Genomic DNA, 72,089 nt, shown 5'->3' with positions numbered 1-72,089 from the left:
TAATCATAATAGCATAATAGCATAATAATAATAATAATAATAATAACCATCTTACTGACTATTAGCTATATGTTGAACTTGAAATCATATATATTAAAATGTGCATGCAGAGAGAGAAAGAGAGAGAGAGGGAGGAGCGCGCTGTGGTAATGCAAGCTCAACAGTTAATTCGTTATAAAGGTAGGCCTACTGGTAGCCTATATATTTTTTTAATATGGCTACCGTGAGAATTGATTGAGTGGTGCCGTATACCCCCGTTAGTCGGCTAGTTTGCAGTACTTAGTTTAGACTAGTCTCTCCCAACCCTTAACGCACCCCTCACCAACCTTAATCCGGTCGTATTAACGCACCCCTCACCAACCATAATCCGGTCGTATTAACGCACCCCTCACCAACCTTCTAACCAATGACTAGTCTAAACTATAGTATGCACCCCGTTTGGAGTCAGTGCCTATAGGTGCATGTCTATCATAGCAATATGCATGTGACCTGGTGTGCTGTGATGTCCCATATTGGAATGGCAGGACTCTTGAATTTTTTTTTAAAGTAGGCCTACTGCCAATGCGACAATTAGAAGTCAATGTCGGAGTGGTGGGACGTCGAAGTGGAGGGCCGACCCCCTATTCTACATACTGTGAATACAATTTCCAATCAATCAAAACCAGTAGTTAATACTAGCAGCAGCAGTAATATTATAAAATACATTGTTTGGTCATTACTAATGTAACTATAACGTTACAGTGTGTTGCAGTATTGCAGTGGATAGTATATGAGAGAGAGAGAGAGAGAGGGGGGGGAGGGGGTTCCGGGACCCAGGGGTGGTCATGGGTGGTATTTTATAGATGGGTCCTGGGAGTTTGGGACCCAGGGGTGGTCTCTTAGATGGGTCCTGGGACCCAGGGGTGGTCTCTTAGATGGGTCCTGGGACCCAGGGGTGGTCTTTTAGATGGGTACTGGGACCCAGGGGTGGTCTTTTAAATGGGTCCTGGGAGTCTGGGACCCAGGGGTGGTCTCTTAGATGGGTCCTGGGACCCAGGGGTGGTATTTTATATCTGGGTCCTGGGAGTCTGGGACCCAGGGGTGGTCTCTTAGATGGTTCTTGAAACCCAGGGGTGGTCTTTAAGATAGGTCCCAGGGACCTCTATGCTAACAACGTAACCTCGGATGTGGATGCGGGGGCCAGAGGCGGGTCGCGGGGGAGCGCACGGCCATCTGGTATAATAATTATGGTCTGAGATTCCAAGAGCGTGGCTTTGACGGTTTTCACACCATGGTCAGTCTCTTCTTCTTGCTCAAGAAGACGAATCAAAGCTTTGACGGATGGAATGACATCTGCAGCCGAAGAAGTTGATTTGCATATGTCTTACTCTTTTGTGAGCTCATCAAAGGGGTTAAGCAGTGAAATCAGATTTTCAACCAATCTCCACTGGTGGTTGGTGTACTCGGCAGGCAGGTCATAGTCTGTTGCATAAGCAACGAGGGCACGTTTCTGTTCCAGTACACTTCTTAGCATGACAACAGTTCTGTTCCACCGTGTGGGGACGTCCTGCTGCAGGCGTTTGAGCTGCTGCTCTGGGGGTTCACTTCTTTCTGAATCTCGAATAGTCGGGAGTAGGCAAGATTAGAATGTTTAAAATGTCCAACTCCTTGGGGTGTATGTTGGTCAAATGTCTTATCATGTTCGTTGTGTTGAAATTCTTTTGTAGCGCTCCTCCTCGAGGTATGTCCTTTTCACACATGTTGCAAACAGCGAGTTTGCAGTTCTGTTCTGACACAGTAAACCACTTCCAAACCGGCGACGACATTTTCACTGTTTTTTTTTTCCCCCCCTCTGTTCTCTCTCTCTCCCGCGCTGGCTATCTCCCGCCTACCTTTCTGAGAGTCACTTTTTCACGCCCCCTTAAAGGAGACTTGGCACTGTCCCACTGTCTGTTTTGATCGGTCGTATGGATCGGACGTTTGGATTTATTTTGAGAAATCCGATCCGATCCGATACAAGCATGATCGGCCGATCATGATCGGACGCCGATCGATCGGAGCATCTCTAATAAAAACGCATGACGTCAAAGCCACCGCAGATCCAGCCAACAACGGGGAAACCGATTTTTCGATTTCTATTTTTTGAGTCGAGGTCGAGATGAGCATGAGGAAATCGAGTCCATTTTCTCCACACAGCACACTCGTAGGGTCTGTCTTAGCTAATTTACAAACAGCACAGCCGTAGGGTCTCTTATCATATTTGTTGTCCCTCACCTAGACTCCTTGAGTTTCAAAATAGATTATTCAGGTGTAAATGGTGCATTTATATAGAGCGTCGCAGTCCCGCCCCCTACCATGGACCAGGAAATGATTATCCGTTCATTTTCCTCATAGACATTTCAGAAAGTATTTATTTAAAGACGTTTACGCCGCGGACGAAGCCAACTCGAGTCATGACAAATCATGACAAAAAATAATTGGAAAGAAGAAAAAAACGGCAGGTTACAACACTTTTTTTGTTGTTTTTCTTCTTTGTAATTATTTGTTTGGTCCAAAATATTGTTTGTGTTGTCATGAGTTGTCACGACTCGAGTTGGCTTTGTCCGTGGCGTAACCGTCTTTAAATAGGCTCTATATCCAAGGCAAATTTCATACACCGATGACAGAGGAAACCATGCAAGGCACCAGCCTGCACATCGGGAGCAATTAGGGGTTCAGTGTCTTGCTCAAGGACACTTTGACACACCCAGTTTCAAACTGGCAACCTTGGGGTTCCCATCCGGCCACTCTACCCCTGACCCACTGCCACCCCGGGTGTACTGTTCTTGTTGACCAAAGGGTGTCTCTCTTTCCATCATCTTGGCTAGATCTAAACCAAACGTCTCACTGAGCTTTTAGGGAGCGGCAAAAGAGGGTGTTCATAACAAAACAAAACAAAGAGCATCATTGTGAAATTAATTGCTTCAAAATATGTACTTTATTAATTTATATACTTAGATCACTCTCCTCGAGTCCTCACCAAGGTCAAATAAAGGCTGGCTATGAGATGAAATATGATCTCCCATATTTTACAATTACAGTTACAATTTACGCTCACAGAAATGGTTGCACTGTACACTCCCTGCTGCTAGAACTGAGGCAGAACATTAAAACAGATTGGTTACTTTCACCTTATAGACCACTGTTCCTTGTGTAAACGTACGTTACATGCATGAATCCCATAATCTCATTCTCAAGATTCAAATGTTGGACAGTTGGGCTAACACCACTATAGGTCTCCAGTTATTATTAATTCCTTATTCACTTTATTTCAGACCAGTGTGTGCAGTCCAGACTACAGGTGAAGATGAACCCTCCAGACTCAGCCAGGGATGTTTATATTAAACAGGAACCTGAAGACATTTCTATTATACAGGAACCTGAAGACATTTCTATTAAACAGGAAGCTGAAGACTACCCACAACTCAGTAAGTGTCATGTGCTCTTGCTCTTCCTTTCTATAAAATGTTCTGTTCTTCTGTCGGGCAGGGGTTCTCAACCTGGTGGTTGCAACCCCTCATGGGGTCGCCACATAATTTTGTGGGGTCCCCAGATTAAGTTTTTTGCAACTGAATGGTTGGGAAATGGAAATTAACTCTTTAAGTGCTATACTGCCGGGAATCCACAAGATGGGGCCGTTGCCCATGCCAGACGTATTCAAAAAAAGTCCCCCAAATGACCTCAGATGTTTTGGTTAGTTTGAACCAGTAGTGAAAGTTTGCCATTTCATTATACTGATCTGGGATCCGTTTTGCCCCGCGATTGCTTTCTATATCATAACTAAGTCAATCTAAGCTCAAATCAAGCACCGAATATCGCATTTTTTGCAGATTATGAGCCATAATGCATATAGATACGGCTTGTGCCCGTGCACGGGTGTGCACACAGGATTTTTGGCCGCTTTTACGTGAAAATCGGTCGCTAGCTAAAAATAGCAAAAAATGTTGCAACATGCTAGCGTGGTGCTAATCAATCGGTGATTAACGTCTCTGGCACTTATCCTGGGACACACACAAGAAACACTTTCCTGGGGTTTTTATGAGGGTAATATGTTTTTTTAGATATTTTAGTATTTCAAAGTGTCCATGATGTGATGGACATTGGGCGTACTTCCTTCCTGGACTACTATTCCCATAATGCTTTGGTGCACTGCTCCTCCTTGTGGATAGGGGGAGGGACGTCTTACTGAGACAACATGTAGTCCAGGAAGTAAGTGGGGGCATAGGTCCTCATTTATCAATTGAGTGTAAAATCTGCACCAAATTCGAGTGTAGGTTTTGTAGTACACTGTCGTCGTCACGGCATTTATAGAGTGATCGCAAACAGCTGATCCTTCCTTAATTTCATTCCTAGCAGTGATAAATGTGATGGCACGCCCTATGGAATCAAGCCTCGCCCTCGTTTTTGCGGCATGAACAACTGCAATACGACCACACAACGTATGGAAACCAATAACCATGGTTACATGATGCAAAAAGCCAATAAAAAAAGTTTCCCCCGCTTGCCTTGCTGCCCCCCCCCCCCCCCCCCCTGCACCGACGCACGCACGCACGCACATGCAACTTGCAAGCCCAACTGGTGTGTTGTATCTTAAATAAATAAAGAATGAACACCTGCATGAATTCAATAATAGCTGTAGGTCTACCCTACACTGTTTCCCTCTCACCTCGCTTGTCTGGCTGTCATGTCCACACACGCACGCACGCACATACTTGCAAGCAACTGTCACTGTGTGTTGTTAGTTGTATATACAATTATTAAAGTCTTTATTCATTTAATATACAACAAGATTAGTGAACGAAAACCTAAACCTGTGATTCTGTGAAGCATGAATTAAATAACATTGCTCACGTCATTGGAATGAGTTTGGACGCGCACAGCCCGTGACAAATGCTGTTTTGCAAATAGCTGCATCTCCTCCTCCTGTTCGGTGCACCCCATTCGACTGTTATCAGTGCATAGAATAGGCATTATCAACCGTTATCAGGACCATGCAATGGCCCAGTATGGACATTTTCCACATACTCACTGTTTCAGTATAAGCGATTGTGACGGGTGATAATGGTATTTTCATTATAGAATGCCCATACTGTTGTTTGAACAATGTGACCAGCTGAGTCAGTATGTTGTTATCATCTATTGTCCGTTGATAATGATATTTTCAATGTTATAGAATGCCCTCTCATCAATCCAATTGCTTTGATCAGATGTCACGTGACTGGCCAATCTCAATTTCGCAGCGAAAATATAACTTTTATTCTCAGTGGAATTATGCATTTTACGAAAGTGTCTGCATGCAATGTGTTTTGACGTCATTTTGAGCTAGCTGACACTAGTCTTTGTTGATCTTCAAAATTGTGTTTGCACTTTCTTCCTTTTTGGTCGTACATGTACATAAACGTTCGGATTTCAAATGTAAAATGCTTACCACTTGGCCAAAGATGTTACAAATACGTACGGCCTCTCAAAAGTATGCGTATATTCCACATTGTTCAATAAAATGCATTTGAATCGGATTGGTGGCCATTTTCCCCGTATGCTTTCAACTACGCGACCCCATCGGTTGGGAGGTGTATTGCACTCTGGTACATTATAACTGTATGAGAAAATTGATACAACGCTTTTTATTTAACAATACGGTACTTCTGGTGGGCTGCACATAATAGTAACATCCGCGGCCATTGGGTCACCACTTTATATTTTAAATCTGAACGTTTTATAGATGTAGTCTACCAACGTACCAAAAAGGGAGAAATTGCAACTTATTTTTAATGAAGTCATATTGTTAGCCAAGCCTACTGTATCTGGTCAGCGGTCATTTCCACGCACACATACATACACTGACCTTTTCCGTATCCGGTCTAGAACGGAACTTTCCCAGTAGGCCTATCTCACAGCCCCCTTTTCCACGCCCCCTTCCGGTAGATAGTGGTGTCATTTAACATTAGCATTTACACGTCTTTTTCTCTGGAGAATCTAAGTACATTTCCTAATGTAAAAATGTGACAGACCAATATTATTATGAAGCAAACAAGATGGCAAATCAGCTCGAACAGATAGAACAAACCTTACCTTGAGAAAACAAAAGTTGTAGACTTCTTAAATTACCTCTGTTAACACTTAGACCGCTATCATTTATTGAAAAATTAGGATCTAATTCACGCCAGCATTTTTTTAATTTGAGCTCTTATTTTGAAAATCCGCCATTTCCGGTCCACAACCGGTAGTCCTACGTTAGGAGTTTTCACACAGCTGGATGGGCCTTGTTTACAAAGTGAATCCAGGCCGGAGCTCCGGAGAGCTCTAGATTGTCAGCTCTGTGCCGTCAAAGAAACGCTGTTTTGACCAAAAATGCCATCTGGGACAAGGAATAGGAGTTACAGGCGATTGAAATAAATGGATAGAATGGATGCTTATGGCGACGACGATCTAAGATGGGCGATCCAGTTCTGTGCTAACAACACAGCTAGCTAACCGGCTAACGTGAGTAGCATTTTGGCTCGAGCAATCGAACGCGCTATAAAAGCTCAATTGCCGGAGGCCGTCGGCAATGGCGATAAGCGTCACTATCAAAATTAGGCTTCAATTGACTTTAATCGTCGGCAATGGCGCGGAGGGTGTTAACATGTAGTGTCTATGGAGTGAAGTCACGCTATCAACACTAACGTGGAAAGGGGGCGTATTAAGGGGGCGGGGAAATTCTGTGAGATAGGCCTGTTATAAGTTCGCCACCCCACAGGCCCACACTATGGCCCACACCCTCCCGGTGCAGGCACTATCACCTGCAGCTCCCAGCGAGCTGCATTTCAACGAACGCTGCACGCACTAGCCACCAACATCAACCAACTTCTGTGATTCACGACAGGTACTTGTACTAAAATTATATCGAAACAATTAGTTTCACTTTGTTAGTTAAAGTTATGAATGTAGGCCAATGTAGGTTATTTACTAGCCATGGTTTCACATGGCGCTCGTCGAGGCTTTTCCGAGCGTCATGGTGGAACTTTCCCCTGTCTGGGACACTTTGCTACATTTACATTTACAACGTTAAACTGTACATAAACGTTCAGATTTCAAATATAAAGTATCACTCCGGGTCCGGGGCCACAGATGTTGTTAAACGGAGAAACCGAGCCGGCCAGCCGGTGGTCGGATACAAAGTACAAACAATACGGTACATTCGGCAAATGGTCACAACATTCTAATATCCGTGGCCCTGTGAGCACTTACTTTAAATCTATACCTTTCTGTACACTTTAACGTTGTAAATGTACCAAGGAGGGCCACATCAGTGTGTTAATGAATCTGTGCAATTAAAAAACAGGGAAACTGTAGTGTATTCTAAATATCTATTTTCTGTTTTAGGCACAATGACAGAAAAAGAAGGTAAGCTTTCTGAAGTTGATTATGTACAACAGTGTAAACATTTTTCCCTGCCAGTTGCTGAGACTCAACACTGACATGCCATCGTGATAAATCCATTTAGATGTTTGTGTGAAGATGTAATATCATCATTGATTAAACATTATTTTATTGGCCAGATGATGTCTGTTCCCATGACCACATTAACCCTGTCCCTAACATGCAGATGTGCAGACAGATTAAGTATATTATGTGTATTGTTAATGGGTTAACATAGTACTAGTACTCATTTGCTATTTTTGGTTTATATATGGCTATATACAGGTTTAATGTTTGTGTGTTTAGTTCAATGTTTGTTGAATAAAGATAATTTAATTAAGTTTGTTTTGACACCGGTTGTTTTACATCACCTAATCAACATGAGTTAGACTTTAATATATTAGCGCCCCTCACTTCACACGGGTGTGATTTTTCTTATTCCACAAGGGAGAAGATCCACCATCTTGGAGGAGCAGAAGCAGTTTTTGATAGGGTCATACCACAGGGGTATGACCAGCGTCACATCTCCGTTAGTGGAAGAAGCAGCTGAGGCCACTGGTTTGGCAATTGATGTTGTAAAAGTAAGGCTTCTTTCATACATTAGATGGCATTGCAACTAAGTTGTGCACGTAGTGGTGTATTTCAAATTGTAATTAGAATCGGCACAGTAAGATGATAGTATATGACTTGTTACATCATAACGACCGTTTCTGTCTTTTTAGCACTGGATTGGGAATCATAAAAGAAAGCTGAACGCTCCCTCAGATCCAACACTACGGCCAAAAACACTACGGCCAAAGGTACGCAACGCAAAATGGACCAGAAACCTCTCTGGATACAACTGTTTTGTCTCCGAGTGTCTCAAAGGTGAGAGAATAACTTACTCTTGTAACTGTCAGGTGTTTGCCGCATATCGTAAACCATTCTCAATTAGGATGCACTTTGTTGGATTATAGGGGTTGAGGAATAAAGCTTTTATCTTTATTCTGAAATGTTAAATCAAGTCATTAAAGCGTGATTTCTTTAGACATAGACATAGACCCGCCCTTGGTGACGCCCCGCGCGGACTAATCCAGGGGGGCATTAGCCAGACTAATATCACACAACACTCCGCCAGCAGGCAATTTTTTTTTTTGCCAACGGCTGATTCGGTCTGGCTTATTAGCCAAGCTACCTCTGATTGGCCGCGAACCCTTTTGGCTAGCTATAGAGACACACGGGGACTACAAATGTCATGCCCCCAAATGAGACAGCGGCCCCACTTCTGGTCCGTTTCAACTGTGTACTGCATCTGCCAATGCAATCCCTATGAGAGGCATCATGAAATACCCTAATTTCACTGGTTCATTACTGAGGCTATAGCGATTTTTTTTGTGTTCTAATAAATTGTCCCATATGTTTGATTTGTCCTTTTCAATGTCATCTCAATATACATCCTACAATGTACTATAATCTTCAGTTTTGTGAAGTGCTAGCATTGTAAATCTCAAGTCAAAGTGGTCGCACGGTATATACGTCACGGGTGCATCCCTTGAGGTTTTCAATACCCAGATATATTTGTTGTATTTCGTTTTATATGCTATGTATTTGTTGAAAATGATCTAAACAGCTTCTTGCAAGACTATTATTAATACTCATCTGGAGAATTCACTAGGTAGTTGAAAATGTGAGGATGTCACTCCTCCATTTAGCTGGGTTATTTTCCCATGCAACTATTCAGCAAAGTTAATTATACAACAAGTTGACAGCGGTAAAACACACAGTCGGAGCTCCGTGGTAGGTAGAACATATATAGTAAGCCCGTGACATGTTCAAAATATAGACATGAATAACAAAGTCAGTCGGGATCGGGATGTATATTGAGAATTCCACTCTTCAAAGTCGGCGCTCGTAGCCTCGTAAAGGCAGTGACGTCCCTTAAAAGCGACAGGTTCTCTGTCTGCCGTCTCCCCTCTGCTCCGTTAACATTATGGGTAACTCATTCAAGTGGTAAATTAAATGTGAAATACATCCTCTATTGAGAAAACAACAATATATGTTGACAAAGACACTTCATACATTTGGAAACATTTTTATTCAAATCAATATAGTCTTCAGTTAATTTCATATTATTTTAAAAGTAGGCTAACTACAGTTGAATTTCAATGGACTTCTATGGGCTGGCCTGCAGTATCCGTGCCAACGGACCAGAAGTGGGGACGCTGTCTCATTTGGGGGCGTGGAATTTGTAGTCCCCGTGTGTCTCTATGCTGCTGCTGTCAGAAGAGTATGGTGTAAGAACAGTCTCAAAAGTCTCACAGTAGATATTACAGATTTGTAACTCACAAGTTCAGATTTGCAACTCACGTGAGTGAACTCACAGGTTCGCATTTGTGTTTTGTATCCACATGTTCAGATTTGTGTTTTGTATCTGTATTTTGCATCTGTGTTTTGTATCCGTGTTTCGCATCTGTGTTTTGTATTTGTGTTTTGTATTTGTGTTTTGTATCTGTAATTCAAATCTGTGTTTTGTATCCGTGTTTCACATCTGTGTTTTGTATTTGCGTTTTGTATCTGTAATTTGCATCTGTGTTTTGTATCCGTGTTTCACATCTGTGTTTTGTATTTGCGTTTTGTATCTGTAATTTGCATCTGTGTTTTGTATCCGTGTTTCGCATCTGTGTTTGAAACACAAATGCAAAAAACAGATGTGAAACACGGATACAAAACACAGATGCAAATTACAGATACAAAACACAAATACAAAACACAAATACAAAACACAGACGCGAAACACGGATACAAAACACAAATCTGAACTTGTGGATACAAAAGACAAATGTGAACCTGTGAGTTGCAAATCTGAGCTTGTGAGTTACAAATCTGTGAGACCTTTGAGACTACTTTTGAGACTCTTCTGACGTTGGGCGTTAACGAACGTCCTCATTGGCTGAGGGAATCTGTCAATCATTCTGATTGACAGATTCCTCGGCCAATCAGATCGGTCCGCCTTCAGCCAATCCTATGGCTCTAATGCCCTGGGGGCACTCTGATCCATAGCTCTAATGCCCTATGGCGGGGGGCACGCTGGTCCATAGCTCTAATGCCCTATGGCGGGGGGCACGCTGTTCCATAGCTCTAATGCCCAATGGCGGGGGGCACGCTGGCCCATAGCTCTAATGCCCTATGGCGGGGGGCACGCTGGTCCATAGCTCTAACGCCCTATGGCGGGGGCACGCTGGTCCATAGCTCTAATGCCCTATGGTGGGGGGCACGCTGGTCCATAGCTCTAATGCCCTATGGCGGGGGGCACACTGGCCCATAGCTCTAATGCCCTATGGCGGGGGCACGCTGATCCATAGCTCTAATGCCCAATGGCGGGGGCACGCTGATCCATAGCTCTAATGCCCTATGGCGGGGGGCACGCTGGTCCATAGTTCTAACGCCCTATGGCTGGTCCATTAGAGCTATGGACCAGCGTGCCCCCGCCATAGGGCATTAGAGCTATGGACCAGCGTGCCCCCACCATAGGGCATTAGAGCTATGGACCAGCGTGCCCCCCGCCATAGGGCGTTAGAGCTATGGACCAGCGTGCCCCCGCCATAGGGCATTAGAGCTATGGACCAGCGTGCCCCCACCATAGGGCATTAGAGCTATGGACCAGCGTGCCCCCACCATAGGGCATTAGAGCTATGGACCAGCGTGCCCCCACCATAGGGCATTAGAGCTATGGACCAGCGTGCCCCCCGCCATAGGGCATTAGAGCTATGGACCAGCGTGCCCCCACCATAGGGCATTAGAGCTATGGACCAGCGTGCCCCCCGCCATAGGGCATTAGAGCTATGGACCAGCGTGCCCCCCGCCATAGGGCATTAGAGCTATGGACCAGCGTGCCCCCGCCATAGGGCATTAGAGCTAAGGAACAGCGTGCCCCCGCCATTGGGCTAGGGCTATGGACCAGCGTGCCCCCACCATAGGGCATTAGAGCTATGGACCAGCGTGCCCCCCGCCATAGGGCATTAGAGCTATGGACCAGCGTGCCCCCCGCCATAGGGCATTAGAGCTATGGACCAGCGTGCCCCCCGCCATAGGGCATTAGAGCTATGGACCAGCGTGCCCCCCGCCATAGGGCGTTAGAGCTATGGACCAGCGTGCCCCCACCATAGGGCATTAGAGCTATGGACCAGCGTGCCCCCACCATAGGGCATTAGAGCTATGGACCAGCGTGCCCCCCACCATAGGGCATTAGAGCTATGGACCAGCGTGCCCCCACCATAGGGCATTAGAGCTATGGACCAGCGTGCCCCCACCATAGGGCATTAGAGCTATGGACCAGCGTGCCCCCACCATAGGGCATTAGAGCTATGGACCAGCGTGCCCCCACCATAGGGCATTAGAGCTATGGACCAGCGTGCCCCCACCATAGGGCATTAGAGCTATGGACCAGCGTGCCCCCACCATAGGGCATTAGAGCTATGGACCAGCGTGCCCCCACCATAGGGCATTAGAGCTATGGACCAGCGTGCCCCCACCATAGGGCATTAGAGCTATGGACCAGCGTGCCCCCCACCATAGGGCATTAGAGCTATGGACCAGCGTGCCCCCCACCATAGGGCATTAGAGCTATGGACCAGCGTGCCCCCCGCCATAGGGCATTAGAGCTATGGACCAGCGTGCCCCCCGCCATAGGGCATTAGAGCTATGGACCAGCGTGCCCCCCACCATAGGGCATTAGAGCTATGGACCAGCGTGCCCCCCGCCATAGGGCATTAGAGCTATGGACCAGCGTGCCCCCCGCCATAGGGCATTAGAGCTATGGACCAGCGTGCCCCCCACCATAGGGCATTAGAGCTATGGACCAGCGTGCCCCCCACCATAGGGCATTAGAGCTATGGACCAGCGTGCCCCCCACCATAGGGCATTAGAGCTATGGACCAGCGTGCCCCCCACCATAGGGCATTAGAGCTATGGACCAGCGTGCCCCCCAGGCGTTAGAGCTATGGACCAGCGTGCCCCCCGCCATAGGGCATTAGAGCTATGGACCAGCGTGCCCCCCGCCATAGGGCATTAGAGCTATGGACCAGCGTGCCCCCCACAATAGGGCATTAGAGCTATGGACCAGCGTGCCCCCCACAATAGGGCATTAGAGCAATGGACCAGCGTGCCCCCCACAATAGGGCATTAGAGCTATGGACCAGCATGCCCCCGCCATAGGGCATTAGAGCTATGGACCAGCGTGCCCCCACCATAGGGCATTAGAGCTATGGACCAGCGTGCCCCCCGCCATAGGGCATTAGAGCTATGGACCAGCGTGCCCCCAGGGCATTAGAGCTATGGACCAGCGTGCCCCCCGCCATAGGGCATTAGAGCTATGGACCAGCGTGCCCCCACCATAGGGCATTAGAGCTATGGACCAGCGTGCCCCCACCATAGGGCATTAGAGCTATGGACCAGCGTGCCCCCACCATAGGGCATTAGAGCTATGGACCAGCGTGCCCCCACCATAGGGCATTAGAGCTATGGACCAGCGTGCCCCCACCATAGGGCATTAGAGCTATGGACCAGCGTGCCCCCACCATTGGGCGTTAGGGCTATGGACCAGCGTGCCCCCCACCATAGGGCATTAGAGCTATGGACCAGCGTGCCCCCCGCCATAGGGCATTAGAGCTATGGACCAGCGTGCCCCCCGGGCATTAGAGCTATGGACCAGCGTGCCCCCCACCATAGGGCATTAGAGCTATGGACCAGCGTGCCCCCAGGGCATTAGAGCCATAGGATTGGCTGAAGGCGGACCGATCTGATTGGCCGAGGAATCTGTCAATCAGAATGATTGACAGATTCCCTCAGCCAATGAGGACGTTCGTTAACGCCCAACGTCAGAAGAGTCTCAAAAGTAGTCTCAAAGGTCTCACAGATTTGTAACTCACAAGCTCAGATTTGCAACTCACGTGAGTGAACTCACAGGTTCACATTTGTCTTTTGTATCCACAAGTTCAGATTTGTGTTTTGTATCCGTGTTTCGTGTCTGTGTTTTGTATTTGTGTTTTGTATTTGTGTTTTGTATCTGTAATTTGCATCCGTGTTTTGTATCCGTGTTTCACATCTGTTTTTTGCATTTGTGTTTCAAACACAGATGCGAAACACGGATACAAAACACAGATGCAAATTACAGATACAAAACGCAAATACAAAACACAGATGTGAAACACGGATACAAAACACAGATTCGAATTACAGATACAAAACACAAATACAAAACACAAATACAAAACACAGATGTGAAACACGGATACAAAATGCAAAATACAGATACAAAACACAAATCTGAACATGTGTATACAAAACACAAATGCGAACCTGTGAGTTCACTCACGTGAGTTGCAAATCTGAACTTGTGAGTTACAAATCTGTAATATCTACTGTGAGACTTTTGAGACTGTTCTGACTCCATAGAAGAGGGAGAAGGGAGCGATAATAATTTTAAAACATTAGCGATTTAGCGATAATAATATTAAAACGCCAACATTTATCTGTCGCCGCCCCCGATAAAAGGTAAGCCTTGTAACTGTAATTGTCTCGAGAACACTTCTTTTTGTTGTAGTTTGCACAGCACGAAAAGCGATTTAGCGATAATAATATTAAAACGCCAACATTTATCTGTCGCCGCAAAAGTGTGTGTTTGAAATGAAATGAAATGAAATGAAATCTATATTTACCCAGGGTATCTGGGCTAAGCTCAAGAACTTGTTTCCAGCCAGGCCCTGCTCATAGAACACATTTCATCATAGTGGTTGATGCCTTGTTCAAGGGCATTTCAGCGGTGGTAATTTTAACGTGTCGGACGGCTGATTCGAACTGGGAACCTTCCGGTATCTAGACCGCGCCGCTATCCGTTCGGCCACCGCTGCCACTATGTAAGTGTGCTCACTTAAGTAAGTGTTTCTTCGTCTGCATCTCAAGAAAAGCAGTGCAATCAAAGCTTCTGCAGCAACACACACACTACAGAAAATCATATCATGAGCACACTTACATAAACACACACTTTTGCCTACACATGCACACAGGACGTAAACGTAAGCCATAGTTCACCGTCATGTCATGATTATGATTATGTCATGCGGCGACAGATAAATGTTGGCGTTTTAATATTATCGCTAAATCGCTAACGTTTTAATATTATTATCGCTAAGCTTCTCCCTTCTCCCTCTTCTGACAGCAGCAGCATAGCTAGCCAAAAGGGTTCGCGGCCAATCAGAGGCAGGCGGGCCGTGCGGGGCGTCACCAAGGGCGGGTCTATGTCTTAAAGCGTACGTAGAAAGAAATCACGCGTCATTAAAGTGTGCCTGTTTAACAGCCGTATTACATATATTGCAGTACTTATGTATGTTCTCGCCTTGCATTTATTCTGTATTGGGCTAGGCAATATGGATAATATATTGCCATATTTTTCACCAAATGTCTCAATTGATAATGTGGCAATATTTTATGCGTGCTGTGAATAAAACTGCACAAAATGAAATCGGTACGATTGAATGGGTAAGTTAAGAAAAATAGAAAATGACTAGACTCTACTGTAATACAGCCTTTTAGAACCAGGAAAAGGCAGCATTTATGGTATATCCAAATTCAAGATGATATTTAGTGGAAATTCACTAATATCACTGCGTAGATGTTAGTCTGGAACTTTTTCATTGGCTGAGCATGAAATGTGTACCACATTTGTGGTGATTTGATTGGCTAGGGTTCCCCAATTTTTATATATTTTTTTTGGGGGGGGGGGGTCCCCCAGATATACATGGCATTAAATGGGGGTCAGTAACCTATGCATGTCAAACTGGGCATCCTTTTCAAATGGTCTTGCCCTGAAAATGAATTTTCATGACAAGACCTCGACCTCGCGCGTGCAGTCTCGGCCCCCAGCCTGGTACCCTAGTCAAAATATGGCCCTTGAGGAAAATTAATTGGGGAACCCTGATGTATGATGAGAGCGCCCCTCACTTCACACAAGTTTCTATTCAGACTTTACTGTCATGTTTCTGCCTGTGTCCGACTAACCGGACCGGTCTCTATATTGAGACCCCATAGAAGTCCAAAATTATGTTTATTTTATCCCTCTGTCCATTCTCAGAGAATGTAGCACTTACAGACGCCAACAGGCTGTGGTCCACTTTAGATGATGGCCAGAAGGCCAAATACAACAAGAATGCGACAACAGTCAACGATGCCGTACAGCCCCTTACCTCAGAGCAGAGGGTGTTTGCTGTAAGAAGGCATCTGAAGCAACTAGAGATAGAGGTTTGTAATAAATATAAGCTCTGTGCTTCCTGATTAAAATTCTTTAAATTGGTTTGGAGCCTTGGACAGCACTGACTATGGCCTATTCACCCTATTGATTTGAAAACCAATCCTGATGCCATCCTAATCCCTTATCGTCGATTATGTCAGGCAGACCGGTGTTGTTTTTGCCCCCTCATTGATGTAACTCCCAATAGAAGGCTCTGGACACAACTAAGTAGTCCCAGGTTTCCAGACGTCCACATACCTGTTTTCTATTTCAGTTAAATTCCCTTCAGTTTTGCTTGATTGGCTTGGAAGCAGCTTTGAACTGGAAACGCATGTCACCATCACATGTTCACATCTTTAATGTTTGTTGAAGACATTGAAGCTCATTATTTATGGATCTTAATTTGTACCTACACGTTGTTAAAGGTGGCCACTCTAGATTTGTTGGGGGTGGAAACGGCAGTTGTGGCGTTTGACACCCGAAAGCCAGACTTGGAGTTAATGGAGTTTGGCAGCAAGAAAGCCACTTCATTTCTAGACAAAACTGGCATGGGTGCCAGTTTTGCTCTGCATTTGAAAGGTGTGTACAGATGCATTTACACAGATGAACCCGAACTTGTCTATGGGTGATTTAATTGATTTAATTATTTCTCCATTTGCTAGGAGCTGAGAAGCGATCCTCCAAGGACAAAACTGCAGCCTTGGTGAAGAGCGTCCAGGAACTTTACAATAAGAAATATCGTAAGTATGTCTCCAATGCAACAACGAAATGAATTAACTAATGAGTGCTTTATTCAAAGCTGCAATACAAGACTAATATATATCAATTAGACATTATTTTAACGAATCAGTATGGTAGTTATTTAAAACATCTGCAGTGGTTGGAGGTGGTCTAATACTCCCTACCGACCCTGGGGTCCCGGTACTTTGACTGTCAAAGTTATTTGAATCAGACACCACCACCATCATAATTGTAGTTTGTTATAATTGTAGTTTTCCGTTAGGATCCGACATGAAACTCGGGGATCGTAGCTTAAATGATGACTGGCTGAATGCAGTCACCAATCACAGAATCATTGCATTCAGTCCGTCTGTACAGTATGAAGACTGGTTGTACCATGGTATGTCTGTTTGTCCTTTCAGAGGAGGCCGGGGGTCTGGGTCAGATCCCATACAAAAGGTTGGGGAAGACTGTCCTCATAAATACAACTGGGCTGCCTGGTGATGTGGAACTGAAAAAGCCAGGACAATATGGCAAAAAACAACTGGAAAGAATTTTGAAGGCTTCCCAAAGCTTAACATTTGAATTAGGTAAGTGATCTTGATATTTGCACAGACTTAAATCCTAAAACTAATGGTAGAACCTTAATTGGACTGGAGCAATATGAGTAAAGTTTTCCTGCACCACTGGATGTTTATCATTGGTATAATACACAAGGCACAAGTTGCAAACTTGGTTGTTTTCTAAATCAAACTGACCAGACTGACAGTTGACATTGTAGTGGTGGAAAAAAGTGAGCTTTCTCTTTGCAGTTGGCCAGTGCGCTGAGCAGCCAGCAGACGCCGTTTCTGTCCCTGTGCCTACAGCTGTCAATGGTCAGTCTTTAAATTGGTAATTTATCATGTCTATACTAGGTTGAATGATCTCTATTAATTTTCAGCTTATTCCGTTGTATTCCGTTTCTATTAACCATCAACGTGTTTATGTTTATGTAACCGATATTGATTATTTGAAATAATCAGAAAATGTGTTATTTGACTAAAAGATAATCTGGTTCTGTGCTTCTCCAGTGTTGTAACATTGAATGCATCTCATTCAGTTGTTTCATTATTATTTTCCTGTATGATTAACTTATTTACAGTATTTATTATTTACTTGAGTATTTACACATTTTGTATGTAGTGTGAAGGCTCATTCATAGTCTGGATTTTCGGTGGTGAGCTGAACACCGCTCCGGTGGTGAGCTGAGGCTTTCTTTATTTGTAGTTGTTGCGTCCCCACCAAGAGGTCCAGGTGTTATTTTGTGCAAAAGTGCATTATTGGCTATTTCCCCTAATATAAGCCGTCAATGGGGGTTGGGTTTTTGTGCTAATTCGCTTATTTCCATGGAAATAAGTAGTAAAGTGTGGCGCTTGGGATACTATTTACATTATGACGAGAGGATATATACAAAAAAAAATATTTTTGAGCGATGGAAATAAGCAAATTAGCACCAACACCCCATAGCCCCATTCAATTCAATGCAAATCATTGAGGGCTTATGGTAGGGGAAATAGCCAATAATGCGCTTTTCCACAAAATAACACCTGGACCTCTTTGGTGGGGACGTAACAACTACAATTAAAGATGAGAAAGCCTTCTAGTATGGAATTCTCCTTTTAAACAAGTAGTCAACTAGTAAAAATCACTAGATGTGAAAGACCTAATGCCCAGCTTTGTGTGTTGTATGTATCACATTTGAGATGATTAGATGAGCAAGGAATACGGTATGATGTATGACAATAAGAGCGCCCCTTGGGTGATTCTATTCTACGTCCGAGCATAGACATGGTAACACCCTCCTGCCTCTGATTGGCCTACTGACACTGCCCGTCTTACCAGACCTCCGAGGTGGATAGCGTAATAAGGTGGAGAGGTGGTGGATAGTTTGGTGACACTGACGCGAGGTTACTCCGTGGTCGAGGGACAGTGTTTGTGTAAGTAAAGTTGTATAAAGATGAAGGGAAACAAGATATTTTTTCAAGTTTACACATGTATACAAATAAATTACATTAATCAGTGCTGCAGATAAAACAGCAGTGACAAATTAAGAACTTTGTGCATAATGTATCCGGTCATACAGACCGGTATTACTATGGAATGAACATAATTCGTTTTTCTCTTCTACAAAAACATTCTCTTGTATGATATCTACCTCCGCTTATTCTATTCTATTCAGTTCCAATAAAGTCGAAGAAAAGGAAGCAGAAGGACTTAGCTGTGTCTGCCTCCGCTAGCAACGGTCAGTTGTAAATGTACAAATATTATAATTATAATTATATATTTGTTTAAGTTATTTTTTTACATAATAGGTAGTTAAACAAGTAGTCAACTAGTAAAAATCATGCTGCCATGTGATCATATGTGCTAGTATAGTTGGTGTACCAAAACATTTTGCACGAAATCTGGAATAGAATTATAGCATTTTATATTCTATGCTTTATTGTTTCTACACTGCCTGTCTTTGGGTCTTCATATAGGAGTAAAAGACTCATTATTGTGCTGAATGATTGTTATATAGGCCTGGACATTCTGTTAAATATTCAGAAACAGTTAAAATGTGTGGGAACCATGTTGTAGATGTTGAATGACTGATTTGTTCACGGATGTATACCATAGTGTTGTACTAACTAAAGCTATAAGCCGCGAGATTTCAGCTTACCTTTTATCCCATTAAGACCTGAGAACAGATTCTACACATTTCTGAAAGACAAGTTTTCTGAAAAACGTCAAGAGAATGTCTAATGTTTGGAATGTGTCTGCAAGATTAATTGCTGTCTGCAGATGTGCCATGCAGTTGATTTGTCTGTCAGAATTGGTAGTGAAAAAAAATATTTATTTTCACAGATGGAGAGTGACCTGAGGAGCCGGATGTGACCAACACAGCTGGAGGTGTCTGGACGGTGTCTGCTGTGTGTGTCAAGGCCATTACTTGGACCCGAAGCTGAACACTTTCATCATCACAGTCGAGATCATGGATTTCACAATGCCACGCCAGGCTTTCCGGTCCTTCCGGTCCTTCATCGCCATCCCCAGTTCATTCAGAAAAGGATTGTCTATATTGTCAACGTTTTGGTGGTGAATAAATGTGTAGGCTATGTAGCATATCGTAGCTGTCGGGAGGAAACCACCTAACTCGACCCTCAACTGTCTGCTAAAGCAGCTAACTCCACCACCTCTCCCGCTCTTATGCAAGTAATTGACAATATATAAAGTCACAACTTTGTGAGGTCACATTTTGTTTTCAAAATAAGGTTTTCTTAAAATATTTTGTAAAATGTTGTCCATCAGTATGGTAGGTTATATTAATAAAAGGAACTGTTTTCATTGGAGTATGTTGTATATTCATTGTAAATGGTACACTATTGTGAAATCTGAAATCAAACCAAAAACCAAATGCTTTGTAAAATCAAGCTTTGAGATTATTATGCAAGTAGTTAATTAGGTAAAGTTACCTTAAGTTGTGGCAAATCTGGGGAAAAAATGCTTACCACTAGCTTTCTTCACAGATGTGTTCATAAAGGTGTCTACTATCACAGAAATTTGTTCCAACCCAACTCCCTTGGGAAACTTTGTGACAGCTGCTGAAAGCATTATAAGGCAAAATGTTATAAATTTCATTATGCTTTAAGTAGCATGTGACGGATTCTGAATCCATTCCAAGCATTAGTTTTGCACGAAAAACACTCCTTGGGCTAAAAATGGCCATAGCCGTCATCACAAATGTGATGAAGTCAGCACATTTGGGCATATTTGGGCAAGTGGCTATGGCCAAACTAGGGAGTCTATGGCCAAACTAGGGGTCAAACTAGGGGGTTTTCATGATTCTGAATCCATTCCAAGCATTCGTTTTGCACGAAAAACACTCCTTGGGCTTAAAAAGGCCATAGCCGTCATCACATTTGTGATGAGGTCAGCACATTTGGGGACATTAGGGCACATTTGGGCAAGTTCTATGGCTGAATTTAGCCTAAACGAGTGTTTTTCGTGCAAAACGAAGGGATGAGCATACGGTTTTCAAAAACCATTGCAAACGAGTTAGGCTCGCCTCCTAGTGGTCCGTTTGCAATGAATCTAATATTAAATGGGCCAGTATATGGTTAAAAACCATAATAAGGGATAAAAGAAAAATCTCAATGGATTCTATTAGTATTGGGTATGCTAAATAACATACTAAAAATATAGGAAGAAATAACTTCTGGAAAGGCATCATTTTCAAGATTGCGTCCACAATAGCTGCAAAATGCCTATAAAGCTGTGATTTAATATCTAAAAAATCATATCAATTATGCACTTGGTGACAAGTTTTAGATATTGTGACTTGGTAATGTATGTGTAATAACCACCTCAAGTAGTAGCATGTATATGCTATGAACTCATCTTGACATTTGTGACTTGGTAATGTATGTGTAATAACCACCTCAAGTAATAGCATGTATATGCTATGAACTCATGATCTTGACATTTGTGACTTTGTACTGTATGTGTAATAACAGTAGCAGCATGCAGCATGCAATACTGAAAACAGTTAGTTTGCAGTTGTTACAATACAAACATGACCCGCTTTAAATACTTTAGTCTATATAGGCTATGTAGCTCAGTTAAATTCAAAAATAGCAAAAAAATACTTCAGTGTTTGAATTCAAATATAGCAAAAATCAAAAACTTGTCACCAAGTGCATAATTGTTATGATTGTGTATGTATTAAATCCCAGTTTATAGGCATTTTAAGCTTACTGAGGCCACCGTGGACGCCATCTTGAAAATTATGCCTTTCCAGAAGTTATTTTCACCTCATGTTATTTAGCATATCCAATACTAATAGAATCCATTGGGAAATCAATTTTTTATCAATTATTTTGTTTTTTAACCATATACTTTAATATTTGATTCATTGCAAACAGACCACTATGGGGCGAGCCCAACTCGTGCGATGGTTTTTGAAAACCTTATAACCATACCTAACACCATACCAAAAATCTAAAACTTGTCACCAACTGCACGATCTTGTTGATTTTGGACGAATTGGGACCCAGCTAATAGACAAAAATAATGTACTAAAACTGGATCTGATTGCCATTTATTTTGTATGACTGTAGGACACCATTTCTGTGCTTAAACGGTACCAAGTAAGGTCATGAGTTCATAGCCACCAGCACAGGGGTGGGCAACTTTGACGATGGAGAGGGCCACTATATTTCCACACTCACTCCAGAGGGCCATATTACTGTTAATTCAAATATAGCAAAAATAGCCGATCAACAAGCTCAAAACGCGCCGCACTGCCACGCGTTTTGAGCTTGTAGATCGGCTATTTTTGCTATATTTGAATTCAAACACTGAAGTATTTTTTTGCTATTTTTGAATTGGAAACCTGAAAAGTAACTGAGCTACATAGCCTATATAGACTAAAGTATTTAAAGCGGGTCATGTTTGTATTGTAACAGCTGAAAACTAACTGTTTTCAGTATTGCATGCTGCATGCTGCTACTGTTATTACACATACAGTACAAAGTCACAAATGTCAAGATCATGAGTTCATAGCATATACATGCTACTACTTGAGGTGGTTATTACACATACATTACCAAGTCACAAATGTCAAGATCAGTTCATAGCATATACAGTACATGCTACTACTGTTGGGGGGGGGGGGGGGGGGGGGGGGTACAGTATGTGCCCAGAATACTCAAGGGAATAAATGAGTTAAAAAGGCGAAGACTCCAGTTGGGGTTGAGAAGCACCTTCATCACCCCCTGCAAAGCGACTTGGTCAGTCCTTTGTGCAAAGTAGCCAGCCATCAATCACCATATTGATGGAAGTACCATACAGCACTATAAAAGATGGGATAACAGACTGATTAGGAGTTTTGCTTTAAATGTGTCACTGTTGATATAGCATACATGTGATTATTAAACTCACTGTTCATTGACTCTTAATATTGTCATAGCTGGCTCATGCTATGGCAACGATTGGGAGACAGGAGACAGCGCAACAGTATAAGAAACTGTATTTATTAACAAGTAGGCCTATACATACAACTTGGAGTACAACATAACCAGGCAACGGATCCTATGAGGTGTGGAGTCAGCAATCAGTGGTGTGGTGGTGATGGATGTGTGGCACATGGTGTGGTGTGTGTGTGGATGGAAAGAATAAGGTAAACATAGTTCTATAAGGGCATGGAGGCAAGCAGGCAGTGGAGGCACAGACAGCAGGTCTGCCTCTTCTGGATCTCTCTGTGGGAATGGCAGGGGGATTGCTTTTATAGAGGCACCGGGCCCAGGTGCTCTCCAATGAGCAATCCAGATGGAATGGAATGCCCCACCCAGGCTCACCTATAGGGAGATAATTAGGCAGGTACTCCCTGACCACTTCACAGTCTGTGTATCTATGTGTGGGGCATCACACCCCCCCCCCCCCCCCTTAAAGTCGTGGTCCCACTAGGACCCACGGCTCCCCACTTAACATGGAATTAATTAACTACAAGTTAATCAAACATATAAACAAAACATAATCAATGAAGTGCACTTTATATCAATTAAATGTACATAATGTTAACATTAGCTTTTACCATGGTTTTCCTACATTTTAAAATACTTTAGATACTTTTAACCCTAGAGTGCAATAACACTCAGCACCCTGGCCCTGCAACACCCTGGACTCTCCTCCCCCCTCAATGGCTGGATCTGGTGTTTTAGCTATAGCAATACGGCCACCAGGGAGCAGGACAGGCCAGGGGTCACAACCCCAGGTGCACTAAAAGAAACAGAGGACATCAAGTATTAGAGAACCATCATACAGAAGCACCCAGACAAATCTCGACACCAAATAGTTTGTCCTCTACTCAGTCACTGCCATTGACTGAGCAGAAGGACACATGGTGACTGACTGACGACCATAGCAAGGCCTTAACAGGTTTACATGACACAACTGAATTGCTTTGCGTAGATTAGGAGTGGAAATTATGTAGCCGACTTTAGACACACGCTCGACAACAGTGTATGGCCCCATGAGCCTCGCTTGGAAAGGCAAAAGAGCCAACACATGTTCGCCGGGTCTGAACTCCCGACGTTCAGCCCGTCGACCAAATGAATGCTTCATTTTCACTTTAGAATTTACAATGACATCTTTGGTAGGCTCAGGAGAACCCGCCCGATTTAACAGTACTGGTGATGACACATTTCCCCACACGCTCCCCCCAGCATGCATGTTACCCAGGAGAACATCAACCCCAGCCACAGGTAACGCCACTTCCACCTTGCCCTGAACCAGACCACACTCAAGATCTAGCTTGTGTAGCCTGACACTCAGCCTGAATTTTCATTTCGTTTCACTCCATTATTCAGTCTGAAAGCCCTCCCTACTACCGCCGTTTCTGAGATGGGCGTTGACAAAGAGGCAGTCTTCGGCGATTGGTTCACCCTTAACCAATCACAATAGTAGCAAAGCAGATGACAAGGCTCCGACCGCAGCAGGCTGAACTTAGCCGTGGTTGAGGGCATGTCAGCGGGGGGGAACAGAGCTAAATGGCCGGGGCATGGGACTCGAGTGCGAAATTGCGATTATGCAACAGTTACCAAAAAAAAACAACACGTCAACTCAATGTCATTGTAACTAACATTTTCGAGCGAAAAAATAATTTTTTGAATGAGACTTTCACCCAGTATGAAGCTAAATGTGACACCAAAAGAGTAGCATAAGTTGCTATGCTACTGGCGCAGCCATGTTTGTTTGTGTCTGGACGGCGCTGTTGTTTTGACGTCATCGAGTTGAAACGACGCTGATTCGTCGGTCAGATTTCCAACCGAGTCTCAGACCTCCTTCGAGAGCGTCACCAGACCCTGAATCGCCTGAATATATTTTTTTAATGGGCGTGGCTAGCGATTCAGGGGCTGGAGCCAGGCTATAGCTTGTGTATAGGAGAAGGGATTGTGGACATGCCCATACCACGGCTCAACATGACACGCCCTGTAGCCGACTGTGAAGAGAATGGTAGGACCGAGTCAAGAACATACGTGCCCTGCGCCGCCGTGTCTCTCAGAATTGTCACAGGCACTTTCTCCTGTGAGCCCACAAGAGAGATAAACCCCCTTTCCACAAACGGTCGATACGCCTCATCTACACCGCCGAGACTACTCCCGCTCTCATGTAAATTACTTACCGACCTCACATATGACACCGGTGCACAAGCCGCAGCTGACTTCACCTCTGTTGTTTCTCTTTGTTTCCATGCGTAACAGTATGGTTTAATGTGACCTCTCTTGCCACAATAGTGACATGTTTTGTCACCGTCACGAGCAGCCCAACTTTTCCCGTCCTCCGTGTTAACATTTCCCTTGAAAGGTGCGCTGCGACCACCGCCTCCCCCCTCAATGGCGCGCTGCGACCACCGCCTCCCCCCTCAATGGCTCCCTCAGAGCCATTGGTTTCACGTTGAGCATGGAGTTATTTGGATAAATCGGATACGTTTTGTGACACATCGAGGGTAAGTTACTGAGTACTCAAACAAATATAGGAGCTACTGCATTGTCCCATGTGAGGCTTAGCCACGTAGTTTCTTTAAACTTTCGTGGGTTTGTTATTTTTCTTATAGTGTTGGGGGAACGCAGTAGTAGCAGTTGTCTCGGGAGCACAGTACGTGGCTGACGGCGCAATTTTTAATTAGTTGCGTTTGTCCCCATCGTATAACCAGTGCATCAGTACCCCTGCCGAACCCCATGAAGAGCTAGGGTTGAGGTAGATTTGGTTAGGCAGATAGGGGACGCTCCTTTTGTTTGGGGTTACTCTGTGTAAAGTTACATCGCTGTGTTATTTAATCTGTGTCTATTTATCCAAACGTTGTACATGATGGCTGAAATTGGTGAATTTGTGGCGTCGCCGTCAGTTGAGTTGTTAAATGACTGTACAAAGGAACAGTTATTCGAAATCGCTGATCACTATCACATTGACATTGGAGACAGGAGACAGCGCAACAGTATAATAAACTGTATTTATTAACAAGTAGGCCTATACATACAACTTGGAGTACAACATAACCAGGCAACGGATCCTATGAGGTGTGGAGTCAGCAATCAGTGGTGTGGTGGTGATGGATGTGTGGCACATGGTGTGGTGTGTGTGTGGATGGAAAGAATAAGGTAAACATAGTTCTATAAGGGCATGGAGGCAAGCAGGCAGTGGAGGCACAGACAGCAGGTCTGCCTCTTCTGGATCTCTCTGTGGGAATGGCAGGGGGATTGCTTTTATAGAGGCACCGGGCCCAGGTGCTCTCCAATGAGCAATCCAGATGGAATGGAATGCCCCACCCAGGCTCACCTATAGGGAGATAATTAGGCAGGTACTCCCTGACCACTTCACAGTCTGTGTATCTATGTGTGGGGCATCACAATATGCATATTACCTGTTGTAGCCTGACTGACACTGTAGCCTTTACACATCCACCTCATATACACAGTCAATAGATACAAACAGTATCCAGTCATGGACAATGGCTATACAGTTTCTTCATTTAATTTAATTTAGGGTTTCATCCTCATGGTCAGACCATTCAAACAAGCCGGTTATTAGACAATGCAAGCATACATAGTATGTAAGTTCCTCCATGCATACATCTGACTAGCTTGTGACATATTGCATTTACACATTATACTGCGTCTTTAGTAGGCCTACGTCCACATAGGTATAGGTGCTGCGCTAGCAGGACACCCTCATGACTGATGAGCCCATGTCATGTGTGGGCTCCTATAGCACTAGTTTGTCATGCAGTGACTCGCCTGGCTGCTACTGTAGGCTATATCTTCTCACTCACCCTTGGTAACCACCCATACAGATATGCTGATATTGATTTAGTATACTGCACGTACAGTAGCCACTGTAGCCTACTGGTGTAGCACACATCCAGGGCTTTGTTACATATCAATACACAGTATTACACACGCATGCACGCACGCACACACACACACACACACACACACACACACACACACACACACACACACACACACACACACACACACACACACTAACCATTTATTTATGTCCACACAAAGGATATGCATACAAGGACACACATATTATAGGTGCATTAAAGTTACATCTGCAAAGTCATGGCATGTGTTTTCATGATACAACAGGCATGTCACTCAGTACTCTATGGGTATAAGTAACAGCGTCTCCGCCATATATGACGGCTGACAATTATAGCAGAGACACCACAATACTTTGCCAGCCTTTTTGCCTCCTTTTTGGGCATCCCAAGTTGTTGGAACCCTCTAACAACCAGTCTGTGCGTATGCCATAGGCTGCCAAATATAAAGACAAATAGTCTGCACCTATAGCCCAGCTCTGAGATGTTGCGTATAAGTGGTTGGTATATTTTATGACCTTGGTCATAAAGGCTTCCTCTAGGCTGTGGTCAAAGGTGCAGGCTATCTAATACAGACACTTCTCTGGACTCTTCATCAACCACAACAATATCTGGTGTATTAGCTGCTAGAGATGTAAAGGTATCTGAGTTATCACAGAGTTGGAACATGGATGGAATGACCCTGGAATGTTTGTACATTCTCACTGAAGATGCATGATAGTTCCACTATTATATCATGGCGTGCTATATGTACATTCCTTTGTATGCATAACATCCATTCAAGATGTGTGACAGTGTTTCAGTGATCTGTTCTGTGATGTGGTGCAAGCAATGAGGGACCTGAGTGGTGGGGAACCAGATGGACAGATTGAGTCTGGTGGGAAGCACTTGTAGTCTGGCCTTAACTTTGAATGTGATAATGTCCTCATTGAGTGCAGCGTTCTTAATGAATGCGTGTGAGAGAGTGATCAGCATAGGGAAGACATGCAAGCTTCCCCTGGAGTTTTAAGGCTCATACATAGTCTGGATTTTCGGTGGTGAGGTGACCACCACCGAAAGTGGTGGTCCCCGACCCGCAGCGCGGCCCGCAATTCAGCCGCTGCCCGAACATTACGAATATAGGAGCTTTCTCAGTCCCTTAATGGTATTTTCGTCCCGTGTCACCTGCTATATTTTTTGCCGACAGCGGTATTTGCGCCTAGAGGTGTGGTCATGGGCGTGTTGGCACGCTTTTTCCCCTAAATTGCTATTTTGGTCACATACATTTGGGAAGTCGATAGCGGAGTTTAAAAGCACCCGTAAACCGTGCCAAATTAGTTCGGTAGGCACGCCGCACACGCCTCAATGGAGATGCCTGCAGGCACAGACAGGCTGCCTCATCTCTCCTTATTCTCCTATCTCTTTGTAATTTTCCTATAATCAGCAGAAGTCGAGTGCCTGCCACTTCCTTGTGTCCATTGTGTTTATATAATTGTATAGTCAAATAGGTTATTTGTGCGCGATTCCATTTCCATTTGCTCGTTCAGTTCATGATCACCCCAGCAGCAAATGGGGTTTATTGACCGAACTTTCCTTTTCGCTTCATACCGTTCCGTAGAGACGGCCTACACGCACGATCTATATACCAAATTAAATCCCTAATTTCGTAGTTTACATAGAACTTAGAATTTTTAAAAATGATCAAGATTTGAGCGAGTTGTGACTCAATTAATGTATATATACATGTATATATATGTGTGTGTGTGTGTGTGTGTGTGTGTGTGTGTGTGTGTGTGTGTGTGTGTGTGTGTGTGTGTGTTCTGCAACGAGGAAGTTCTATCTTTTTATTTTTTAGTTTTGTTTGGTACTTTTACCATGCCTAAACATTTCACAACCAAGAAGGTTAAAGTAGTGAGGAGGACCATTGGAAGTGGTGTTACATATTCATATTTAAAAAACAGTTCACTAGGTTCACATCCCAGGTCAAGTTTGAGCTCACCTGAGCCGCCTGACACACCTCTAGAACAGCATGAAGCAGCCAGCAGTAGTGCCAATGCAGAGACTGAATACAGCAATACAAAGAGGAAGGAACTCCATGCCTGGGGGTCACTTAAGGAGTGATTTGCTGCGGATCTCCATTGAGGCTTCATCACCGTACTCTAATATGTGCACCATTTGCGAAAAACCTGCAGAATATCGGTGTCTTGAGTGCAGCAGCACAACTGTGTTCTGTGAAGTGTGTGTCAAGGCGACACACAGAAATTCTTTGCACCTACCTGAGAGGTGGAATGTTAGTATTTATTCATGACATACGTAGTTACATTACAGGAGTGTCGTTATTTGAGATTAACCGTTGATTTTCCTATTTTAAAAATGTCTTTGCCCCTTCTGTAGAATACCTACTATGAACCAGCCTCGTTTAGTTTTGCCCTGTATTTATCGGAGGAACACAGTGCCCATTCTGTGTACACAAGGGGCATGAAAGTTGTTGTGAACACAGGTTTGTTTGAAAAATATAGTTCACATATCTATATATAATTATACAATACATTCCTTAATTTAAAATGTACCGGTAAATGCATTTTGTTTTGTTGTATTACCGTCTTAACTACCTACAGTGTATATTAATTTCCTACAAAAATCGATTTCTACTATACAGGTGATTTATATCTGCACTTGACTGATGCCAATTTAATAATTGAAAATAATAAATTATTAGTAACCTTTTGCATCTCTTTTCCTCCTTTAAGGTCAGCTGTGCAACTTCAATGTTCAACTTTGTGAATGTGAACCAGAAGTGTGCACACTCATCAAATATGGGTTATGGCCTGCATCACCAGAGAAACCAGAATTAGCCTTTTCAACTGCTCTTCTGTAACTATTTCTCCATCTCTCTCTGGAGTGCCAGGTCTCTGTTGTGGGTTTCTGTAACACCTTACGGTGGAAGAACAACCTGACCCTAGCAGAGGTAATAATAATAATAATAATAATAATAGCAGAGGTAATAGTGACATCATTAAATTTGTGTGTGTGTGTGTGGGGGGGATACTCCAGTTTTCGGTGATAAGGTGACCACAGAAACTGGTTAGTAAAACAGAGAGATTCGTTTGGGTGAGAGTTCACATCACTAGTATCACCGTGGTGTGACATCATGTTGTAGTTTTTGATGGTCACATTATCACCTAACACTGAATGAAGTATGAATAGGCATTTAGTTACTGGCATTTCATTTAGATTAATGAATTTGGTTTTAACAGGTCAACAGGCTGTACAGAGCCTTAATAGGGGAATCAATTTCACAGTTCCGTCACCACCACTACAGGCACCAGACTATAACCAATGTTTGTACCTCATTTGATGACGGACTAACATGCCCAGCATGTCCAAAGGTTAGATCTAGTTCTAGATGTTCATATAATTCAATTATAAGTAAGAATGCAAATTCAGGCTGTACTAAAACAAATGGTGCTCATTTTGCATAGTATACTATGAACACTCATTTCTAAATTACACTTCATCCTCGCATATTATGTTTACTTAACCAAATGATACTCAGAACCAAATAACAAATCAAATCACTAATGATTATTATCTTTCAGAATGATGGAAGGATGATTGTATCCATGGATGCCAGGAAAAAAGCTCTGGCACAAGCGCAGTTGGGCCATTACATGGCAACACCATGTTTGTCAAGGACGAGGATGTTCAGAACTACCTGCTCTCCCATCCTGACGGCTCCAAACCCAATGAAGTGAGTAAAGTTGTGACACATTTTCACAGTGTCAGATATGAGGGGTCATCACTCCTCCTTGAGTTGATGTATGTTGTCAGACTTAAATCTCCTTTTCTAATCAGGACTGCAGCAACTTCAAGGCTCTATAGTCCAAATCTCTTTGATGAAAATTGTTTGTCCCAGAAATGGGACGCTACAGCAATGGTTCTCAGCACTTTTTCATGCCAAGGATTCCCAAATTGGCTGCGGACACTCATCTGAAAATGTTTTGTGCCAGCTTTTTGCTAAGAAATTCAAAATGATTCAGCTTCTATAGGCCTACAGTATCTGCTATTTTTAATGGCCAGGGCTCCAACAAAATGTGGTACCGTGGCCCACATTTTGGGGTCCAGGGACTCCCCTGGACCCCACTTTGAGAACCAATGGGCTAGAGTTCATATTGTTAAGTCTTAAGTTAAGTGTTGGTGCTACTTATTTTTTAGTTTTTGCAGTAGGTGAGTTGTTTGACCCTATTTATCTTTACAGACAGAAGAGGGGGATTGTCCAAGAAATCTGAAAAGACGTGCCATCGATGCCCTTCACATGAAAACCAGGGCTGCTGAGGAAATGGCCATGCTGAAGGATGAGATGAGATCTCTCATCACAAACCTCCAGCAGCAACATGCTTCTCTGCAGTCGTCCATTTGATGACGACAAGAAGCACCCTGGCTTCAAAGCGGTTCTTGTTGGCTGCATTTTGAATTTGGAGAGAAAAATGCATGATGCCATGTTGTTGTTTCAGCAACATGTTCCTGACATTGATGCTTTTGGAAATGGGGAGAGAGATGGGGGGGGGTGACATGCAGTAAAGGCCTCAGGCGTCTATCATCATTGGTCAGTATCATGATCAGTATAATATCATTATCATGGTCGGTATATTATTTTTCCCAAGGGGTCAAATGAGAAACAGAAATTATTGTGGAGGGCCGGGGGAAAGGCTGAACCCTTTCTGCATGATTTTCATATACAGCTTTTTGTCCTAACTCGTGTCAACATTTGCAATTGAGAGGAGAATTTATGTTGTGCCATGTGTCTGAGCAAATCGGCTTTTTGTGCTAACAAACATTAAATACCATTGACAATGAAAGGATAATTTACGTCATATGTCTGAGCAAATCAGCTAATCAATCTTTGATGATGTACGATAAGAGCGCCCCTCACTTCACACGGTGTGATTTCTTTTTTGCTATATAAAAAGCAGTAAATGGCATTGTTTTAACAAGATGGTGAGAATATGTTATTACTATTATTTACTGACTTCAGTATAAATACTTAGTAGTCCATGATTTGGTGAAACCTCTGCCTTTTCTTTTGCATGAGTGGACATTTTTGAGGGGTGACAAGGAAGGAAATGGGTTGTCAATCACACAGATTGTATGTGAATAAACAAGCTTCAAAATATAAGCAATGCAGTTTTTGTCATAAACATGGACCGCTTATTATGACCAGATGAAGATGAAAACACTGGTGACTGACATCTGTTTGACTCTAGTCTACTTTGTCAATTGGCACACACACACCACTACATAGGCATAGCATGCATCAGGGATACAGTGGTGCACCTTGTAGATGAAGATGGTTTATTGGTTTAGATAGACGGTAGATGCATGTTACAAAGAAACTGTTAAATATATTATATATAGGTTTGCTAACCATGTGGGTTTGAGATAAGGTTATCTTTTTACAACTCCAAATTGAAAAGCCTCAGGGGTGACACGATAACCAAATGGTTAGGGTGTATACTACATGGGCTGCCTGTAATGTATGACTTGAGTCCCCAGTTCAGACATTAGCGACTTTAAGCAACGACGGCTACGGCAGTGGGAAATGGATCAGTGCTCGATACATAAACCTGCTCTCCGTCGCAGCCCTTTCTACTACGGCAGAACCTACACTTACACGTAGTGTCTACAGCGCCATGTCATAATCATGTTTATTGAAATTATAGCTGTCATACATTTACACCGATTGCTCCATCACCTCTCTTATGCTGTGTAATGTGTTGGCATGCTCTGAATGAAGAAATAACACTAATCCCACATGTCATATTAACCATGTTTATTAAAACGGTTTCAGAATAACACAGATTGCTCCAGCACCTTCCTCTTTCCACTGCTGATCGCAGTACAGCAGTGTATACGAGCGCTTACGAATTAAGCAATATCGGCAAGTTAGCTGATGCGCGACGGGGTGTTTAAAAAAATGGTTTGACACATGCTGCATAGACCATGGGAACCAATGTCGCCATCGCCGTTTGCTTAACGATTTTGACAGCTACGGCGATTGCGTCACAGCTCCCGTACTTCCGCCTAGCGGAGCCGTCCTGAAAACAGTCGTTGCTTAAAGTCCCTATTTGCTGATGGTCTCCCTGTGTTTCTTGTACTGACTGTAAATCAAATGAATTGGATTAGAAATTACACACACACACACACACACACACACACACACACACACACACACACACACACACACACACACACACACACACACTCCTATGCCACCAAAATGTGGAACGCCCTACCAAGACATTAAGACATGGAAATCCCTTGACTCCTTCAAAACCGCTCTCAAAGGGCACCTACGGACGGCTGCAATTCGAAACTGGCCCCCTGTAAAATCTGAATCGGATTACCGGATACAGTAGGCGGTTGCCTAGCCTTGGCTAACAATATGGTCTTCATTAAAAAATAAGTTGCAATTTCTCCTTTTTTTTTTTAAACGTTCAGATTTTAAATATAAAGTGCTTACCCAATGGCCGCGGATGTTATTATTATGTGCAGCCCACCAGAAGTACCGTATTGTTAAATAAAAAGCGTTGTTGTTGTTTCTCATACTGTTATAATGTACCAGAGTGCAATACACCTCCCAACCGATGGGGTCGCGTAGTTGAAAGCATACACTAGGGAAAATGGCCACCGATCCGATTCAAATGTATTTTATTGACCAATGTGGAATATACGCGTACTTTTGAGAGGTCGTACGTACTGTATTTGTAACATCTTTGGTCAAGTGGTAAGCACTTTACATTTGAAATCCGAACGTTTATGTACATGTACGAACAAAAAGGAAGAAAGTGCAAACGCAATTTTGAAGATCAACAAAGACTAGTGTCAGCCAGAGTAATGTAGTAAGAGAGTGCAGTGACACGCTTTGATCTCGCCGCAAAGCGGGTGCCTATGGGCGATAGTTCCAAACATTGCTCCTATGGCTGGAACTATTCCATTGAGATAGAATGAGCACTTCCGCATTCCATTGTTACAATGAGAGTCAACGGGAGTGTCATTACTCTCTTTTATACTACTCTGGTGTCAGCTAGCTCAAAATTATGTCAAAACACATTGCATGCAGACACTTTCGTAAAATAGTGCATAATTCCACTGAGAATAAAAGTTATGGGCAGCCTGGTGCTTATTTTCGCTGTGAAAGAGATTGGCCAGTCACGTGACATCTGATCAAAGCAGATCAAAGCGATTGGATTGATGAGAGAGCATTCTATAACATATAAAATGAATCAACGGACACAATAGATGACTCGGCTGGTCACATTGTTCAAACAACAGTATGGGCATTCTATAATGAAAATACTAATATCACCCATCACAATCGCTGATAATGACATACTGAAACAGTGAGAATGTGGAAAATGTCCATACTGGGCCCATTGCATGGTCCTGATAACGGTTGATAACGCCTATTCTTGCACCGTCTGTCTCTGTCACTGTCGTGACCATGCACCGGTATGCGAAACACTGTTTAAATGGCTTAAGCATCTAACTTTCAACATTGTTTTTAATTGCGCAATTTTAATTGCTTGCACACTTGGAAATATCCTACCAATTTCATATGAAATGCCTTTACAAAAAAAAAAAAATGTATTATTATAATTGTATACATTTGGAGTGAAAACATATGTTTAGATGCCTGTGACAGCATGTCAGCAGTTCAGCCAATGCTGCTCCGCTTGTGTACGACAGAAAAACCTGACGTGATTTTTGTCCTGGCACACGTTCAAGTTCAAGGTTTTGCGGAAAATTGTGGTAATTCCGGCGTGCACCCATATTTTGGCGTACGCCGAGTTGATAAATGAGGGCCATAGTATTGAAAGGCAGTCTAAGGGCCGATTCATACTCCTATTTTAGAGCCGAATAAAAGACGGTTCGGCTCTGTACAATGTGACGTCATTTGAGGTTCGGGGGGGCGGGTACCGTCCTAAAATCGGCTCTTCGGTGCTACTGAAATTTTCTGACGAGCCGAAATCATTTCCGCACTACAGCGCCGAAACAGCGGTAAAATAGGAGTATGAATCGGCCCTTACCCAGTTCAGAATGAATATCAGGAATTTCTAACACAAGGTTGTATTGAGAACGGGTGTGATGATGGCCAACTTTAGGATGTACAGTAATAGGCTGCTAAGATAATTAGGCAAACCAGAAAATGCTATTCGCTCTCATAATACGGTGCATGCACTTTACTTGGGCATACCCCTCATCTGTTGCCACAATGGTCCCTTGTCATATAATGTCACAACACACCATTTTCCAATGATCTCATCATCATCACAGTCAATCTCATCCTGCGGTGCCTGAAGTTCTTCTGTCAGGTGCTCTTCTGACTGTTCTTTTTTTTTTAGGTTGTTCGGACTTCGGACTTCCTCAGCCTGTATTTTTCCGTGCCCCCTGACAGAGGAGGGAAGATGAATTGTTGGGTGTTGTAACATGTGCAGCACAGGTTCTTCAATGTAGCACACATGCAGCTTACATCCCTTTATAGCAGGTGGCCTGATCTGGTGGTGACCACCTGGTGTATTCACATCATCCCTGGGGTGGCTTGGAGTTGTTTCGGCATGTTACTGTATGCAGACACAATGTCATCTGTGTCGAAAAAAACTTGACAGTGGTGCCAGTCTTCAGGAGCGCTCTGTAGAATGTAGCAGCATCAGTGGATGTCATGCCCTTGACTGACAAGTTGATCTGTCAGCTTTTTCAACGCTCCACCGGGAGTCCCTTAACCATACCATGGCTCGCTTCAAAGAAATTCCAAGTGGCACTACTAAAGCCTCTCTTGAAGATATTAACCTTCTGCCTGTACTGAGTGCAAGGACCATCACTGAGGACGTCAGGGCTGGACTGGGACAAAAATTCGGCCCGGGCATTTTCGCGTGAATTTGGCCCAGACCGGCCCACCACAACCAGCGCGCAGATAGCAGAAACTCTACCACCCACTCCGTCGAGGCACACACACAAACAAGCCCTAATACCACCACTTTTACAGAACAACATAAATGATACAAACAGTAGTGGCCCTAAGCAACATAAGATTATGTGGCCCCACCCCTGCACTGCACCGCCGGGGGGGTCAGGGGGGGCGCTACCTGGTGGCCTGCCGCCTATTGGCCTGCCTGCCTGTCAAAAAAAAAATATATATATATATATATATTTTTTTTTTAATCATGGCGGCCCCCTACGGTCGCGGCCCACCGGGAAAATGCCCGGTATGCCCTGTGGCCAGTCCAGCCCTGGAGGACGTGGACTACAGACACAGCTGGATGATATGGGCTTGAAGATAGTCCAGGGCAGGATTGAGATGTTACCCAAATTGCCGGGGGACCTTTTTTGTTTTGATTGTGAGATAGCATTACCTTCACCAACAGTGGGCGACTGTGGCTCAAGAGGTAGAGCAGGTCGTCCAATGATCCATGGGTCGGCGGTTCGAATCCCGGCTCCTCCTGGCTACATGTCGAAGTGTCCTTGGGCAAGACACTGAACCCCAAATTGCTCCCGATGTGCTGGCTGGTACCTTGCATGGCTTCCGCCGCAATCGGTGTATGAATGTGTGTGTGAATGGGTGAATGTAATGCACAATCTATGTAAAGTGCCTTGGATAAAGGCGCTATATAAATGCACCAATTTACCAATTTATAACACACCTGTGTGCATGGTTTCCTGTTGGTGTGAGGCACCAAATTGCATAGACTGGAGAAGTCCACATGTACTGTATGACACGTTCATGAGAGGACAGACCTCTCTTCAGTTCCCTGCAGAATGAAAACTGATGCCTTATGTTCAATACATGGTTTTATTTGGTAGGATCCCCATGAGCGGTGCCCTAAAGCACCGCTAATCTTCCTGGGGTCCACATATAAAAACAATACATACATTTAAAACATACATTTGACATTTAAAACATGCATGGTTCTTAAATCTGCACAGCATACATGTGAACTGCTCAATGAGCTCCTCTATCTTTCATTCTTTTTGCCCTAGCTAGGGGAATCTGGTATACTGCTGTGCAGTAGATGAAGACGCCAAACCATAACACAGATGACATCATCCTCATGCTCATTGGACACTATTCCCACCCTCTTCCTCAAAGAGGTCTTAAGCCACGTTCACACCGCCAGAAGCTAGAAAGTGGTCACATGACTTAACCCATTTAGACCAGAGACCAGATTCATGTCAAGGAATCTCAGAATTATCCGTATTTGGCTGCGGACCCCCATCTGCACTGGCTCCCTGTATGTTTCAGGATCAAGTTTAAGATTTTATTGTTTGTTTTTAAATCCCTTCATGGGCTAGCACCTCCGTATATTTCAGATCTTTTAAAATTGTACGTCCCAGAAAGGTCATTGAGATCGGCAGACAAGCTCCTGCTGGAGGTCCCGAAGTCCAAGCTGAGACTTAGGGGAGATCGTGCCTTTTCTGTGGCTGCCCCTAAACTTTGGAATGAACTCCCCCTCTCTGTAAAACTGTCCCCCTCTATCCCTATCATTAAATCCCGTTTTAAAACACTTTTTTATTCCCAAGCTTTTAATCCAGAGTGAGCTATTTTCTTTTCCTCCATCCTGTTGTATATTTCTCTATAATAGGCCTATATGTTTTTTATCTTTGACGATTTTGTGCACTTTTATTTGTGTTTTTGTTATGTTATGTAAAGCACTTTGGTCAACTCTGTTGTTTTTAAATGTGCTCTATAAATAAAGTTGGATTGGATTGAATTGGATCTGAAAATGTGTAGTTCCAGGGACCACCCAAAAGCAAAGATTTGACTTAAATATGTTCGCTCTGAAAGAATATATATTCAAAGATTTGCAACACATTTTCAAGATTTTTCAAAAAAATTGCAGATCTACAAGCTCATGGCACTAACATATTTTTTTTCTTCCCCAGAAATGAGACAAACAGTGAAACGTGTTTTGCATGGTGTCTCATCGAATGGAGGAGAGAAGGTCAGACGGCAAAGATCCACCCAATCCTCTGTGTCCAGTACCATTAAACAGGAGGTGAACCACAAAGTACAAACCTATGTGTCCAGCACCATTAAACACGAGGTAGGGATGGGATTTATCGATCAATTAAGTAATTGCGACCGAAGGTCACAGTTACCTATGGAATCGTGCGTTTATTTTCCGTCAGTGTACTCACTCAAAATCCCCATACATGGGGAAAGCCCCCATATATTGTGCCCAGGTCTTGTGACATCATTATGACATCATATGGGATGATAGTCAATCAGGGATCATAGTAAAAGCTACCTGCTGTCGCAATTAAGCCCATAGGGAGATCCCTGATGTCATCAATATTAGTATATATGGATACAGTATATTCCTTATGTTGATCCTTCCCCATCCATCCTTCCTCTTCGATGTCTCCCTTTTGACTGATACCTGTCCATTTAAACTCTAGACGGGCCTGCCCCAAAGTTATTTGTGCAGCCGCGCCCGGCAGCCGGTGAAAACTAAAGTTCTCAACAGGCCCGAAAATTATGGGAAATTGGGTCCCTATTGTTTACAATGGGGAAGTTGCCGGACGCGCAGAAGCCATGCGCTGCCCGGTCTGTTGTTGTGGCCGCCACTTTGGAATACCTTTCTACACTACAGCAAGCGATTACAGTGGCTGTTCAAAGGTAACTTTAACTGGAAAAGACTGTAAATTGCCGGCATTTAACCTGTTAAGTTTCGGCCCTACTTGGGCCCTCATCAAACCCTGTACACTCATGGCATGCTCCATATATGGCCAGTGCACGCAACCTCGCCCTTTAGGGCCCTTTAGGGCGGCCCCCAGGCGTCTTACTGGTTGATAAATTATGATAACCTTATCAATCGATTTACCAGTTAGTTGATAAGCATTTTTTTCTTTCTTTTTTTAATCTGAGAATCTTAATTTTCCTCAATGTCTACACACCAGTGTGAAGTGATGGGCGCTAATATATTAAAGTCTAACTCATGTTGATTAGGTGATGTAATGGTGATGTAAAACAAACGGTGCAAACTCAAACATTAAACGCCATTAACAATAAAGAGACAATATGACGTAATGTGGCACATTATGACGTACATTTTCCCTTCATTGTCAATGGCGTTTACAAAACAAAACATTGAAGTAAAGACAAACATTAAATCTGTGTATAGGAGGGGCTGGCGCCCCTCAAAAACCTACATTTTGCTGATATACAGAAAGAATACAAAAGGCATTTCATATGCCTTAATACAATATTTATTTGACCATTTGAGATACAGGGCCAGGCAATGGCATCTTGTATGAGTAATAGAATATGGCACATCACATGCAAAAGCCGAGACACTGTGGCTACTGGGGGGGGGGGGGGGGTGTTTAACCAGCCCACATGTGTGTTCCTCGGAAAATCGATTAACTATTAACATCCCTAACAGGTGGTGAACCATGAAGACCAAACCTCTTTTCCTAGCACAATTAAACAGGAAGTGAACCAGGAATACCACACCCACAGCTGCCCATATATGGGCATATATGGTAAATACTGACACTTATTGGAACACAACTTTTTGTTGTTGTCCTGATAACCCTGCTGTTTTGATGTTGCTAAATGTTGGTACTGTTTATTTTATGCAATGCATGCAACACAGAACACACCACTAGGCCAATTACATTGTGTCTCTCGATATTTCCTCATCAATTAATGTGATGCACATGCTATGTCACTTCACAGCTGAACACAATTACACCCGTTCACCAGGAATGGCGCAGACCCCTTCGTTGGACATGCCGGACACCACAGGTATTTACTTGCATTGTTCTCATAGCCTTCCTCCATTGACCTTTTACAGACCGTGGCCATCTTGCCACCCTGCTGGCTCCGTGCCGGTCCTGCTGCCTCCGGCATCATGTGCATATTTACAGACGCACAGACGTTTCGGCTATCCAGCCATCCATCAGAACTGTAGTTAGTAACTGTATCGGTTTAGTCAATCTTATCTTGGTAGTTAATAGCTCATTTTGTACATGGAACATGGAAGAAGAATGGAATTACATTTTACGAATCCAGTGTTGACCATCATGCTATTTTTCTGCTCCTAGACATCCTGCACATGGTTGTGTGTAAAGAGGAAGTTTCTCCTGAGGAGAGGATCCCCAGTCTGCTCCAGGAGGAACCAGAGCCTCCACATTTTAAAGAGGAACAGGAGGAACTACTTCAAAGACCAGAGGAACCACTTGAATCTGACACTGAAGTCACTGAAGACAGTGATGATTGGGAGGAGACCAGTGAAGACGATGATGACGAATGGCATGACAAGAGTTTCAGTGACTCACCTTTCCACTGTAAAAATTGTAGGAGATATGGGTCAAATTGGTTATGTGTCCATAACCGACATGAACATGAGTGAAAGACCAACCCCCCCCCCCCCACCCCCACCCCCTGCACACAGCAGAGGGCTCCTCCTACAGTATAAAATGGCTTGCCGCCAAGGAACACGCTCTCTTTCCAAGCTCTTACCACGACAACAGCAGCAGAAGGACAGGATGGACTGAAATGTCTCCTACCCAGCTCTGCACAACGACCAGGCTGGGTTTACCCCAGTCCCCGACATCAGAGGTGCCATATTCTGGGCAGATCTCAACGCCATAACGGCCGGTCCCCAGGGACCGTGAGGTTGACCCAGACCTGCTAACCGAGCTTCTCTCTACTCGCCTCTCCACGTTTCACGATGCAGTGAACGAGCCTCCCTGGCTAGTCAACAGTAACACCACATGGCTCCAGCCACAGACAATAGTCTACTGGAAGCCCCCATAGGTCCCATGTTAGTTTAATGTAAACTTGTATGATTCAAATGTCATCTATAGGCTTAGCAGATTAGATTAAGCTTGCCACATGCTACTTAAAGAATGATTTTGTTTGTTGCCTTATATAGGATGTTAATGTTATGGTCACATATTATGCTAATAACTCAAATTGCTCAACGTGTGACTTTTAGCAACCAAGCTGAATTTCATCCATTAGGCCTATAGATAACATTTATATCATAGAAGTTTACATTAATCACCATTTCTGGGTTCATGGAATTTCCAGTAGACTCCAATGGCAGCTCCTAACTACTCTTCTCTCCAGAGGGAAACAGGCGAGCAGCATTACATGTTTGTTGCAACTGAGATGAGTGTTGAGGGTAGAGCTAGCATCATTGAACTTTCTCTTATTATTCATGACTCTATGCCCTTTCCCCTGTTTAGCAGATTAGAATGTGGCCATCCTTATCTGAATCTAAGGTGACCTTCACACCAGAAAGCTTTACTGCGATTAAAACGAATCCTGCTGCACATTGTCGGAAAGTGCGTATCGTTTGGCAGGTGTGAAGCATCATTCGAATCCTAATGCGCATCAAAGAACCGCATTCTACTCCGACCAAAAACGGGGGTTTCGCTTCGCTTCCAACCGCACTTGATTACGATTCGGTGCAGGTGTGAATGCAATCCGCAGCAAATAAAGGAAATTAAGCAAACAATGTGGCGGGTGAGGAGCTAAACACAGTTGGAGACGGAGAAGGCATATTTTACGCAGTGCAAAGATGTCCCGTTACCGAGTATAATTTTAACACCATAGATTTCACTGTGTAGGCTATAGTTTATGAATAACACATTGATAAAATTCCCTGCTGCGTTTCCTTGCTGCGCTTGACACAGCCAGTGTGAAGGCAAACCGCAGCAAATTAAATATGCAAGAATCCCAACTTCTCCACCCATTCGCATCGAGTCTGCCGAAGTATTAGGTGAGAATGTGACCTAAGTCAAATTATGATCTGACCTCAGCATCAAATCTGCAAGCTTGTGGATCTGTACTTTATATCGTCTTCTATACAGCTCATGTTATTTCTGGTTGAATGATCCATTTTAACCAGTTTCATAATTTGTTGAATTTTTGGTTCTTTTACTATCATCTATATATAGGAATTGTGTTTATAAATATTGTAATAATATGTATAATTATATTATATATTAATATTTGTATAATATCTTCTCTTTCCTTATTTTTTCAATCCATTTGCAATCAATCTAACCAATCGATATTATACTGTTTCAAGATCTCACGTAGAGTTCAAGGGTGTGTAAGGTGTGAGGGAATACTTTCATTTGCATAGTTCCTTCATTTTGGGGTAAAATCCATATTTCATACGAAATATAGATTTGTCATGATTTCATAAAATTAATATTTCCCATCATAATCACATTAATCCGCGGGGGCACGGTGGCACAGTTGGTAGTGCTGTCGCCTCACAGCTAGAAGGTCCTGGGTTCAATTCCCGCTCGGGACGCTGTGGGTGCTGACGGCGTGTTTCCTCCTCCGCGTCATCAGTGCCCATACCCGAGGCGGGGTTGGCGAAAGGGCCTTTCTGTGTGGAGTTTGCATGTTCTCCCCGTGTCCCCTAGGGTAGGTAATAATCACATTAATCCTCTATGCTCGCTACAACATTGTGACAAGAGTTTCAGTTCCCTGAATCACTGAAGCACACACTGGAGAAATCCACACTGGAGAAATACCTTTCCAATCTAAACATTGTAAAGAGTTTCAGTCAGTCATCTCAGCTGATAGTCTACTGGAAATTCCATGAACCCAGAAATGGTGATTAATGCAAACTTTTATGATAGAAATGTTATCTAGGCCTAATGGATGAAATTCAGCTTGGTTGCTAAAAGTTGCACATTGAGCAATTTGTATAATTAGCTATTATATATAAATTATAGGTAAAATATAAGATAACATTCAAAAGAATCACAGACTAACCAGATTAAGTTTATTTTAATGTTAATGTACTGCATAGTCATTATGCCTTTATTAGTATAATAATTAATGATAACGCTTATAACACGTTGATAACTATAATGAAAAAAATAATTGGTGTATTTGTATTTGCTATAAAACAGTTCCTATGCTGCATAGGATTATTTTGTAATTTTTATTTGCACATTTAAAAACAACACATTTGGAACAACAATACATTGTAGGGTTGTGCAGGTGAGATTTAGAAAACAGAGAGATGTTTATAAGGTTAATCTCACCTCATCAACACAAATGCAAATAAATCATACAAATCAAACATTATTTTGGCAACATAAATAATACAACAATGGATATACAATATAAATTAAAAAGTAAAAATGCACTTTAGTAGAAAAAAGGTGTGTGTGTGTGTGTGTGTGTGTGTGTGTGTGTGTGTGTGTGTGTGTGTGTGTGTGTGTGTGTGTGTCCACACTGTCCACACACTGCTCCCTCGACACCGAAATACACACCCGCATCAACAAAGCCTCTTCAGCCTTCGGACGACAGCGCAGCAGGGTTTTCGAAAACCGCAACCTGAAGGTCAGCACCAAGGTTGCTGTCTACAATGCGGTTTGTGTGTCTACCCTACTCTATGGGGCAGAGACATGGACTCCATATAGACGGCACTTCACGAACCTGGAAGCTTTCCACATACGCTGCCTTCAGAGGATCCTTTGCCTATCCTGGGAAGACAGAGTCCCCCACACAGAGATTCTCGGCAGCACAGAATCCACCTGCATGGAAGCAGCTGTGAAAAAACCCTGCGGTGGATAGGACACACCATCCGCATGCCTGACCACCACCTGCCCCGCCAAGTCCTCTACGGCCAACTGCACGATGCAAAGCGTGCCCCTGGTGGACAAAAGAGGCGCTAGAAGGACTACACCAAAGATATCCTAAAGCGCACTACCATCAACCCCATGCAGCTTGAAACTTTAAACTTTAAAATTTCGCACATAAGCGACAACAACCAGCAAAGGAGGTTCGAGAAACGCGCCCAGCGACACCGGAAGGAAGCCGGCATTCCTCCAGTGGACGGGATCCCCTGCCCCGCCTGTGGAAAGGTATCACGCATCGGCCTCGACAGCCACACCAAGTGGCACCAGCGGCAACAACGCTGCACCCCCCCACCCCCCCTCCCCCACCCGAAGCAAGCGTCATCATCGGACACGATGGACAGCTAAGATGGGTGTGTGTGTGTATGTGTGTGTGTGTGTGTGTATTGAATTGTTAGATTTGATTCATCAGATGGTTCTATAAAGCTTATATTTAACATGATTTAGTGAAGTTAGACTTTGATGAGATCACAGTATAGCTGTTCTGGTCCCCACTGTACTCTACTACATTGTACCATGGCTCCCCCTAGTGACCGTTTATGGTACGTGCACTGTACGCTCCAGCAGCTAGTGCGCATGTGCACAACACCATCTGCGTTCGTCTGACTGTTGACACTTGTAACAGTCAGTATGCAGTGCCGGTTGGTGCCACAGGGTGGTGCACTGCTCCCTTTTCTTTTGCTGTGTATTACAAGATCTGACATCACTTCCACTATGCGGTGTACTGTGTTGGCGCGCAGTGTGTGACTGTATGCTCCGTTCACTTTTGTTTATTATATTAGTGCTGTCTGCCGTGAGACCTGGCTTGATATGGTCAATACTGAATTAATGCTCTATTAGTTGGCTGCCAAATAAACCAGCTTAATGACATCATCTTTGTCTGTGTGAAATACCTGGACATCTATTCTCAGTATTCTGTATCCAGTCCACCATAGTCTACTCCCTGCTAGTCTCTCAAGACAGACTGTTGCCGCTGTTTTCCCGAATATTTGACGATGGGATTCGCAGATTGACTCCCTGCTAACACATCACACTTTAATATACAAAGAAAACTAAAACGTGTCGTTTGAAAACAGTGTCGTTGTTAAGCAGCTCAACCCCTGAAAAACAGCAGGTAAGATTAACCTTTCCAGCTCTTTACCAAATGTATTTTATATTTTTGACTCATCTTTTAAGATGGAACATAAGTATAGGCTATCTCTCATATCTGCTAGTTTGTTATATATGTGTTTCATCTATGTAGCCTATCTTTTATACAATTGAGTGTAGGCCTAGTGTAATTGTCACCCTTAGTCTGGCAATGCTTGATTAAAAAGCTTCACTGAGAACGTGAAGTTGATCATCCCGTTGAAGAGCACAAAGTAGCATCTATCCCATCAACTTCTCAGTTGCGCCTCACAATGCGAGAGAGAGAGAGAGAGAGATAGTGTGTTGATAGCCTATATTTTTAGGCTATTAATGTTTTGATGAGGACCCCGTGTTTAAACACCAGTATAATATAATCATAATAGCATAATAATAAGGATAATAATAATAATAACCATCTTATTGACTAGGCCTACTAGCTATGACTTTTGATATGTTGAACTTGAAATCATATGTGCATGCAGAGAGAGAGAGAGAGAGAGAGAGAAGCGCGCCGTGGTAATGCAAGCCTGGCAGTTAATTCGTTATAAAGGTAGGCCTACTGGTAGCCTATAGGCCTATATTTCTTTTTTAATATAGGCTACCGTGAGAATTGATTGAGCGGTGCCGTATATGTACCATAGAGTATATATATAATAGAGACTGAACTAGCGCGAAGCTCCGCCCCCCCAGCTATTCATGTCAGTGGAAGTTGCTCAGTGGCGTTTTGAAGCACCCGGAAGACTGCCGGAAGTCCCTCCCAGGACCTCAACTTTGAGGTCCTGAGTGACGTAGGGCAACTGAGCGCTCAACGTTAAAGCCCAGCTGCACGGGGTTTCCCGGTCATGAATCCACGGGTCCGCCTGTAGTCCCTCCTCCTACCACTAGGACCTAGAGCTTCAACGTTGGAAAGCCTGCCTGCCCCCTTGATATGTACCCCCGTTAGTAGGCTATAGTTTGTAGTCAGTGCATATAGGTGCATGTCTATCATAGCAATATGCATGTGACCTGGTGTGCTGCAATGTCCTGTATTGGAATGGCGGGACTCGACTTTTTTTTTTTAAAGTACCGCCAATTAGAAGTCAATGTCGGAGCGGTGGGATGTCGAAGTGGATGGCCGACCCCCTATTCTGCATACTGTGAATACAATTTGCAATCAATCAAAACCAGTAGTTAATACTAGCAGCAGCAGTAACATTATAAATTACATTGTTTGGTCATTACTATAATGTAACTATAGTTACAGTGTGTTGCAGTATTGCAGTGGATAGTATATGAGAGAGAGAGAGAGAGAAGGGGGGTGGGGGGGCAGGGGTGGCCTACGCTGTTAGATGGGTCCTGGGACCCAGGGGTGGTCTTTTATAGATGGGTCCTGGGAGTCTGGGACCCAGGGGTGGTCTCTTAGATGGGTCCTGGGACCCAGGGGTGGTCTTTGAGCCACTGCCGCGCCGGGTGTACCGTTCTTGTTGACCAAAGAGTGTCTCATCATCTTGGCTAGATCTAAACTAAACGTCTCACTGAGCAAAAGAGCATCATTGTGAAATGAATTGCTTCAAAATATGTACTTTATTAATTTATATACTTAGTTAGATCACTCTCCTCGAGTCCTCAGCAAGGTCAAATAAAGGCCGGCTATGAGATGAAATATGATCTCCCATATTTTACAATTACAGTTACAATTTACGCTCACATAAATGGTTGCTCCCTGCTGCTAGAACTGAGGCAGAACATTAAAAACAGATTGGTTACCTTATAGACCATTGTTCCTTGTGTAAAGTTAAGTTAAGTGTGATTTCTTCCCTAAATGCATGAATCCCATAATCTCATTCTCAAGATTCAAATGTTGGACAGTTGGGCTAACACCACTATAGGTCTCCAGTTATTAAAGTCCTTCCTTATTCACTTTATTTCAGAGCAGTGTCTGCAGTCCAGACTACAGGTGAAGATGAACCCTCCAGACCAGTATGTGGAGTCCAGACTGCAGGTGAAGATGAATCCTCCAGACCAGTATGTGGAGTCCAGACTGCAGGTGAAGGGGTTCATGTGTTTGGTCCGACGGAGCATTGGTCCAAACGACAACCTACCTCACCTCACCCTAACCCTATCCCCCAGGGCAGCACGCCTAAACCTAACCCCAACCCTCTCCCGACCCCCAGCGCACCTCGGACCAATGCTCCTTCGGACCAATGCTCCGTCGGATCATAGTATGCCTCCCCAGGTGAAGATGAACTCTCCAGACTTAGCCAGGGATTATATTAAACAGGAACCTGAAGACATTTCTATTAAACACGAACCTGAAGACGTTTCTATTAAACAGGAAGCTGAAGACATTTCTATTAAACAGGAATCTGAAGACATTTCTATTAAACAGGAAGCTGAAGACCACCCACAACTCAGTAAGTTTCATGTGCTCTTGCTCTTCCTTTCTATAAAATGTTCTGTTCTTCTGTCGGGCAGGGGTTCTCAACCTGGTAGTTGCAATCCCTCATGGGGTCGCCACATTCTTTTTGGGGGTCCCCAGATTATTTATTTTATTATTAAACAAAATGTTTTTTGCAACTGAATGGCTGGAAAATGGAAATTAAGAGTTTACAAAGTCCTTTTTTCCTCTTTCCTTAAAGGGTCACACACACAAGAAACACTTTCCTGGGGTTTTTATGTGGGTAATATGTGTTTTTAGATATTTTAGTATTTCAAAGTGTCCATGATGTGATAGACGTTGGGCGCACTTCGTTCCTGGACTACTATTCCCATAATGCTTTGGTGCACTGCTCCTCCTTGTGGATAGGGGGAGGGACGTCTTACTGAGACAACATGGACACTTTCATGGGAGCCAAACTCACACCGGAAGTTCAATGAATACATGGCAGTGAATGGATCCGGCTGGACCAGCTCATAACAAACATTATTTATTAACAATTGAGACCTTTGTCATATAATCGGTTCAGGAATATAAAAGAAGACATATCACAGGTTGTTTTCTAAGCACTTACTTTTCGATGTGCACAGAGTGCACAGTATATAATTTTATCTGAGGATCTAAACCGTAAACAGCAGCAGGTATCGTTTCTGGCTCCGAAGTATCGAGAGATTTGGCTGCCAGACAGGAAACGGTGGGAAGTCTTGAGATACTTGGTATGTTCAGAAAGGTACTTTGTGCTCTTTAGATACCATACCTCTATAACAATTGCACAGTGTACACATCGAAAAGCAACACTGCAGACAATAATGTGTTGTTTCTGTTATTTTCCAGAAGTGATTACTTTACAAAAGTTCTCAGTCATTCATAAATAATGTTTGTTCATGAGCTGGTCACTGAGCTCTCATTTACTCCAGTGCATTCTGCCAAACTTCCGGGTAGTTTGGCTCCCATGAAAGTGTCCATGAAAGTGTCATGGCGCAGCCCGGTCATGTGACCACTTCTCTTCCTTCTCAGAGCTTCCTTGATACAGTCCAGGAAGTAAGTGGGGGCATAGTATTGAAAGGCATTCTTACCCAGTTCAGAATGAATATCAGGAATTTCTAACACAAGGTAGTCTTGAGAACGGGTGTGATGATGGCCAACTTTAGGATGTAATAGGCTGCTAAGATAATTAGGCAATCAGCACGTCGTCACGAGTAGGCCAGAAATTGCTATTCGCTCTCAAAATACGGTGCATGCACTTTACTTAGACATACTCCTCATCTGTTGCCACAATGGTCCCTGGGTAGAGCTTCTCGTCATATAATGTCACAACACACCATTTTCCAATGATCTCATCATCATCGCAGTCAATCTCATCCTGGGGTGCCTTCTGTCAGGTGCTCTTCTGACTGGGTTTCTTGAGGTGGTTCGGACTTCGGAGTTCCTCAGCCTGTATTATTTCCGTGCCCCCTAACAGAGGAGGGAAGATGAATGGTTGGGTGTTGAACCATGTGCAGCACAGGTTCTTCAATGTAGCACACATGCACCTTACATCCCTGTAGAGCAGGTGGCCTGATCTGGTGGTGACCACCTGGTGTATTCACATCATCCCTGGGATGGCTTGGAGTTGTTTCGGCATGTTACTGTATGCAGAGCCAGACACAATGTCACCTGTGTCAATATATAAAATAAAATAAAACTTGACAGTGGTGCCAGTCTTCAGGAGCGATCTGTAAAATGTAACCGCATCAGTGGATGTAATGCCCTTGACTGAAAAGTCAACTCCATCGGGAGTCCCTTAAAGGAGAATTCCATGCTAGAAGGCTTTCTTACCTTTATTTGTAGTTGTTACGTCCCCACCAAAGAGGTCCAGGTGTTATTTTGTGCAAAAGTGCATTATTGGCTATTTCCCCTAATATAAGCCCGTTTAGGTTTATTTATTTAGCACATACTGTAGTATAAAAAATAGACAATAAATATCAAAGAACAAAAATACAATGCAAGGAAAGGAAGAAGCCAGCTGTCTTATTTGGAATCCTTTCCTGTATGGAAGAGGTCATAGATTAAACAGATTAAAAGTTCATTAAGAACAATACAAAAGTCTACAAGTTGGCAAAGGGGGGCAGCTGTGCAATAAATAAATAAAAACACAGACTGCACAAAAAGGGGAAATAAACAAACAAAAGAAAATATAACACATCAAAGTAAATCATGTAATCTACAGAGAGGAAAAAATAAGATATTTCTTTAGATGTTTCTTGAATATTGGCAAGGATAATGAGGATTTAAGTGAAGCATCTAGGGAATTCCATAGATGAGGGCCTCTAAATTTGATGAAAGATTGATGTTTGGAAGTGCGACAATAGGGTCATTCAAAATCATCTCTTTGCCTTGTGGGGTAGGAGTGAATGTCAAGTAACACGGAAAAAATTGTGAAAAGAAGAGGGAATGTCTTGTTTGCATTTTTTTTTTAATTTAAACATAAATAAACAGGTCTGAAAAACGTTGACTTTGTCAATGGGTAATGGTGAATATTTAATAAAGAGAATTTGAATGTGAAATCATTCTCAGAAACCTTTTTTGAATGATCAGTAATTTAGTGAGATATGTAGAATATGTAGCAGCCCAGACAATATTACAGTAATTAAGGGAAAATTAAGCTATAATAGAGTGTTAAATGACATGAAGGAAGAACAAATGGGCAGATTTTTCTCAATATACCAAGCATCTTCATAGACTTCATACATGCAGTATCAATATGTTGTTTCCAATTTAAATCTGTAATGACACCCAAGATTTTAGTATGTGGAACCTGGCAAATTTCAGAGCCATTGATTACAATGCTAGGTTTTTCTTTGGGAAATGTTTTGTTCATATTGCTAAAAATCATGAAGTTGCATTTTTTTATATTGAGAGTAAGCTTATTCAATTGAAACCATTTGAAGACATCCAACAATTCATCATTAACATATTTAACAGACACAGCTGGATGATATGTCCAGGGCAGGCTTGAAGATAGTCCAGGGCAGGATCGAAATGTTGCCAAATTGCCGGGGGACCTTTTTGTTTTGATTGTGAGATGCAAAAGGAGAGGGGGCTAGCATTACCTTCACCAACATCTAACACACCTGTGTGCATGGTTGCCTGTTGGTGTGAGGCACCAAATTGCATAGACTGGATCTCAGCACTGAGCTAGCAGGCATAATTTTCAGAGAAGTCCACATGTATGACACGTTCCCTGCAGAATGAAAACTGATGCCTTATGTTCAATACATGGTGTTATGGTTTTATTTGGTAGGATCCCCATGAGCTGTGCCCTAAAGCAGGGGTTCTCAACCCGTGGGTCGCGACCCCCTCGGGGGGTCGCCAAATTATTGTGGGGGGTCCCCAAATTATTTAAAAAAAAAAGTTTTCCGGGAGTCCCCAGCCAAAAACGTTGAAACCCCTGCCCTAAAGCACCGCTAATCTTCCTGGGGTCCACACAAAACAATACATACATTTAAAACATACATTTGACATTTAAAACATGCATGCAGCTCTTAAATCTGCACAGCATACATGTGAACTGCTCAATGAGCTCCTCTATCTTTCATTCTTTTTGCCCTAGCTAGGGGAATCTGGTATACTGCTGTGCAGTAGATGAAGACGCCAAACCATAACACAGATGACATCATCCTCATGCTCATTGGACACTATTCCCACCCTCTTCCTCAAAGAGGTCTTAAGCCACGTTCACACCGCCAGAAGCTAGAAAGTGGTCACATGACTTAACCCATTTAGACCAGAGGCCGATTTTTATAAAAAAGGCTTTTCTAAATCAGTTTTCTGAAAAAAATATCTTTCTATGCCAGTAGTGCTCAACCATTTCATGTCAAGGAATCTCAGAATTATCCGTATTTGGCTGCGGACCCCCATCTGAAAATATGTAGTTCCAGGGACCACCCAAAAGCAAAGATTTGACTTAAATATGTTTGCTCTGAAAGAATATATATTCAAAGATTTGCACCACATTTTCAAGATTATTAAAAAATTGCAGATCTACAAGCTCATCGCGCGGCACTAACATGTATTTTCTCTTCCCCAGAAATGAGACAAACAGTGAAACGTGTTTTGCATGGTGTCTCATCGAATGGAGAAGGAGAGAAGGTCAGACGGCAAAGATCCACCCGATCCTCTGTGTCCAGCACCATTAAACAGGAGGTAGGGATGGGATTTATCGATCAATTCAGTTATTGCGACCATAGGTCACAGTTAACTAAGGAATCTTGCGTTTCTTTTCCGTCAGTATACTCACTCAAAATCCCCATACATGGGGAAAACCCCCATATATTGTGCCCAGGTCTCGTGACATCACTATGACATCATATGGGATGATAGTAAATCAGGGATCATTATTGCTGTCGCAATTAAGCCCATATAGGGAGATCCCTGATGTCATCAATATTAGTATATGGATACAGTATATGTCAGAACCTGTTCTGACCTTCCTTATGTTGATCCTTCCCCATCCATCCTTCCTCTTCGATGTCTCCCTTTTGACTGATACCTGTCCATTTAAAAGTTATTTGTGCAGCCGCGCCCGGCAGCCGGTGAAAACTAGAGTTCTCAACAGGCCCGAAAAATATGGGAAATTGGGTCCCTATTGTTTAAAATGGGGAGGTTGCCGGACGTGCAGAAGCCATGCGCTGCCCGGTCTGTTGTTGTGGCCGCCACTTTGGAATACTTTTCTACACTACAACAAGCGATTACAGTGGCTGCAGTGGCTGTTCAAAGGTAACTTTAACTGAAAAGACGGCCGTAAATTGCCGGCATTTAACCTGTTAAATTCCGGCCCTACCTGGGCCCTCATCAATCCCTGTACACTCATGGCATGCTCCATATATGGCCAGTGCACGCAACCTCGCCCTTTAGGTAACCTTATCAATTGATTTACCGGTTAGTTGATAAGCATTTTTTTCTTTCTTTTTTTAATCTGAGAATCTTAATTTTCCTCAATGTCTAATATAAAAAGCACACCCGTGTGAAGTGAGGGGCGGTAATATATTTAAGTCTTAACTCATGTTGATTAGGTGATGCAATGGTGATGTAAAACAAACGGTGCAAGCACAAACATTAAATGCCATTAACAATAAAGAGACAATATGACGTAATGAGGCACATTATGACGTACATTTTCCCTTCATTGTCAATGGCGTTTAAAAAACAATCATTGAACTAAAGACAAACATTAAACCTGTGTATAGGATCTACATTTTGCTGATATACAGGAAGAATACAAAAGGGAAATGACATATTTTATGAGGAATAAAATGAAATGTAAAGTGCACTGTCTGGTGTGTCACATCACATGCAAAAGCAGAGACACTGTGGCTACCAAGGGGGGGGCGGGCTTTTTTTAACCAGCCCACATGTGTGTTCCTCTGCCACACGCACGCAGACGTACATCATTACATTCACAGAAAACCGCCCAATGATGGAACCGCAGAATTTTCTATTAATTAGTTAACTTAAGTTTAATTGAATCATTTCTTAAGGCAAATCAATTAATTATTAACATCCCTAACAGGAGGTGAACCATGAAGACCAAACCTCTTTACCTAGCACCATTAAACAGGAAGTGAACCAGGAAGACCACACCCACAGCGGCCCATATATGGTTATATATGGTAAATACTGAAACTTACAACTTTTTTTGTTGTTGTCCTGATAACCCTGCTGTTTTGATGTTGCTAAATGTTGGTACTGTTTATTTTATGCAATGCATGCAACACAGAACACACCACTAGGCGAATTACATTGTGTCTCTCGATATTTCCTCATCAATTAATGTGATGCACATGCTATGTCACTTCACAGCTGAACACAATTACACCCGTTCACCAGGAATGGCGCAGACCCCTTCGTTGGACATGCCTGACACCAAAGGTATTTACTTGCATTGTTCTCATAGCCTTCCTCCATTGACCTTTTGCAGACCGTGGCCATCTTGCCACCCTGCTGGCTCCGTGCCGGTCCTGCTGCCTCCGGCATCATGTGCATATTTACAGACGCACAGACGTTTCGGCTATCCAGCCTTCGCCGAAACATCTGTTGTCTTTAATTCACCATGCAAGAATAAAAACTAAAGCAGTCTTGGTGTGTGCGACCCCATCACCTTTATTTCAGTCTCATGTCTCACACCTTCCTCTTGATAATACAACCTAGATTATCTGTGGGGTTCAGGTCAGGCCAATTGGCTGGTCAGTTAAGTACAGTACAGTAATGCCATTGTCAGTACACCATAGTGCTGCCAGAATTGGCCAAAAATGATATTTGAATATTCCTTTTAAAACACCACATGTATTCGAACAATTTTCGAATGATTTCGAATGTCGAATGTATATGATTTTAATATGAATATGATGTGAATATTGCAGAATAATGTGCTGTAAAACTTTCTCTTTCTTTATCTATATGGTCCGGTCCTGTATGGGCCGCGGTTGGTGCTGAGAAATGCACTCTCTTGAGTCTTGCAAGATCAAATTAATGATTCATAATTATCTTAATAGCCTAATTTTTGTATAATGTTTTAGTTTACGTGGCACAGTCTCGCCAGAACTCACACAGCAATTGTATTGTTTTTTTTTTATTCAAATCTTAATTTAAAATATTTGATTATTCTTTTATTTACATTTGAATATTCATTCGAATATGGAATATTCGTTGGCAGCACTAGTACACCAGTTGTTAGTAGTTTTGGCACTTTTGGCAGGTGCCAAGTGCTGCTGGAAAAGGAAGATCAGCATCAACATAAATCTTGTCAATGTACAGAAGCACAGTGCTGTACAATATAATAGATGTGTTGAGACTCTGGACTTGATAAAACACAGTGATGATTTAGGCCATGTTATCTGCTGGTCTTGGTCCACTGACAGTGACAACTTAACACTGGTTTCAACACAGCCATCGTTTTAGAGTACATTGTGATTCAGTATATTGGCAAGCTTTATGGAGATGCTGATTTTCCTTTCCAGCTGGATTTGCCACCTGCCCATAGTGAACCATTATTATTATTATTTTTGCTGTAACACAATTATTCATTTTGGTGTTAAAGTAACAAAGGTTTTACTTTAGTCAATATTATCTTGGTAGTTGTCTCCACCAGGCCGAAGGCATGGGGAGAGAGTATGTTTTGCACTCCGTCCGTGTGTGTGTGTGTCCTTCCTTCCGTCCGTCCGTCCGTCCTTCCGTCCGTCCGTTACCAGCTAATCTCCGGCACCGTTGGCCCGATCAATGCCATACTTTGCACACACACTCCCTGGATGCCAACGATGAACCTCTGCCCCACATTTTCCAGAACGGCCTGTTATAGGGCCACCATGAGGCAGCTTTTCACATTGTTTACCTAAAACTGCACCGATCTGCGTGATACGTTGCATGCACACTCCCTAGAGGCCAAGGACAAACCTTTGACCTGCATTTTCCGCATCTGCCTTTTATAGCGCCACCAGGAGGCCGACTTTTGTAAAACACATTTTTTGATATTACTCCTCCAGATTCTGTCCAAAAATCTCACAAATCGTTACACAGTATCTCTATGGTCATGTGCTCAAGTCGGATCTGTCCGATATTTCATATTCCATCCTAATTGGCTATAATTGGCTTTCACAGTTTGCAAGATTGCCCCGTTTTGAACAAAAGCCTCAAATCATGAACGCAGCATGCAATTTACGTGAAATCTTTCACACATTTTCTTACTAGGCTGAGGAATATATCCCACCCTTTTCACATTGGCCTGTTATAGCGCCACCAACAGGTTGATTTTTGCAAAACACATTTTTGGAACAAAATGCTTCAAAAACATGTTTATATTAATCCTAAACATTTTGCCAAACATCTCACACAGTCCTATCCTCCTGGTGGAGACCTGTGCCCAGAAGGGCACTTTTTCTAGTTAATAGCTCATTTTGTACATGGAACATGGAAGAAGAATGGATTTACATTTACAGTGTTGACCATCATGCTATTTTTCTGCTCCTAGACATCCTGCACATGGTTGTGTGTAAAGAGGAAGTTTCTCCTGAACAGGAGAGGAGCTCCAGGAGGAACCAGAACCTCCACATATTAAAGACGAACAGGAGGAACTACTTCAAAGACCAGAAGAACCACTTGAATCTGACACTGAAGTCAAAGAAGACAGTGGTGATTGGGAGGAGACCAGTGAAGACGATGATGACGAACGGCGTGACAAGAGTTTCAGTGACTCACCGTAGTGACTGTAAAAATTGTAGGAGATATGGGCCAGATTGGTTATGTGGCCATAACCGACTTAAACAGTGTGAGTGAAAGACGGGTGCATGCTTTTGGTTAGACATACCATTGGTCCGATATATCAAACCCTAACCTTCCACGGGAGGTTAGCACACCTAAACCTAATCTTAACCCTCTCCCAACCCTTAACGCACCCCTCACCAACCTTAATCTGGTCGTTTTAACACACCCCTCACCAACTATAATCCGGAAAGACAGAGACTGCCTTTCCCACTTATATTTTTTAGCCCCAGTATTTTATGTTGCAGTATAATATATTATACCTGTTTCCATAGCCACATGGTGATCACCAAACATTTTGCTAGTTGGTTGGTATTCACAGAGTTTGTGTGCACATCTTGATTAAATGTATACATTTCATTGCATGGGCCTATACATTTTATTTCATTTCACAAATGACACAGACAATTGATTGGTCAAACAAATACCTTCATTCCTTTCAAACAGTTTACGTATCATCAGGTTCAGAAAAGATTCACCACTGACTCCACCGCTCCTTTTATAAGTTGAGGACTCAAATTGGGCTACACCAGTGATTCTCAACCTGTGGTACCACTATTGGTATGCTCTGGAGAGTGTAAAATGAAACCAAATGGACACCCTCTCAAGAGTTAAATAGTCTATAAGGGTCTGTTTGGGTAGCAACTCTCCATTTAGCTGGGGACCACCTGGAACCCCCCCTCAAGGACCACTGGTGCAAATAAATACCCATGTATTAAATGATTGTATTATCCGTGCAGGAATGAATGCTGTCCGCTAGGGGGCACTGTCACACAGAATAAACAACACACTGATATTCATCTGAACATAACAGAAACTAGTTAACTGGATTGATTGATTGATTGAAATATGTTTTAACAGTTTGCAGAATTACAGTACATTTCGAGCACAAACTCAATACAAAGACTAAGGTAAAAAGGGAAAAGAAACATATACAGTGAGGGGAAAGGGGGTGTATTTAAGGGGGTGTGCATTTATACAGGTTGGATTGGACTGACTGGCTGGCTGGCTGGCTGACTGACTGCATAGACAAGCGCAGGGAAGTACAGTACAATCCAAGGTCTGCTAAAAATGATGTATTTGATGAATTGAGTATGAAGGACATAGACATAATATAAAGGCAACAAGCCATAAACATTCTTGTTTAAATCCTCTTAGCAGACCTTGTATGAACTGTACATAACTGTAATTTTAACTGTTAAAGTATGCAATCAATCAATCAATCAATCAATCAATCCAATAAAGCCTATATGACTTGTTTCCATTAGGGTCCTACTGTGGAAAACCACCAAGGTTACTACCAAGATAATACACATTATTCATAGGCTATACATACTGTAAATAAATACTATACATTTATCTGTGAAAGATTAAAAATCGGAGAATCTGTGATCTGCCTGTTGAGCCTCTTTCATAATCGATTGGTCTCCCCTGCAAAGGAAGAAGAGGAGTCCAGTGCTAATGCTAGTAATGCTGATGCTGCACACTGATGCTGGTGAAATCACCTCTCTGCACAACTAGACCTCTGTTTATGTTGTGTAACCCGGGACAGTATTAATTATTCTGCACTAAGCGGTAAGCCAAAGCTGTTATTATTATACCGTCCATTGGTTGATAATGTTTGTTTGTGTATTTTATTTCTACTCCCCGTTAGCCACCGTCAGCATGCTAACGTTACAACCATAGAGTAATAAAAGGATAGAGACCGAACCGGAGCGTTAGCCCCGCTCCCCCGCTATTAATTTCAATAGAAGTTGCTCAGTGTCTGAGCATAGACATGGTAACGCCCCGCCTGCCTCTGATTGGCCTACCGACACTGCCGTCCTTACCAGAGTTTCCTCCGCGGTGGAAGATCCGAAGATACATGCTGGATAGTCTGCTGCGAGGTTACAGAATGACAGCTTGGCACGCGCGACAGTAACTTTTATTTTTGTAGAAGAGGCAAACTAATATTGTTTATGCCATTGGCCTGTTTATTTGTATGTAAACTTGAAACATTATTGTACTGTAAAAAGGTATTTTTTCCCTTGCTCTTTATCTTTTTTAGTATAACAGTATTAGTTTACTATAATTAGATTAATGCCTTGATCTTTATCTTTTTTTAGTATAATAGTATTAGTTTACTATACTTAGAATAATACACGGTAATCAACTCTTGAGTCTTAACACTTTATTCAATCAAAGCAAACGGCACAAACAATATTAGTTTGCCTTTTCTACAAAAATTTAAGTTACAAGTTACTGTTGCGTCACGTGTTCGTGTTGCCATTCCCTTGTACTTGTATTATTTCCCACCACGGAGTACCCTATCCCCTTTGGGAAGCCTTGGTTAAGCTTTTCTGAAGTTCGGACACCGCGTACCCTAGGGTCCCTAATCGGTTATTCCACTCTCCATGGGATGCAGATGTACATACCCTCTGTTCACGGAGAGCGGCGCGCCGCTTCAGTGTTGGTGAGATGGTTCAAAGATGCATAGGCTATAGGAGACAACGGAAACGTGTACGAAATCGCATTACCCGCTGATTCCGTATTTTTACTTTTTTTTTAAAGTTTTGGCTTCTCTGAAATTCTCTCTTCCTCACTTCCCATGTCCCGCCTCCCACGACACAACAGCATTATAAACATCGTGCATGCACGCGGTCGGCCAATCAGAGGCAGTAACTAGGACGTGCAGCTAGCCAGTCGCCGCTCGGGATGCGGTACAATGGGAAGTCAATAAGGAAGTGAGGAGGAGAGAATTTCAGAGAAGCCAAAACTTTTAAAAAAGATTAAAAATACTTAACGGCATCGGCGGTTAATGCGATTTAGTACACTTTTCCGTTGTCTCCTATAGCCGCTTTATGCATCTTTGAAACATCTCACCAACACTCAAGCGGCATGCCGCTCTCTGTGAACGGAGGGTATGTACATCTGCATCCCATGGAGAGTGGAATAACAGATTAGGGACCCTAGGGTAAGCGACGTCCGAACTTCAGAAAACCTTAACCGAGGGTTCCGAAAGGGGCTAGGAGTACCCTTGCATCTCGGAGGACAGGCAAGACGGGCAGTGTCGGTAGGCCAATCAGAGGCAGGCGGGGCGTTACCATGTCTATGCTCGGATGTAGAATACGCCGTTTTGAAGCACCTGGAAGACTGCCGGAAGTACAATTATAACTCGATGGCTCGAGCGAGCGGAAGTATAGCCTAGCATAGCCCCGGACCTCAAATTTGAGGTCCGGGCTTAAGCACAAAAACCATCGCAAACAAGTCTGGCTCGCCCCCTAGTGGTCTGTTTGCAATTAATCTAATATCAAATGGGCCAGTATATGGTTAAAAACCATAATAATTGATAAAAGAGATTTTTCAATGGATTCTATTAGTATTGGGTGTGCTAAATAACATACTAAAGAATTAGGAAAAAATAACGTCTGGAAAGGCATCATTTTCAAGATTGCGTCCACAAAAGCTGCAAATTGCCTATAAAGCTGGGATGTAAAAAAAATAATAATTGATAAAATATATTTCTAATGGATTCTATTAGTATTGGGTATGCTAAATAACATATTACAATTTTGGGTGAAAATAACTTCTGGAAAGGCATAATTTTCAAGATGGCGTCCACGGTGGACTCGGTAAGCTTAAAATGCCTATAAACTGGGATTTAATACATACAAAATCATAACAATTATGCACTTGGTGACAAGTTTTAGATATTTGGCATGATGTTAGATGTTTTCAAAAACCATCGCAAACAAGTTGGGCTCGCCCCCTAGTGGTCTGTTTGCAATGAATCCAATGCTGGCTTTTTTAACATTGGATTCATTGCAAACAGACCACTAGGGGGCGAGCCCAACTCGTTTGCGATGGTTTTTGAAAACCTCATGCCCATACCTAACACCATGCCAAAAATCTAAAACTTGTCACCAAGTGCATAATTGTTATGATTTTTTATGTATTAAATCCCAGTTTATAGGCATTTTAAGCTTACTGAGGCCACCGTGGACGCCATCTTGAAAATGATGCCTTTTCAGAAGTTATTTTCACCCAAAATGTTTATATGTTATTTAGCATACCCAATACTAATAGAATCCATTGGAAAATCTATTTTATCAAAAAAAAAGCTTTATAGGCATTTTGCAGCTATTGTGGACGCAATCTTGAAAATGATGCCTTTCCAGAAGTTATTGTTTCCTACATTTTTAGTATGTTATTTAGCACACCCAATACTAATAGAATCCATTGATTTCTTTCTTTTATCCATTATTATGGTTTTTAACCATATACTGGCCCATTTAATATTAGATTCATTGCAAACCGACCACTAGGGGGCGCTCCCAACTCGTTTGCGATGGTTTTTGAAAACCTTATAACCATACCTACCACCATACCAAAAATCAAAAACTTGTCACCAAGTGCACGATTTTAACGAATGCAGACCCAGCTATTACAACCAACCGTGTTAGACCTGATAACAGTCAGTCATAAACGTAGCTCCATTTGGAACATCTATATCTACGCTGCTGCGCTTAGCTTCGAGATGAGGTTCCGTTAAAAGCTATCCCTGTGCTGGGAGAATTAGAGTCTAGCTGGGTAGACCCCTTCGACAATAGTGGATTAAAACCCTTTCGCAGTATTTATTTCAAAAAGTAAAGGTATCGATAGGTAGATACAGTTGAAACTTAACTTAGGCACCTAATATTTTAACCCCTTAACACAGGCTTAAATAAAAATGTAGTCCAGTTAACCCCTGGCTAGCTCTGGTCCATAGCTCTAATGGCGTTTAATTTAGAGCTATGTTACCGATGACTTCTGGGGCTCGCATAAATGCAGACCAGCCTCTCGTCTTTAGTGTAAATAAAAATAAAGTTTTTGCTACTCACCAATACAAAGGCAGGTTTTGTCATTAGAAAGCCTACTTTCCTTAGTGGAAGCACTCTGAGCCTAACCTGACTCTGCCAGATGGGGCAGCAGAGAGTACACTGGGTTCCCCCCTCCTGCTCCCATCTGGGAACTCTCAGGCAGACTTGATGCTCCGGCCACAAAACAGCCTGGCCAATTAGCAGCAGCTAGAGGCGGGATCAAGGCATACACAGTGCTGCCTTGATTAGTAGTGAGTCAATGGAGGGTATTGCAACTCTAGATTCATCCCATTATAAAAAAAATCTAGAGTTGCAAATTCCGGCTAAATGCAGACCAGCCTCTCGTCTTTAGCGTAAATGAAAAGAACGTTTTTGATACTCGCCAATACTATACAGCTGTTGTGTCATTCGAAAGCCTACTTTCCCTATTAGTGGAAGCACTCTGAGCCCCCCACCACACACATAAAAGGTACTTTTTGGTCAAAAAGGGATTTGTTTTCCACCGGGGAAAAAAATACTCTTAGGCTGTGTTCGAATTCATTCCCTATGCCCCATATAGTGCACTACTTTGGGGTTCCGCCATTTTGTTATAGTGTCCGAATATGTAGTGAGCATTTTTGCACCCTAATGTAGTGGACTGAAGTATCCCACAATGCACCGGGAATTGTAGGGACCATCCGATGGTCACTACAAAAACACAGCGAAGCAAATCTGCCCCATAATGCATTGCGCAAGCTCGCTCTTGAGCGCACATGCACGCGTTTGCGCGCACGTGCGCTGCTTCTGCATGCATGCGCTTATTGCGCTTATTCGCTGGTTAGCGAAAGAAATCAACACAAATGTACTTTTTAAACTTTCGTTTCCCCTCTCTTTTCTTCCCTGGCGGATCTCGAAGCTACAGATCTCGAGACAAATGATCTGTGCATTTAGTTGCAATTGTATTGTTTTGTTTTATTTATTTATAATAAAACAATTCATTTGCAATAGTATTACTAATCTGATTCATTGTATCACCCAGGCCCAGCGCATGACGTTAGGAGAGGAATGAGTTGTTTGCTGTAGAAGGCCTTATATTTTAATAGTTTTTGGATTAAGGTTGGTGAGGTTGAAAAGCTATGTGCTAAAGTCCAATATATATTTTGTACATGCATGTGAGACACATTAATTGTGTCTCCGAACATATGTTTTATTAATATTAATTAATTCCTGCCATTAAAAAATATATGTTATCTAACATTATTTCATTGAATTGCGCTAAATACATTAAAACTTCATTATGTAGGCAGTAATTTATTGGACTGCTGTTTCTGTTAACGTCCGTATTGTGAGCAGAGCTTGTAGATCGGCTACTTTTGGTAATTCTTTACCAAAAGTACCCGATCTACAAGCTCACAACACGGACGTCGCGTTGCTTATAGATCGGCTATTTTTGTCGTATCCCCCCCCCCCCCCCCCCCCCTCCAGGATTAGCGGGGGTTCATAATCATGCTGCTGATATTTTCATATTGTCAAGGTGGTGCACTGTTTTCATATTGCTGGATAATGGATATAATATTAATTTATTGATAATAATCATAGGCCTATGTTATTTTAAAAGAATAACCTTTTTATCATCATTTCAGCAGCAGTGTTTTGACTGTTTTTTTGTAGTCAGTTGATTCTTCATATCCAAATGAGTGAAACGGCCGGGATGATTTGTTTATTTTTCATAAAGTTCTTTATGAGGCGATCTGAAAAAACCCTATGGGGATTACAATGCAAATAAAAAGTACATGAACCCGCGGACCTATAGCGCCCTCTACCGATATTGACGTCAGAGTCGGTGCTCCCCATACAGGGAGTATTGTCCGAATTAATCACTATTTGAGTCCACTGAGTCTGGGTCCCCGTATGGGGAGTAGGGAACAACCCTAGCAATTCGAACGCAGCCTATGTTACTCCACTGTGCCCTCTACCGATCTTGCCCAGAGAAAAGCCCCATAGAGAATATTTTTCCTCCAGTGAATTAAAAGCAAATCCCTTTCTGGCCAAAACGTACCTTTATAGGTGTGGTGGCCTGGTGGTCTTTCTAATGACACAACCCACCTTTGTATTGGTGAGTAGCACAAACATACTTTTTTATTTACGCTAAAGACGAGAGGCTGGTCTGCATTTATGCAAGCCCCGGAAGTCAAAGGTAACAGCTCTAAATCCAACGGCATAAGATTGCATTGGGTAAGATTGCATTGGGAAAACCGTACAAATCGTACTGGCTGTAAAACAACAGCTTTGCAAAAACCAGTTTTTTCCATCTCCGCTCCATCGCCAAAATTAAGCCATTTCTCTCCACACACAACCTCGAAATTGTCATCCATGCACTCATATCATCCCGTCTAGATTATTGCAACTCCCTCTACACCGGAATTTCCCAGTCATCCCTGTCCCGTCTCCAACTGGTGCAAAACGCGGCTGCCAGACTCCTGACTGGCACTAGGAGGCCTGTCGTTGCCTCTCTCCACTGGTTGCCGGTCCGGTTCAGAATTCAATTCAAAACCCTTCTCTTTACATGCAAAGCACTAAACAGACTGGCCCCCTCCTACATCTCTGACCTCCTATCATATCCCTCCTCCAGCAGACAGACGACTCCTAGAAGTCCCAGCGACAAAGAAGAGGCTCAGGGGCGACCGAGCCTTTGCTGTCAGATCTGCCCCCTCCACTGAGAGTTTTAAGTCTAGGCTCAAAACGTTCCTTTACTCACAAGCCTTCCATTCCCCCTGATGCTCTTGCACTTTTATACATAGGATATGTTTGCTGTACTGCTTTTTAACTGCTCTTAACGTCTCTCTTGTCTACTGTACCATAACTATGCATTGTTTTTTGTAATTGTTTCACCTGGTGTATTGTATTGCACTGTATAGTATTGTTTTCTCTGACATGTGAAGCACTTTGGTACGATTTTTAAATGTGCTATACAAATAAAATGTATTTGATTTGTAAGCAGTTGTCTGTACCACCCCTTGTAGTGCTGTAACGGTTACAATTTTAAGTTGACTGTTGTCAGACATGTAATTGCGATTAACAATTTACATGTTTTTGGCTTAATAATCACAAATTGCGCACAGGGCAGATATGATAAATAACTGAGACACATTTCAGACACATTTAACAATTTTATACTTGAAAAGAAAAGTAAAAATATCAGAAATAGCAGATCTACAAGCCTACAACACGTGTTGTAAGCTTGTAGATCTGCTATTTTTGGAAAATATTTGAAAATGTATGATTTTCTTTTTCAACACCGATTATGAAGATTATGCAAATATAGCATAAAAAGAAAGGCAGCAGACATATTGAAGTGTCCTCTTTTTAGGGCGTAACATTGTCAGCTGGTTGACCACATGGAAGGAGCTGCATGGATGCATTGTGGGGCTGTGGAGACCAGAGACTGGCTGGCTGATTTGTTTATTTGTGGAACAATTTAAGTTATTATATGACACAATCTATGATTTCCCTATGCTGTGTGTGTGTGTGTGTGTGTGTGTGTGTGTGTGTGTGTGTGTGTGTGTGTGTGTGTGTGTGTGTGTGTGTGTGTGTGTGTGTGTGTGTGTGTGTGTGTGTGTGTGTGTGTGTGTGTGTGTGTGTGTGTGTGATAAAGCAGATGTCTACCAGTGACATCCATCTATCCAGTCATGACTCAGCAGCCCTGAGTCAGGACCTGAGCTCTGCTGCCCCCTGGAGGACTGCTGCCTGCATGACTCCCATCTACTGCACTGACAATGAGACAGGCTGTGAGTGGCACACACTTTCTCACACCTCATAAAGTTTCATCCATATTACAAAACGTCAGCGCACAGTACGGAAATGTTTCCAGGGCACACTGCAGCCATTTAAATTTATATTTTAAACGTATTGTAATCATGACAAGCATATTGGTGTGATTCATGTACAAGATGACTACTGTATCTCTGCTACTGTTGAAATATGAGTGATTATTATTTATTTCCCCATTATTTATTGTCAATAGCTAAAGTATAACATAACATAACATAACACCGAAGGGGGTTCCCGTCCTGAATGGGTTAAAAATGTTATCCATCTATCTGACTGATGTAGCTCCATAGTACGAACCTCTAATTCATCACATATTCACCTGTGGTTTTGGTTCACCTCTATAGCCTATTAGGATACTATTATTAGAATGTCTAAATTAATTACAAGTAAGGACGCGAACGCAGCTGTTGTGGCAGTCTGACACACACACAGACATTTTTATTTTTATTTTTTAAGTATATATATTTTTTCTCTTTTTTCCCCACGTTTTTGTTTTGTTTTCTACTGTGTGTGTGTGTGTGTGTGTGCGCGTGTTTTTTTTTTGTGTGATACAGCTGTGCCCTCTGGTGGCGGGCGGGTGGTGTTACAGCGTGACAGACAGACAGACATGTTCTGCTGGGTTACATAGTAAATGGATCACTGGCGTTCGTAATAAAATAATTGCAATGGGAACGCAATGTGTATGGCGCATTAAGGTTATGCGGTTTTTCGGTATTTACGTTTTATACGGTTTCATATAATCTTTACGGTTTCGTCGGCTAAACCGGTCAAACCATTTCACCTGACATGATCGTTGGGTGGCCGTGATTATTGTTTACGGAAGCAGTAGAGAATGGCAGCATCAAATAATGCTAGTTTCCATGATCCATCCCGCCTGGAATGTGTGTGTGTGTGTGTGTGTGTGTGTGTGTGTGTGTGTGTGTGTGTGTGTGTGTGTGTGTGTGTGTGTGTGTGTGTGTGTGTGTGTGTGTGTGTGTGTGTGTGTGTGTGTGGTTTACGTCACAAAAATCATTGCTGTGGATTGCTATGAAACAGAGCTATGCTGGGGACAGTCAGTCAGAACAGATTCGTTGCAGCTCAGCATTGCCAAAATATTCCTATCAGCGGTTGCGCCTCCACTTCCAATCTAGAATTGATTCTACGTCGGCGTACTGCGGAGCGTGTGCAGAAAATAGCCGATCTACAAGCTTACAGCGCGTCATCAAGTCGTCGCGCATTGTTTGTGGATGCGTTCATGACTCGTTTCTGTCACATCATAAGATACTAATATAATGGGTAAAATAAAATCACTGAGATCTACGAGTAGATGATAGATCAGGCACCCAGGCAATGTTGCTTGCCTGTGCCTGGGAGCTCACTACACTACGGTAGGCAGAGAGGGACAAGACAGGCGAACATGACTGACGATACATTACAATAGCGAAAGGGGCCATCTTACTGGTGATGGACTGTTTTAACCTGTTGTACGGCGACCTTGAGTGCCCTGAAAGGTGCCTTATAAATACAATGTATTATTATTATTATTATTAATAGCAGTCTCTGATTAACAAAATGAAATAATGCGTTCAAATTAATTAGACGGTAAAACTGAAACTGCAGTGTTTTGGTCATGGTAAACCGGGGTTTTAAATGTAGCAAAACCACCCATGGCGCATGCATGAGGGTGTATGTCTGTCATTATGTTACCCAGGTATTTTTATGTTGACATACCGGTAATATACATTTCTCAATAGGCTACACATTGATTGATTCTGAATATTGTTTGATTGATTGATTTGCGCCACATTTTTAAGATTTTTCAATAGCAGACCTACAAGCTCATAGCGCGCCACCGAGTGGCGCGCTACGAGCTTGTAGATCTGCTATTTTTCAATAGCTAAATTATAACATAATGTTTAAAACACCAAAAGGGGATCCCGCCCAAAATGGGTTAAAGTTTCAAAAGAAACTAATTTGTGTGCACTCGCGTGTGCACGCACACACACACACACACACACACACACATACACACACACTCACTCACTGGCACACACATACACTCACTCACAGGCTCACTCACACACACAGACACAAACACGGAGCTCAGCCTCCACCTTGTCATTCATCGACAGTTCCTCTTTCCCTCCGTAGCCGCTCAGAACTTTTCAGAACTTCTAATACTGTAAACAATGTAATTTATGACATTGTACTAGGCTTGGGCGATATTGATTTTTTTTTATATCGATATTGATAACGTGAATAATATCGCGATAATCGGTATTATCGGTTTTATTAATAAAACATTAATATATCACACTGACGGGCTGATTTCCCCTCTCCTCTCCTCTCCAGTCAAAATGTCCCCTCCCCTCCCCTCTCCTCTCCTCTCCTCTCCAGTCAAAATGTCCCCTCTGATGCTGGCATTCAAAGCAACCAAAGGTATGGCTCCCCCATATCTTGCAAATATGATTGAACCCTACAAACCCTCCCGCGCACTCAGATCAGCCAACGCAGGGAAGCTGGAAGTACCCTCACTAAAAACGCCGGGACAACGCTCCACACGTCCCAAGCTCTTCTCCCTTCTGGCTCCAAAACTGTGGAATGCACTTCCCGTTGCAGTCAGAACTGCAGCATCACTCCCAATCTTCCGCTGTAGTCTGAAAACCCACCCTTTCAGACTCCATCATGGCCCATAGCAATTACCCTAATCCCTTAGATAGCATTTCTGTAGACTTAGATATCATTTGATAGACTTATAGCATGTTATGTAGACAGCACTATAATTGCATTGTATGTAGTCATAGCACATCATAGTACATATGTATAGCATAGTATAGTATATATGTATAGTTTATATGTATAGTTTCATTATATAGATATTCCACTGTTACGTTCTTAGCTTACGGTACGCATGTTTCATGATAAATGCTTTTTATGTGATGTATTCCCATGCTTTTTTGTTCTTGCTTAATGTAAGTCGCTCTGGATTAAGAGCATCTGCTAAATGCCTAAATTGTAAATTGTACAAGCAGGGAGAACTTGTCTTGGTTCACTCAACGGCAAGGAAGCGCTGTTCAGTTTGAGCTGAAACCTCATAGCTGACCGGGCAACCAGCTGAAGTGCACCTAGCTTTGATAGAGTATCCTGCAGCAACTCAATGCTGCACTCTATGCTAAGCAGTGATACTGGACACAACAATTGTAACCTGTGACAGGGATCAAAGTTGAACAAAAGTTGCTCTATATGGTAGAAATAGGTCAACAATACAAATGACGCTAGTTTTGTGGATTAATTTATTTTTAATGTGTGGCCCCCAGTGCCCTCCGTAGCTACTAATATGCCCCAAAACAAGACCAGAACTCCCACCACGGGACTCTTGTCAACCAATTAATACCTTTGCAACTGTTAGTAAGGTTACAAGCTCACTATGAAAAAGAAAATAATAGCAGGATACGACCGTTTCAGAAATCACATGTGAACTCTGTTGTGAGATGATTCCTGCACTCAGACTTGTGTGTTGGTTTCTATGTTACATTGATAGTGTCTATTGAGTTGCTGTCTGCTGACATAACCTCCTCTCTCCTCCCTCTAGGTCTCTCACTCCTTCCAGTGTGTAAAGAGGAGGAACTAGAACCTCCACACATTAAAGAGGAACAGGAGGCGGAGTTCTTTCAAAGACCAGAGGAGGCTGCAGGGTCATCGTTGACATTACTAGCAGTGAAAAGTGAAGATGACAATGAAAACGGAGAGACTCTAGCCAGCACCTTAACTGAACACATGAAAACACACGATGATGTAGAGGACTGTGGAACATCACAACCAACTAGTGATGACCTGCTCAACTCTTCACACTGTTCTGAATCTGACATTACTGAGGACAGTGATAACTGGCCTTCACACTGTTCTGAATCTGATACTGAAGACAGTGATGAGCGGGAGACCAGTAAACAAGGACGGGAAGGACAAAAATTGCCTTTGAGCAACAGGCTCGAACAGAAATTGTTAAAACAAAAGCTATCCACGAGGAGTCAAACAAGAAAGAAAAGCTTCTGTTGTACAGAGTGTGGAAAGGCGTCTGGTTCCAATGCTGCTCTGAAAATACACATGAGGATTCACACAGGTGAAAAGCCCTTTGCTTGCACAGTTTGTGGTCAAAGCTTTAACCGTGCTAAAACTCTGAAAACACACAAGTTGATTCATACTGGTGAAAAGCCCTTGGCTTGCACAGTATGTAGTCAAAGCTTTAGGCATGCTGGAACTCTGAAAACACACATGTTGATTCATACTGGTGAAAAGCCCTTTGCTTGCACAGTATGTAGCAAACGCTTTACCACTAGTGGAGGTTTGAAGAAACACATGAGGATTCATACAGGTGAAAAGCCTTATGCTTGCACAGTTTGTGGTCAAAGCTTTAGCCATGATGGAACTCTGAAAACACACATGAGGATTCATACAGGTGAAAAGCCCTTTGCTTGCACAGTATGTAGTCAAAGCTTTAGGCAAGGTTCTTTACTGAGAAAACACATAATGGTTCATACTGGTGAAAGGCCCTTTGCTTGCACAGTATGTAGTCAAAACTTTAACCGAGGTGATGGTCTGAAAGAACATATGAGGATGCATACAGGTGAAAAGCCCTTTGCTTGCAAAGAATGTGGTCATAGCTTTAGCCATGCTGCAACTCTGAAAACACACATGAGGATTCATACAGGTGAAAAGCCCTTTGCTTGCACAGTTTGTGGTCAAAGCTTTAACCGAACTGGAACTCTGAAAACACACATGAGGATTCATACAGGTGAAAAGCCATTTGCTTGCACAGTATGTAGAAAACGCTTCATCACTAGAGGTAATATTAAGAACCACATGATGGTTCATACTGGTGAAAAGCCCTTTGCTTGCACAGTTTGTAGTCAAAGCTTTTATAGAGCTACCACTCTGACAAATCACATGAAGATGCATACAGGTGAAAAGCCCAAGCCCTTTCCTTGCGCAGTATGTAGCAAAAGATTTACTGCTAGTGGAAGTATGAAGAAACACTTGAGGAGTTTTCATAATCACCTTGTATTAACTAATTTGGCGCCACAGCGCCATCTGGTGGAGGGTATTTTAAGTGGGGAGCACCTTGAGTTTAAAAGCCGATTTGGCCGGAAACTCCGAGTCAGGAAGTAAAAATCCGCTATTCTACATGTCCCGCCATTGTCATTTAATCCACCCAAAACATACTTTTTGTAAGCGAGATGCTATCGTTTAGACTTAGAGAAATGAGCCGCCAATCAAGCTTGTTTTGACCCAAAAAAAGAATCGGAGATTAGCGTTCTAAAATCTGCGTCCTCATAGACAGCATAAGACAGCGGATTTTCCATTTACGTTTTATTTTAATTTTTTCACCGCACCAGAACCAGTGCTATGAGCGCATACTGGACAAGTTGATCACCGCCGTAATCAATTGATATTAAAAAGGCGTGATAAGGCATCATCGGTGGAGAGGCAAGGATTGAATATTGTGTTGCCGTTTGATAAGATTTGGTCCACAATTCCATGTTGTATTGATGTGGTACCATTTGGACAGACAACAGGCAAATGTTGATCAAAATAACACTTCTTCTACATTCTCTAATTGTGTAGACGTCTTGTACATTAACTGATGCAGATGTTTAACAATAATTTAAATCTTCAGAATGTAAAATGAAACAAAATAGACCTGCTCTCAAGAGTTGGTTAGCAACTCTCCATTTAGCTGGGGACCACCTGGAACCCCCTCAAGGACCACTGGTGCAAATAAATACCCTTAATTGTGTTAAATTAGATGTAAAATGTCCACCTATAATGACTTGTTGAAAGTGGTTAAATATTATTTGAGGTTGTATAATTAATTTACCTCTGTATTGGGAAATTAACTGATACAGTGCATTCATTAATGAATTAAACGTTTTGTTAATTGCAAAGTGTCATGTGTGCATGTTACAAAATCTCAAGTCACACCTGGACTTGTTCTCAGGACACCGGTTGACCTCGAAGAAAAGTCAAATAGAAACGCCTGACCAGCCTGATATGTTTTATCTGCCAACTGTTTGACTTGTATTCATGTGGGTTGTATTAACTTACCGGTATGTCTTAAACAGCAGCAGCAGTAGCCTTTAAAATAATTTATTTTTGCATTGAAGCTGGAATGTTTTACTATTTTACATTTATTTCTCAAAGACGTTAACCTTTTTTTTTTCTTCTTTTTAATCAGAAGAATCTGTTCATTCCATGTATATTAGAATTTACACCTGAACATTGAGGACCATATAATGCCATATGTAAACTGGGGTAGACTTTCAGCGTGGTTAAATAACAGGTGACAAAATAAAATGGCTACCAATAATATGACCAGATCCCTGACTCCTATAAATAAATAGTCCAGAGAACAGAAGAACTGAAGTTTCACTCAAGCATTGAGGTATGGATGATTATCAGTGCAGGAATCAATGCAGTCCACTAGGGGGCACTGTCACACAGGATAAACAACACGCACAGTATGTAGAGTAGATATGAGCTCTGAAAACCACCAAGCTTACTTCAATATAATCAATAGACCCGATATGCTTTAAAACCTCCAAGGTTACTACCAATATAATCAATAGACCTGATATCCATTACACATATATATTACAAAGTTTACATAGGCTCAAAAGTAAAACTTAGCAATATGTTATGTTATGTTGTCTTAGTACTCAGTCATTTGATGACGTCATAGGATTCATAATTTGTAAATGAGTTGTAGAAAATGAATGAAAATAAATCTTATAAAATCACAATTTTGTGAGAATAAATTAGTGGAAGATATAAAATCACACCTTGTTCTAGTTACTGTAGCCTACTCTATTGTGGTGTACTGTGCGGTAGTCCCCAGGGGGTCCCCGGAACATCCAGGCCCCCAGGAACGCGCCCAGGGTGCCGGCCCGGTTCCAGTGAGCTGCCCCAAGTCCGAAACGGTTGAGAAATTACAGAGTTACCATGTGGAGTTACCCCAGAACATCCAGAGCCACAGGAACGGCCCAGGGCTCATACTGTAGTGTACTCGGTGCCACTTTACTCTGTGCTGTAGTCTACTGGCCACTTTAGGTGTTGCAGCTGATGATAGTAAATGTCAGAACCTGAACCAGAACCATATGTTGATCCTTCCCCAAACACGATGTCTCCCTTTTGACCTGTCCATTTAAACTGTAGACGGGCCTGCCCCAAAGTTATTTGTGCAGTTCTCAACCGGCCCGGAAATTAAGGCCCGGCCCTACATGGGCCCTCATAAAACCCTGTACACTCAAAACACTGCGCCCGCTGCCACCCTTAAATCTCCATATATGGAGCTGACCTGGGGCCTGTTTCACGAAACCTGGATTAACTAATCCAGGATTTAAGACAAAACCAGGCTTGTTAAATCCTAGTCTGTACAGCCTGGTTTATTCCGTTCCACTAAAGCCAAGCGAGGCTTAGAATGGGCAGATTTATCGAGCCAGGATCATAAAGCCTGGCTGAATGCAGAGCCTGGCTTTTCCTCACTAGACCCATTTGGTGGAACACAGATTTACTGATCCTTCTTCTTCGTGGGATATTATGGCAGTTGGCATCCTTTATAGTTGCATTACTGCCCCCTTCTGTATATCTCAGTATCTTTACTAATCTATTCCAGACTTACTGATACAAGGACTGTAGCTTTAAAAAAAAAAATAGGCTACTGCTGCTATAATAAAATAGAGAAAATACTCTCAATAGTGGATAGACTGAATGATTAACTACCCCCAAAAATATGGTTTATATTTAACCACTACTCTTAACTTAAAACTTCATAATGAAATTGTCACCATAAATATAACACAATTCTTATTGTAAGCATAATTATATTGTAGCATCGTGATATTTGGCCATAACTCCCTCCTCTGAGGGAGCTACCTTTTGGGGGAGGGGGTTGTTGCCCAGATGATGGTGAAACATGGGTCATAGGTTCGATCCTGACTTGGGGCGATGCACTTCTTAGCCATTGGTGTGTGAAATGTTACGATGGTAATATGTTGTATAACAATGAGAGTGCTATCTAAGTTACATAAGTTGAGCCTTTGCATACGCCTGTGCACGCTCCATTGCTAGTCGGTATGGTCCAGTGGTATGATTCCAGTCTGTGTGAGCACAGTGTTAACAGCAGGGATGAGTCGTGTGCTGTAGCTTAGCAGTCGGCCATCGTACACCAGCTGCTCTGCTGTTAAATGGGTCTGCCATGGAGCTCTAGAGAAGAGAAAGAACATAGTATAGCTACTAATCATAAACTCTGATGAGACACCATCAACCATACACTTCTGTAGAATTCACAATGTGTGAAGTACATTTATGTACAGCAGGGGTCGGCAACCTCCTTGACATGAATAGAAGTGCCATGTTTTCATTGTCTTGATAGTCAGTGTGCCATATCAACATTATGTTTAATTGCGACTGCAGGTCGCGCACTTACTTAAAGGACCACTTCACCACTTTTCAACTTCTCTTCCTATAATTGGTCCTAACTAATGTTCATGATAAAATACCACCATTTTTTTCTACTCAGTCTGTGTCTCATAGGAAGGCTGTGGGCAGTTCAGAAACCCGTCCACCAGTGACATCATCGATGGTGAATCCAAGCTAATAGAAACG

General features: G+C 42.7%; 1 protein-coding gene and 1 long non-coding RNA gene across 2 annotated transcripts; both read left to right on the top strand.

The window, feature by feature from the left end:
- The first annotated feature begins 37,281 nt into the window (after positions 1-37,281).
- On the top strand, positions 37,282-39,713 carry LOC306922772. Its single transcript, XR_013789962.1, has 4 exons — positions 37,282-37,387; positions 38,729-38,828; positions 39,025-39,093; positions 39,393-39,713. It is a non-coding gene; the product is annotated as an uncharacterized lncRNA (long non-coding RNA).
- A 3,918-nt stretch (positions 39,714-43,631) lies between these two features.
- LOC306923336 (uncharacterized protein) lies at positions 43,632-55,579 on the top strand. Its single transcript, XM_079501387.1, has 6 exons — positions 43,632-44,076; positions 46,001-46,483; positions 50,576-50,691; positions 52,058-52,157; positions 52,348-52,416; positions 54,512-55,579. Exons 2-6 carry the CDS (start codon positions 46,033-46,035, stop codon positions 54,814-54,816), a joined length of 1,041 nt encoding a protein of 346 aa, XP_079357513.1. The 5' UTR covers positions 43,632-44,076; positions 46,001-46,032; the 3' UTR covers positions 54,817-55,579.
- The last annotated feature ends 16,510 nt before the right edge of the window (positions 55,580-72,089 follow it).

This window comes from Electrona antarctica (genome assembly GCF_951216825.1).
Source record: "Electrona antarctica genome assembly, chromosome: 5".
NCBI lineage: Eukaryota > Metazoa > Chordata > Actinopteri > Myctophiformes > Myctophidae > Electrona > Electrona antarctica.
This window is presented reverse-complemented; position numbering and strand designations above follow the sequence as displayed.

What these genes read in the sequence shown, in the direction of transcription:
- LOC306923336 (XM_079501387.1), top strand. Translation starts at nt 46,033, where the DNA reads ATGAACCCTCCAGACCAGTATGTGGAGTCCAGACTGCAGGTGAAGATG. An exon ending in TGAAGACCACCCACAACTCA is followed by an intron (nt 46,484 to 50,575) that starts GTAAGTTTCATG and finishes TCTCTTCCCCAG; the next exon opens with AAATGAGACAAACAGTGAAA. An exon ending in CCCATATATGGTTATATATG is followed by an intron (nt 52,158 to 52,347) that starts GTAAATACTGAA and finishes GTCACTTCACAG; the next exon opens with CTGAACACAATTACACCCGT.